Source organism: Emys orbicularis, chromosome 2 (assembly GCF_028017835.1).
Source record: "Emys orbicularis isolate rEmyOrb1 chromosome 2, rEmyOrb1.hap1, whole genome shotgun sequence".
Classification (NCBI taxonomy): domain Eukaryota; kingdom Metazoa; phylum Chordata; order Testudines; family Emydidae; genus Emys; species Emys orbicularis.
This window is the reverse complement of record NC_088684.1, coordinates 242,424,926-242,497,014: the sequence shown is the minus strand read 5'-3', so window position 1 is coordinate 242,497,014 and position 72,089 is coordinate 242,424,926. Positions and strand designations below refer to the sequence as shown.

Genomic DNA, 72,089 nt, shown 5'->3' with positions numbered 1-72,089 from the left:
AATATTTACTGGTTTATATTATATCATGGACTTTAGGAATAACTATATCACCAATGTTACTGGCCTCTCTGAAAATATCTATCTTTTCTGGATTGTAACTAACCAACCATGAGAGAGAAGAAATAGCCACAGGGATTAGGAGACTGGTAATGAGATATGGAGTGTTATTAATTTGTTGTAGGGTATCTCTTTCCTAGTGAACATTGCTCACAGCATAATTGACGTGAACTGACATTTTTGGAGTATCTGAGTTAGTTTCTACGTATGCATAACATCCAACATCACTGCCAATTACATCCTGCACTGTATCTTTTTAACCAGGGAATATTAGAATTCCGGTTTCCCAAAACTGGTTTAATAACCTGAGGTTAAAAAGCAACACGTTAACTTGGTGGTCTGCCTTATCTAGCACATTTTCTCAAAAGAAGAGAGAATCCTCCTCTAAAACTTGCATTGCTGCTTATAGCAGTTGGCTTTTATTAAAGCAGAGGCCTTTACTGCATAAAAGAAAATTGAATGTCTTGCCTGTTAATAATAACTCTTTCCTGTATGTGTGTTTAGTTGATGAAATAAACATGTAAAAGCATAGGCAACACACTTATGTCAAGTAAGAAACCTATATATATACAGAATAAATGATACTTTAACAAAATGCCTCTCTCTCTCTCTCTCCATGACAGATAGGAGCTGCGCTGAGAAGTCAGGAAGGCAGATTCCCTTAGAGGAGTATCATTTGCCACTAGAGTTCTTGCTGTATGGTTAGTGCTTAAAAAATCCACATAATGACAAGTAGGGAACTCTCCTGGCAGTTGGAGGCATTGTTTTCTGTAAGAATCTACACTTGATTTTTTTTTTTTAAATTTAGCCCTTTATCATTCTGAAGACAACCTATAGGATTTCCACTACTACAATGCTGTATTTCTGAGTCAATGGAAAAGCCCCACTGCCTTTGCTGGTGCTTAGAACTTTAAGTATCAGAAAAATGAAACTGTGAAGTCTCTCGGATAAGTTTTACTGGTGCTATTAATTGCAGCAGTGACACTGGAAAAAATGTCATTCACTCTGCTACTTCTGGAGAAAGCTAGCATAAGTAGAGGCAAGCACTAAAAGCTATTTGTTGGGGGAGGATGACCTAACAAAGCAGAAGAGATGGGTAGTGTAGAAGAGGACCCCACTCTCTCATACCAGCCAGCAGTATGGTGTTGCTGACAATAGCAGAACCCACTTCTGACCAATAGTCAGGAGACTCAAGAATTGGGAAAAGAGGACAGAGGGAGAAAATGGATCCTTCTAACTTCCAGCATGGGGATGGGGAGTTTCAAACTCATCAGGTACCTACTAGCCAGAGACGACATCTAGCCATCTAGAAGATGAAGCACTTCAGCAGGGTCCCAGGACAGCACCCTGGTGGGAATCTATGCCCTTCCCTTCACCAATTGGGGGTGTGTGGGGGGGGGGAGGGTTGGGGTTGGCGGGGTTGCTGGTGCTCCCTTTCATCACCCAGGTCTTTCATACTGTCTCGTATCTAGCTGGCGTAGTACTTTTGTTAGCAGGTGTCTGATAACCTTTTAAATTCCTGAATAAATTACTTCTACAATAGAAAAGACATAGGGTAATTCTAATAAATAGGTTTCTCCTAATTGCATTATAGATTAGCTCTGCTACAACCTCTTCTGCTGAAGTTTGTTTAAATTGGATTGGGCCAAGATGTGGCATTACAACATACTGGTACCTCTTTCATGTTGCTGCCTTATTCACCAGAATCTCATCTTACTTTCTCTCTTTCTCAATCTCTAGCCATTATGGTTTCCTAGATAAAGTCTGTTTACATTTTTTAAGGCTAAACAATACAGCAGTGCATTTGAAAAATCATAGTTTGAACATCTGCAAAATGTCTTAAGTGGCTTCTGGTGTAAGTGGAATGAATTTTGTGTGTGAAGCTTGGAAGAGTACTATACTTTCAATTTTTTCCCCCTAATTTGACCCCTAATTATACCAACCCCTCTCATCCACTTCTCCCATGGGATATTTGTTTTGGAAGGACATGCCAGCTGTGAGTTTGTACCTGATTGGCGTTCAGTTAAGGTATCTTATTTAGAAATACTGTAGTATCCCAAAATGTACATTGTTTTGACATCCTCTAGCAGCACAAAACTCTTGCGAGAAGAATGCTAAATGAAAAGTTTTTAGGAGTACATCATCCTCACAAAATGATCTTATATCTGTGCCTACTCAGTTCCTGAAAAAAAGTCCATTACTGTTATTCAATTTTTCAAGTGTCAGCTGCTAATACATGATGATATACACTTTTCTCCTCTCCTTCATTTTATTTCCACCAGGCATTGATAATAAAGAAAAATTTCCACCTAGTTATATTTAGTACCTACTATATTTTGTAATCTGCTACTACACTATCTTAATGTATTCTTGAACATGATATCCAGTAGCAACTGAGGCACTCTTCCAAATATGAAAGTAGAGTTCGGTATCTAGTTGTCTTACGTGCTACACTGGGGTGGCCAACCGGAGCCTGAGCAGGAGTCAGAATTTACCAATGTACATTGCCAAAGAGCCACAGTAATACGTCAGCAGCCCCCCATTAGCTCAGTCCCCCGGTCCCAGCGCCTCCTGCTCACCAGCAGCCCCGCCGATCAGCGGCTCCCCCACACTTCCCAATCAGCTGTTTCATGGCGTGCAGGAGGCTTGGAGGAAGAGGGGGAGGAGCGAGGGCAAGGCAGGCTCAGGGGAGGGGGCGGGAAGTGGTGGAGTGGGGGCAGGGCCTGTGGCAGAGCCAGGGGTTGAGCAGTGAGCACCCCCTGGCATATTGGAAAGTTGGTGCCTGTAGCTCCAGCCCCGGAGTCAGTGCCTATACAAGGAGCCACATATTAACTTCTGAAGAGCCACATGTGGCTCCGGAGCACAGGTTGGCCACCCCTGTGCTATAGAGTAATAAGCAAAATCCGTTCATAACATGGGAGGTAACTTTCCAGCAGAGAAACACAGGATTAATAATGGTCACTTTTATATTTAAATATAATCTAAATTAATTTAGATTTTGGTACTCTCAGGTTAAATATAATCTTATTCCATAAGTAGTCCATTTAAATTACTTGTGGAGTAAGGTGCTACTGAGTGTGAGTGAGGGTATCAGAATCTGACCTTCATTTAGTACGTGCTGCATCCCTAGTGCTGGCCGTTACAGGCACAATGCCAAGGTAAAAGTGGAGGCTTCCAGTGCTGTTCCCTTGCTGCATTTGTGCTGTGGCTAAATAAAACTCTCCAGTCTCTAGTGTTCTTGAGCTGGCATTTTTTGTAAGACCTATATTTTCTTTTGGTGGGTCAGGGAATGACTCTGGAAATACTGTACATGTTACTGTAAAACCTGAAATTAACAGGATACTGGTCAGTTTCTGCTCCCCAAAGGGCTGTGAAAGTGATAGGGTCTTGGCAGTTTCCCTTTGCTGCTCCAGAAGAGTGATGCTATTCAGGGAGGAGAGGATGGTGGTGGCTATAAAATAGGAGAGAGGGAGTCCCTCCCAATCCCTGCTTCTCCCCACCCCCTGGCTCAGAAGCAGCAGAGGATTAGATCTTTAGCTGCTCTTTTTTCCTAACCAGCATCAGTGAAACGTCTTGGCTGTAGGGAGCGACATTGCTACTCTTTACAACAATACTGGCCAGCGGTGAAACTAGCTCAGACTTAGCAATAACTTTCACCTTTAGACAGAGACCAAATCTGGAAAAGCTTAACCCTCTCTTCCCTCCCCCCGCGGGTGAATTTCTCAGAAAGTTATGGGTGTAAGAAAATATTTATAACAGAAAATGTTTTTGAGCTGTAATTGCAGCAGTTGCTGCTTGGCGACAACTGTGATGAGCATACAAGTTACGTAAAAGGTGTTCCTTGGTTTTGCTCTTCACACACTATACTAATTCACTCTGATATGCCTGTGGAGATAGATGAAAAAATAATCTGAACACCAGCTAAATATCACAGTGGGAAGCTTGACAAAAATTTGGCAAGAAACTATAGTTACATCACATCCAGCTACATCCGCTCTAACCTGGCATCTCCTTATGATAATGTGTTCATCACTACTGAAAGGGATTTATGAATTCTCCACCTACAGGTTTTGTTAGTTCATAATCTAAATCACTGCTACTTTTCCAGACAGCACAAACACCTGTGTGCTGTTTACTGGCATGTTTTGTTTTCTCTAGTAGGATTGCTCAGGGCAGCTCTTCTAACATAGTGAACGCCAGTGAAAATGAGGTGGGATCAGAGGCTAAAATAGGGAAAGAACAAGTTAAAAATTAGTTAGACAAGTTAGATGTCTTCAAGTCACCAGGGCCTGATAAAATACACCCTATAATACTCAAGGAGCTCATTGAGGCGATATCGGCATAATTAGTGATTATCATCAAAAAATCATGAAAGACGGGAGAGATTTCAGAGGCCTGGAAAATGGCATTATATTTGTCCATCTATAAAAGGGAATAAGGACAACCTGGAGAATCACAGACCAGTCAGCTTAACTTCAGTACCTAGAAAGATAATGGAACAAATAAGTAAGCAATCAGTTTGCAAACACCTAGAAGATAATAAGGTGATCAGTAACAGCATGGATTTGTCAAGAACAAATCATGTCAAACCAGCCTGATAGCTTTCTTTGACAGGGTAACAAGCCTTGTGGATAGTGGGGAAGTGGTAGATGTGGTATATCTTGATTTTAGTAAAACTTTTGATACTGTCTTGCATGACCTTCTCAGAAACAAAACTAAGGAAATACAACCTAGATGGAGCTACTATAAGGTGAGTGCATTATTGGTTGGAAAACCGTTCCCAGAGAGTTATCAATGGTTCACAGTCTAGATGGAAGGGTAGATCAAGTGGGATCAGTTCTGGGTCCGGTTCTGTTCAATATCTTAAGTGATTTAGATAATGGCATAGAGAGTACACTTATAAAGTTTGCGGATGATACCAAGCTGGGAGTGGTTGCAAGATAGGATTAAAATTCAAAATGATCTGGACAAATGGGAGAAATGGTCTGAAGAAAATAGGATGAAATTCTATAAGGATAAATGCAAAGTACTCCATTTAGGAAGGAACAATCAGTTGCACACATACAAAATGGGAAATGACTGCCTAGGAAGGAGTACTGCAGAAAAGGATCTGGGGGTCATAGTGAATCACAAGCTAAATATGAGTCAACAGTATAACACTTGCAAAAAAAGCAAACATCATTGTGGGATGTATTAGCAGGAGTGCTGTAAGCAAGACACAAGAAATAATTCTTCCGTTCTACTGCACGCTGATTAGGCCTCAACTAGAGTATTGTGTCCAGTTCTGGGTGCCACATTTCAGGAAAGATGTAGACAAATTGGAGAAAGTCTAGAGAAGAGCAACAAAAATGATTAAAGGTCTAGAAAACATGACCTATGAGAAAAGATTGAAAAAACTGGGGTTATTTAGTCTGGTGAAGACTGAGGAGTGACATAATAGTTTTCAAGTACATAAAAGGTTGTTACAAGGAGGAGGGAGAAAAATTGTTCTCGTTAACCTCTGAGGATAGGACAAGAAGCAATGGGCTTAAATTGCGGCAAGGGCAATTTAGGTTGGACATTAGGAAAATCATCTTGTCAGGGTAGTTAAGCACTAGAATAAATTGCCTAGGCAGGTTGTGAATTGTCTAACCTGCTCTTAAAAATCTCCAATGACAGAGAAACACCTGTCAGGGATGGTCTAGATTGATGTTCCCCAAACTGTGGGGTGCACCCCCCTCGGGGGGCCTGGAGGAACTTGGGGGGGCACAGCAGAGCCAGGGCCAACTCCCATGGAGGGTGGGGCAGGAGCACCATTCAGCCCCACTCCGCCCCCAGCTCTGCTCTGCTCTGGCCCCAGCTCCCAGCCCTACATCTGGCCCCATCCCTAGCCTCTGCCCCCAACTGTGGTCCAGCCGCAGCTCTGTTCCCAGCCCCACCCTCAGCCTTGGCCCCGATGGACGAAACTCTGGCCCCAGCCCCACTCCCGGCCCCTGCCCTGCCCCCAACTGTGGCCCCAGTCTTGACCCTCCCCATACCCGTCCATGCCCCGCTACTGGCTCTGAGGCGCAGATGGGGTAAGTGGGGGAGTGACCCTGAAAACTTTGGGAACCACTGATCTAGATAATACTTGAGTGCAGGGGACTGGACTAAAAGACCTCTCGAGGTCCCTTCCGGTCCTATGATTCTGTGATTCTTTGTGCCACTGGAGTCCTGCAACTCATTACTTGGTAGTTTGGCTCTTAAAATCTGAGCCTGGAACCAAAAAAAGATGCTGCTTTGACTTTTTGTGGTGGTGGTGAGAGATTACAGACATTTAGTACATTTCCCAGAAGTATAGAGACTCAGAAATCTCCTAGTCATGGTATCTGATCTTCCGCATGTAGATTAAAGATGGCCAATTAAAAATATAGGTGGGAGGTTCTGTTTCTCTGTAACTCATGCCTTCTAGGTCCTGTCTATACTGGGGAAAGAATTCCAATTCTTGCTAATGTCTGTGCCAGTGAGAACCCTAGTACTAATGGTGCTCCAGCAGCTCTTTTAGCATTATAGCAATCAAACATGCTCAGCACAAGTCTACGCAACGTGGTATTGAGCGCCACAGCTGGAACCAGAAGGCTGTCTATACCTAGTGTCGTAACCTACCAAAGGGGATAACTTTTTTTGTTAAAATTCCCAGTGTAGATAGACAAAAATCTCAGCAGAGTTTAAGTAGTATCTCACATTTGACAACGCCTGGCATTGATTTACCACTTTCTGTAGTCATTACAGTGAATTTTTACTGCGATGGACCAACTGTTACATATAACTTGATCTTGGGCATATTAATGGTGTTTGGAGAATCTTTGATGCTTCAGAGCTTCTGTTAAGATAACTAGACTAAAATAATGCCTTTTAATAATACGTGGTATGGAAATAGGTTTCCAATATTTCCTGTTTTCATTCCAAGCTTGATATCTTACAAGAACTGAGGCTTGTAGATATTTCAGCTTCTAGTCTTGGCAGAATATGAAGAGGGCTATGAAGGTTTTAGATAAACTAAAAGTTAATTCTTGATTTTGGTTTCCCCTCTCCCTCTCTTTCCCCCTTCCCCACCCCAAACCTCAGATTGTGTTTTTGGTTCAAGCTTGTTGCTTTTCTTTTATCTGAACCATTTAGCCTGTCACTGTTTGTTAATTTAGGGCTCCCATAAGCAGGCTCAAGGCAATGAGGGCATTTGAGTACAGCTGTCAGTATCTAATTAAAAAGACTACTAAACAGCTACAACTATTTGTTTTTGCCCCTTTCACCATGTGATGTTAGATCAAAATAGGTTAAAGAGACAGCAAAGTGTAAATTTCACAAGTTCAATCCATACAGTTTTCAGAAGAATGTAAGCAACTAGTGCTATTTCATTTTGCAACAAAAGACCTATATCTAGATATATCTAGAGCAGGGGTGGGCAAACTACGGCCCGGGGGCCGCATCCGGCCCTCCAGACCTTTTAAGCTGTGGAGCGGGGTCCAGGGCTTGCCCCACTTCACACAGCTCCCAGAAGCAGCGGAATGTTCTCCCTCCGGCTCCTACGCATAGAAACAGCCAGAGGGCTCTGCACACTGCCCCAGCACCAAGCACCGTCCCCGCAGCTCCCATTGGCTGGGAACTGTGGCCAATGGGAGCTGCAGGGGTGGCGCCTGCGGACAGGGCAGCGTGCAAAGACGCCTGGCCGTGCCTCTGCTTAGGAGTCATAGGGGGGACATGCCGCTGCTTCTGGTAGCTGCTTGAGGTACGCGTCGCCCGGAGCCAGCACCCCTGACCCCCTCCCATGCCCCAACCCCCTGCCCCAGCCCTGATCCCCCTCCCGCCCTCTGAACCCCTCGGTCCCAGCCCAGAGCACTCGCCTGCACCCCCAACCCCTCATCATCCCCAGCCCCACCCCAGAGCCCGCACCCCCAGCCGGAGCCTTCACCCCACCCCCCGCACCCCAACCCACAATTTCATGAGCATTCATGGCCCGCCCCACAATTTCCACACCCAGATGTGGCCCTCGGGCCAAAAAGTTTGCCATCCCCTGATCTAGAGAGAGTTGCAAAAGATTTGAGTTCTTATTGCTATATCAGAGCCATCCATACTAACATGGATGAGAGGAGGACAGAGAACCCAAGGAACTAGGTGAGGTTCATCTTATAGAGTTTTTTACTGTTTAGTGGATTTTGGAAATGAGTTTGAAGAGGTTCCAGTCCTTGCTTATCCCCAGGATCCATAGGGAACCCTTCTGGGATGTGATATGGGCTGCCCTGTGATACTGTCCAGCCTGCTCTGCCCCAGGCAGCCTAGCTCTGCCTTTGATATAATCTCCTGTCTTGGAAGTATTTTTGGATATGGAGCAGAAATGAAGACTGCCCTTAGCAGCATTAACTTCTACAAAGAGATCTTTTGGGTCATGAGGAGAGAATCAAGAGCAGGTGTGCCCCAATCTCCAGTTGGGTGAGAGGCATGCTGAAGAGTCACTACTTCCTGTGTTCCTCCTTTCCCCCTATACTTCTCTACTCCCAGAGACAATCAGAGTTCTTCTACCTGGAATTACAGAACACTCCTTTCCTTTGGCTCATTTCAGTGTGGAGATCTTATGTAAAAGTTCAAGGTCCTGAGTGTTTTGTTGCCTCATTATACGTTATAGGTCCATTTTGTTGTGAGCAACACATTGTATACAACTTAAAATTCAAGATGTGTATGTTCTTTATCTGCAGTCCCTATAGTGTTGACACAGGAGTTGCTTTAAAAAAACACTTGGCAAAGTTTTCCCTTATGGTTAGAATTTAATTTCAAAAGTCTCTTTTCTTTTTTAACTGGAAACTTTTCATCCATATACATTTTATTTATTTGATAACAGAATTGTGAAATGTGACTTTCAGTGTCTTACATTGTCTGCACTGTGGATGGGTGTTAGATTTAGCTCTTTAGAAAGAAACTATTTTGCTCAGGCTAGTGTTTCTGCAATTTCCTAATGAAAGTGTTTTTGCTCCTGGGCCAGTGCTTTAGTGAGTACCTTATAAAGGCTGGCCCTCACTAGAGCAGATTAGAGCGCAATGCATTTAAAGCTAAATATAGAATATAGAACAAGGCAAATCCTATGCTCCTCCTAATAACTACTCAAGAGTCACTGCTGTTGTAATTGATTAAATTTACCGCAAGTGGTAAGTCTTGTTTTGTTCGTTTGTTCCCAGGTTCTATTAAAGGGCATCTCTTTGATGTCCAAAAAACAATTTTAAAATCTAATTGTCAAGCTTCAGGTATGTGAAAAATGTTTTTTAGTATTGAAAAAAAGAGACCTCCCCATCCCCCACCCCAAGGAAAATGTGCAGTAGTAAAAATTAATGTAAAAACAGAAGACTGCACAGCTGCTGGGAAGTCTTATCTACTTCAGGGTGGGGAAGGCAGGCTGGCTTTCCATTCTGCTACCCCAAAGGAAAGCTGGTGTTTTTTCACCGAAGGAGTTAAGGTGTATTAATTCAAGTCTGCTGGCTTGTTTATGCTCTGAAGGGTTGTGACAATAGGATTAATTAATGCATATTGTATAGTTTGCTTTGTTTTCTTTTCCAGACTGCTGTAAGGTTTCTGTATCCTCTTGAAACTAACATCATTATGTTAGCTGCAATGAGAGAACATTCTTCCCAACCAAATGAGATACTATGATGACTAGCAGAACACAAACATAAAATCCACTATTAGTAGCAGACTTACGGAAATGCAGATATTTTTTTTTTTTTTTAGTACATATCAAACTCTTTCACAAATGATTGGTTGTTACACAGGCAAAATAGATATGTCAGATCTAGCTGGTCACTAGCTAGAAGACTTAAAACCTGCAGGTACTGGTGGCGGTATTATCTGTCGACTTCATGTAGAAAGCATTTACTGGTGTCGGATGGTAAAGGGATATATCTGTCTTTCTCCATCCTCCTCCTCTGAAGTTCCTGAGCACTCCACAAGAGAGACTGCTGGACTCTGCTCATTGGAGAGCCTCAGCTCCTACAACACTTTCTAAGCTTCACTGTGCCATCTCATTCACCATCCTTGATTTTAACTCACAGAATGCAAGTAAGAACATAAGAACGGCCATACTGGGTCAGACCAAAGGTCCATCTAGCTCAGTATCCTGTCTTCAGACAGTGGCCAATGCTAGGTGCCCCAGAGGGAATGAACATAATAGGTAATCATCAAGTGATCCATTCCTTGTCGCCCATTCCCAGCTTCTGGCAAACAAAGGCTAGGGATACCATCCCTGCCCATCCTGGCTAATAGCTATTGATGGACCTATCCTCATGAATTTATCTAGTTCTTTTTTGAGCCCTGTTATAGTCTCGGTCTTCACAACATCCTCAGGCAAGGAGTTCCACAGGTTGACTGTGCGTTGTGTGAAAAAATACTTTATTTTGTTTGTTTTAAACCTGCTGTCTATTAATTTCATTTGACCCCTAGTTCATGTGTTATGAGGAGGAAATAACACTTCCTGATTCACTTTCTCTACACCAGTCATGATTTTATAGACCTCTATTATATCCTCCCTTAGTCATCTTTTTTCCAAGTGCAGAAGTCCCAGTCTTATTGATCTCTCCCCATATGGCAGCCGTTCCATACCCCTAATCATTTTTGTTGCCCTTTTCTGAACCTTTGCCAATTCCAATATATCTTTTTTGAGATGGGGCGACCACATCTACACACAGTATTCAAGATGTGGCCGTACCCTGGATTTATATAGAGGCAATATGATATTTTCTATCTTATTATCTATCCCTTTCTTAATGATGCCCAACATTCTGTTTGCTTTTTTGACTGCTGCATATTGAGTGGATGTTTTCAGAGAACTATTCACAATGACTCCAAGATGTCTTTCTTGAGTGGTAACAGCTAATTTAGACCCCATTATTTTATATGTATAGTTGGGATTATGTATTCCAATGTGCATTACTTTGCATTTATCCACATTGACTTTCCTCTGCCATTTTGTTGCCCAGTCACCCAATTTTGAGAGATCCTTTTGTAGCTCTTCGCAGTCTGCCTGGGACTTAAGTAGGCAAGTACATTGCCAGAAGGTTGGCTATGCAGTTTAACTGTACCTTCTTTAAAATGTTCTTAATTTCTGGTAAAACTGTAGCTTGTTTGTTGGTTTGTTTTTGAGAGAGAGGATATTCTCAGTATGCAAAACTGTAACTGCTGGTTGGGTCTTTTCTTATGTTACAACTTGAAGGCAGCAAAGCCAATCATAGGGTTACCATCCGTCCGTATTTCCCTGGACATGTCCGGCTTTTGCGTCTCTAAATAGCCGTCTGGGAGGAATTGGTAACAAGGTTAAAATGTCCGGGGTTTTTTTCTCCCTCGCCTCCCTCCCTCCCTTCCATGCAGAGTGCGGCTGCTGATTGGGCGACTGGGCCGATTGACCAGCTCCCATTGGCCTCCAGCAGCCAGAGCCCTCCCCTGCTCCTCCCTCCCTCTGTCTGCAGCCCTGTATAACACACAAACCGACCCACCGGGCAGCGTGTTTTGCAAACACGTGGAGCCAGAATGGTAAAGGGAGTCCGGGGGGGCAGTCAGGGAGTGGGGGAGTGTTGGATGGGTCCCCGGCCTCCACCTGCAACCCCCCCCCGCGCAGCCCCCCCCTCCCTGCCTGCCTGCCTCTCCCTTGTCTGCTTGTAATGCCAGAGCCAGCAGCAACTGCTGTCTGCTGCCCCCAGGTCCTAGTGCCCCCATCCACTAATGGGAAGACAGGCTGCCCTTACCCTGCCCTTCCACCCTAGCCCTGAGCCTCTCCAACACCCCAAACCTCTCAGCCCCAGCCCTCATCCCCCCGCACCCTAATCATCTGCTCCATCCCTGAGCCCCCTCCTGCATCATGAACCCCTCATCCTCAGACCCACAGCCCCCACCCCTGCATCCCCTCCTATCCCCAAACTCCCTCCCAAACCCCCTCCCCTTCCCACACACCCCCTCCTGCCCTCAAACTCCCTCCCAAAGCCTGCACCCCTCCCTTTGCACTGCCTCCCACGCCCAAACTCCATCCCAAAGCCTGCACCCCTCATCCCCTCCTGCACACCCACCCCCTGCCCCAGCCCGGAGCCTGCACCCAGCACCCAAACTCTATCCCAGAACCTGCACCCCTCCTGCACCCTAATCCCCAGCCCAGGACCTGCACCCCAGACCTCCTCCCCCCACCCAACCCCCCTCCCAGAGCCTTAGGCAGGTGGGGGGGGGGGGTTCTGGGCACCACCAAAATTTCTACAACCCTGCCACCCATGCGAGTGGATAAGGGTCGGGGCAGTCAGGGGACAGGTAGGGTCCTAGGGGGGGCAGTTAGGGTGGAGGGTTCTCAGCAGGGGGCAGTCAGGGGACAAGAAGCAGGGGGGGTTGGGGTTCTGAGGGGGGCAGTCAGGGGGTGGGAAGTGGGAGGGAGTGGATGGGGGCAGGGCTAGGGCGGGGCTTCCCCCCCCAGTGTCCTCTTTTTTGATTGTGGAAATATGGTAACCCTAGCCAATCATGACTCTAAACTTTTCTGGCCCTTTATGCTTTCTCTCTCAGGTGTGCTGGCATTTCCTAACCCCAGATAAGTCATAGTTCTGGACTAGAAAACACTGATTTGCTGAGTTACAAAAGTGAAACACTGTTGGAACGACCAACAGAGGGGCCACCTAGTGACATAAGCGTTGTCAAACAATTAAAAAAAAATCACAATTAATTCACAACTATTTTTTTAATCACACTGTTAAACAATTATAGAATACCAATTTAAAAATATTATAAATATTTTTGTATGTTTTCAAATATGTTGATTTGAATTACAAAACAGAATACAAAGTATACAGTGCTCACTTTATATTGTTTTTATTACAAATATTTTCACTCTAAAAAAGATAAACAAAATAAATAGCTTTTTTCAATTCACCTCATATAAGTACTGTAGTGCAATCTCTGTATCGTGAAAATGCAACTTACAAATGTAGAATTTATTTTTTTACACAACTGCACTCAAAAACAAAACAATGTGAAATTTTAGAGCCTACAAGTTGAAGTATGAAGGGGCATACGAATGTTTAGCATATCTGGCATGGAAATACCTTTCAACACCGGCTACAGCCGTGCCATGCGAATGCCTATTCTCATTTTCAGGTGACATTGTAAATGAGAATCGGGCAGCATTATTTCCTGTAAATGTAAACAAACTTGTTTGTCATAGCGATTGGCTGAACAAGAAGTAGGAATGAGTGGATTTGTAGGAGATGAATTGAAAAATACTATTTCTTTTGTTTATCTTTTTTACAATGAAAATATTTGTAATAAAAATAATATAAAGTGAGCACTGTACACTTTGTATTCTGTGTTGTAATTGAAATCAGTATATTTGAAAACGTAGAAAAAATCCAAAAATATTTAGAATATATTTAAATTGGTATTCTATAATTGTTTAACAGTGCGATTAAAACCATGATTATTCACAACTTTTTAAAAAAAAATTGAGTTAATTTGTTTTACATTAATCACATGCCCTAGCTGTGATTAATTGACAACCCTAATTATAACTGGAAAAAATAGACATCTCAGAAATTGGAGTAGATTATATCACTAGAGCATTGTTGGGAGGGTTGTTCAAAAACTAATTTACTGGGATACAGAAAACCAATTAACTGGCAGATTCTATTTCTGCACACTGTACAGTAATTTGTAATTGATAGAATCTGTCCAGCTGTGAAACCAAGAATTCACTTTGTTCAGCCTAGGAGGAGGTGATGGCATGTGTAGTGTGTGCTTTGAAACCAGTAGCATGAGTGAGACTTGCTGTAGAATAAACCTTCTCTATAGCAACTGTAAACAAATGGGCCTAAAATGAGGTAGGGTGTCTGTGTGTAAATGTGGGTGTGTGTTAAACTTATTGGGTGGCTGTGTTTTGTTCGGTTATTTTTTTTTTTGACCGTAACTAAAACTTGATTTGCGATGGGTAAAACTTTAGGGTGCTCTCAGATGAGTCAAGAATCTTGGTAGAGTTTTATGTCCTGAATTATGTGAAATGGCTTACCCAGTCCAAACAATAACCTCCTGTGTGGGGAGGATGGGGGGAGATATAAGAGAACTGGTAGGTACAATGAAACTTCATTATATTCACTCTATATTACTTATTTGCATTCATTTGACAATATAGGGTGTGAAGCTTATGCAAAATATAGCTATGTAATTAAATCAATTACACTAATATACTCAATAAAACTGAAGAATAGCAGTTCTCATCAGATAATATGCTATTTAATAATTATGATTGAGTAAAGGTTTAATCAAAATTGCCATATTAATCTCACATTAATTGAGGCCTGTATGTAAGGAATACTCTCCAATAGTTTAGGCCCAAAATTCATCCTAGCTTGATATTATTTAATAGAATGCCATCTAGATTTTCAAGTATCTATTTAAATACAAAATTGCTGACGGAGGAAAACTAGCTACCATTTTGTGCGGGACACCGAAGGCAATGACTTCTCTTCCCAGTTCTTTAGTAGCTAATAAGCAAGTCATGGTTATAAACACTTGAATAGGGCAGGAAAATATATTTGGTGTTTGGGAGAAGTATTTGCCAAAGACTTGATCCTGTAAACAACTTTGTTGTAGAACCCATATTGATTTCCATGGGTCTCTGTAAGGCATAAGTTGTCATTTGTTTTTCATCACTAAGGGCTAGATTATTGCAGCCCTTTGCTGGCTGTGCAGGGGAGTCAGGTTCCCCCGACTTTCTTGCTCAGATTTTTAGTCTGCTAATGAGGACAGCAGGGGCTATTCTCCCTGCAAGCGAATAGGTAGTGAAGTGGCAGAGAGTGGGAGGATCAATGCCTCCGTGCTCCCCTTCCTGCCAGCCTGAGTATTTGACTGGGTGCACAAGACAAGAGTAAGTTGCTCTCTGAAAAGGTGTGAAGTAATTTACTCCCTCCTCAGAGTGAGGGGCAGTCAGGGGAGAAATTTGTGACTTTTGTAAATCACAGTTTGGTCTGCTCCTGAGCCAGTGAAGCACCCTGTTGTCCATTACCCAGGTCAGATAATAAGGTTTCAATCTAGTCTTAAGTGTTTCTGGGTTTTAGTTTTGTTTTTTATCTTAGAAATCAGGAAATTCTATTATGATGATGCCAATATATATGAATTTACAAATCATGATCCTATAGAAGATCCTATGGCTGGTTAAAGCTGGCCCTTATTAGAGCTAGGATTATTCCTGGTCCTGAGACTCATTATCTAATACTGTAATTAATTTCTCTACTTTACATCTCTTGAAATAGAGGCAAGACAAATGATATTGTGACAATATAACTTTTGAGATTATTTTCTGGTAAATTTCTGTGTAGAATGAAAGCTTCCATTTGTATAGTACTGTCATGAACCAAGCTTTGTCAGGGAAACAAATTTCAATCAAATTATACTAAAATTATAGCGCTGTTTGTCTTTAAAATAACGAAAACTAATTTTTACATGAATTTTTCATCAGTGTTGCTGGATTCTATGAATTTCTTTTTTGCTTTACTGTCACGTTACCGTGTTGTCTGTAAGTACTCTGATTAAATTGATATATGTAGTTAAACTATTTTTCTTTCTCTTGCAGAAATTGTATGAATAAGCATCAGAAGCCGGTGCTAACAGGCCAGCGGTTCAAAACTAGGAAGAGGGGTAGGATAAATGCTTTATTTTTTTCCCCCTTCGTGAAGGTGACTAGAATTATCACAGTCATATAAAGCATTGCTTGCAGTCCTCTCATTTGAAAGTTTGGTAGGATTAAGGTGTCCCTTCCTACCCACCACCATTCTCCCATCAGTGTTAAGGATACTGTTAGTGCTTTTAATGTAACTAAAGTTTATGCTTTTTGTATACATTTAGGACTACATATAAGACACTTGGAGCTTGGCTTTGTTTGTATTTAACCAGGATTACAGAAGATTTGGATATTAGGAAGCATAGTTGATGATGATTAGACACTTCTTCCACCTGCCACTGTAAAGGCACATTTTTTATTAAAAAAGCACAACTACCAAGAGTTTCTTAAAAGACAAGCAGCGTTCAGAAATGAACTTCAACTGATGAGGTTTTTAGAGTCAGATCTATGCAATCCCCCAAAATGGGCGCCTAATTTCTAAAATGAAGCTAACTTCCTACCTCTCAAATATCCCATGGGCATGTAGTGCTTTCTTTTATGATGACAGTCTGAAAACTTTAATACTCTTTAAACAGTTTGATACATTTTTTCCAATATTTATTTTTTACTGTGACTATGGATTTTGTGTTCGATTTTTTTTTAATTCACATTAAAAGAATTAACATACCACAAAATAAATTCCTTTTCATATGGGGTTTTAATAATTTAATATTAAATGTGTCTAAATATAACCAAGTATCTTCCCTTGTTACTTTCAAAATTCCATAAATTTTGAAAGTATTATATTTGTGATGGAAAGGGGGTCACCCAGTGTGCCCCCTTTCTGTCAGGCATGGTGTCACAGGTGATCCCTGTATCACTTCCCTTCACTTGGGTTACAAAGAAGTCCAGACAGATCTTTGTAATCAAAGAGCGCCTCCCTTCTGAGGGTTTCATTTATTAATGACAGCCATAAGCACAAGTAGAAGCTCACTCAAATATACCCAGGGGTATTTGTTGCCTTATGCTTAGTCCAACTAGGGATCTATGACTCCTTCCTTCAGGAGAGTCTGCTTTCCTGCACCTGAAACAGTCTCCGATCTGGAAACCCTTCTGGATCCCTTCTCAGGATTACCCCTTTTCAGTCCTTCCTTAAGCAGGAGTCCCCAGCTCTCGTCTTGGGAACTGGGTTTTATTAATTACTGCAACAGTTTCTCCTTACACAGGAGTCTCCCCAGCTCTCTTCTCTGGAGCTCGGTTGTGGATTAGCCAGTTGTGCAGCCTTTACTAGTTTTGCCAGTTGGCCCCTTTTCCTTAAACCTTCAGGCTTCTCAGCAGGCCACCCTTCCTTGCTGGTATCTCCTGGTGTCTGCAATTCTATGAGAGAGGAGGCAGCCTTTATGCTGGTCCCCTTCTCTCAGCTCATCCCTAATTAGTGAGGTGAGAGGGGGAGCCTTACCCCACCCTCTTTGCAAGGCGCCTGGCCCCAGGAAACATTTTTTTACTCCTGGGACCACTTCCTTTCACCCAACATCGTGTGTGTGTGTGTGTGTGTGTGTGTGTGTGTGTGTGTGTGTGTGTGTGTGTGTGTGTGTGTGTGTAAAATATGCATCAGACCTGCCAACCTCTTAAAGGACCAGGCCACATGACAGGGCAGGCTGTCATAGTCTAAATAATGCTGATGCCACTTATCAAGGTTGTCACACTGTCTGGAGTGGCTCACGGCCATGGATGCCATCATCAGGGCAGACTGTCAAGAAACAGGGCACAAACCCCAAACTGGAGGTTTGTTGCATCTGAAGAAGTGAGGTTTTTTACCCACGAAAGCTTATGCCCAAATAAATCTGTTAGTCTTTAAGGTGCCACCAGACTCCTTGTTGTTTTTGTGGATACAGGTTAACACGGCTACCCCCTGAAACTGGAGGTGTGTTCTATACTTAGATTTCATCAACCAAGTAACAAGTATGAAGTTCTCAGAAACTATAACAGCCTTAATAGGGAGCCACAGACAGTCCCTGTGAGTAGTCCAATCTATCTTGCCACCCAGACAAACCTGCCTCTGTGATAGATGGTCCCTTACACCAAAAATCACAACAATATTCAGGTTACTCCCAGTCCCAAAGGACCAGTCACTTACCCCAGGTCAAGTGCACCCTAGATCTCTCACCAAAGACAATGCTTATAGCCAGTCTGACAATAAACTAACTAAAGGTATTCACTAAGAAAAGAAATAAGAGAGGTATAAGGCTAAAGCAGGTACACACATTCACAAAAATGAGATACAGTCTTAGGTTCCAAAAGATGATAGTAGCTGATATAATATACAAGCTATATATGCCCTTTAGGGCTAACTCAAACTAAACGGCTGGAGATACCTTGCTTATACTTAGAAATCTTCACATCTTCAAGTTCAAGCAGCATAGGGATAACCATTTCTCAACAGGTATTTTTATTCTCAAAGTGTTCAAGCTGTGATGGGATGGGGCTTATGCGTTACTCTCTTCAGAGGTGTGGGGGAAGCAATCTATAGAGTCTTTTGTCCACAATGGCTTCTCTGATGTCTGTAGACCTTCTTTTTTTGGGAGAGGAGATAACAGCTCTTGTTGTAAACTAGCACTTCACACTTGGTAAAATGCTTCTCCCCTGACTGTGGGATTTACAGTCTTAGCAAACATTTTAAAGTTGCAGAGCCAACATTTAAACATTACTTTATAGTATGGGATACAGATATTATAAGTAGGATTAATACATGCAGCATCCTACAAGATTCCATAAAGTTAAACACATTCTTAAAAGTGTAATATATATTTTAACAGTACTACCACACCGGTAAGCCAGACTGGTTTCCAGCTATGCATTTGTCAGTGTTCAGTGAGGCCTGGGGACTGGGTATGAGCTGGCACTGGGTTTGCCAAAATCACCAAGGTATTCTAGTGAAATATAACCTATTAGGTGCACAGATGCATCTCATAATGTATTTTACAGATCATTGGCTGCTGTAGGTTATGTGTTTAGTCTGGGAATTGGGCCAATAAAGGGCTCCTTACCAGGAATGGTGGTAGTTCACTTTGACTGTGAAGAGAAACATTTGGTAATAATGGATGTGATACTACAGAAACCACTGTGAGCAAAATGTGTGTGTGTGTGTGTGAGAGAGAGAATATGAATTACAGATATATCCTGGCTGCTATAGTAATTTATTCTATTATCTGTAATTTTACCTGCTCTGGTTTACAATGGATTTATCAGAACAGTTACATGATATTGTTTGTTTGCAGCTAATTAAAATGAGTTTCAGTGTGCATCCTTTTAAATTATTGGTTTCTCTCTTCTGGAGAGGCTTTTGGAGCTGTATGTCTCTAGACCTCTCCTCCAATAAATTATGATAGTCTGCTAATAGCTATAATATATGGCTTACTATGCCACTCTTATGCACGTTTCATTGGTGGCACTGTTGTTTTTTGTGCTTTTTGGGGGGAGGGAGGGAAAGGATTCTCATGTGTCCTCAGCAAAACTAACCTTCCTTAATTAAGTGGCCCCAAGAATCAAGTTCAAGGTCCTCAATGGCCAGGGCCATTAGTGGTGGTCTGCCCATGTGGTGCTCTAGCATGTCAGCTTCTGAAAAGGGATTTAGCCTGATGGGAACCATTGCTTCTACTCTCTTCCCAGCTCTGTTTTGTCTGTTTGGGCTCCCCTTGCCCTCTGCCTACCTCCCAACCCTGCCAGAGGAGCTGTGGGGAACATGACAATTCCTTGGAGGCTAGCCTGCTGTGGGACATAGAAAGAAACAATTTAAGGTGGTTGTGGGCATTCATGGAGGGGCATGTACCTGCGTACCGGCCATCAGGCAATGGAGTTCAAAACCGTGATCAGAGCAGTCACGGTGGGACACCTCCTGGAGGCTACTAAAGTCGATGTAACTAACGCAGCATCTAACTACATCAACCTAAGTGCAGTATCTCTCATGGAGGTGAAGTTATTAAGTCGGCGTAGCAGGCGAGTTACATCGGCAGGAGTGACATTTTAGTGTAGACGCTTACAGAGTTAGGTTGACATAAGCTGCCTTGCATTGACCTAACTCTGTAGTGTAGACCAGGCCAAAGTGACTGGATTCTGGGTGGCTCGCTTTTAGGATGCCAAACTTGGAAAAACCTTGAAGAAGCCTGTTTTTTTCAGGAGGCAGTTCTCCACTTGCTTCCTGCTTAGCTGTTATGTTGTATTACAGCAGTGCTCCAAATGTATTGGGGGCTGTGGAGACATTTAGGAAAACGCAGTTCCTTCCCTGAAGAGCTTAGTTGTCTGCTGGCAACTAAAGAAATTGCTAACATACATCTGTTAACAGTGCTTTAGTTGCCAGGAGTTAAAATTACTAAAGTGGGAGAAGGGAGAGTGGGGTGGAGGATGGGGGGACTGGAGTGGTGTTGCAATGTGTGATAGTCTAAGATGCAGTCCCCCTTTGGGCTTCCCCTGGGTGGGGTGGCTAAATGTTGCACTCCGGCCTCTACTATTTGGTTACTTGCACAAATAGGAGAATTCTAGTGAACTCTTAGTCAGTGTGGTCTTTCATACACTCCTACTGAATGCTGTTTTTTCAGTGGTCCTATCTGCAGTAGTTGGGATCAGGCCAGGATTTGTGGACATGGCACAGATATACATGAGCCTACTATATTGGGGCATAGATGTGACTGCACAGTGCATTCCTTTCCTCTTCTGTTTCAAGCTCCTGTGAAGTGAGAGAGGAGGTAGGATCTGGAGCAAAATCACCAGTGCCTGACCAGGCTAGAAAAACACATGCCCACATAAAACACTGTAGGTGGCATATTGGCAGTGCTTCATGCAGGCACATGAGACCCAGATCTAGTCCTGTGATATCAGAGATGGGAGTATATCCTTCAGAAACACACAGTCTGGCAAACTAGAGAACCATGCAGATGCTATTAGCCAGAAAGTTGGTGAGTATGGGTAAACTGCAGTATAGGAGGAAGTGAAGCAAAAGGAAATCCAGGTACCATTCAGGAAGAAAATTGTTCAGTAGAAAGTCAAAATAAACACTAATACAGTAAAATGAGGTCAGAAAGGGGACAGGATGGATTGTGTGGAGGAATAAATTCAGTTTCCCTGGCTTGTGAGCCTTTTGTTGAAGGGTTAAGATTCGTTTGTTAAAGAGGAAGATTCAAATGTATTTTATCATGTGGTGCATCTGTACAGAAGGGAAGAGGGTGACTTCTAGAAACGAAATGAGTGGAACTGCTAGCTGGCCCGAATTATGCACTTGACAACTTCACATACTGTTCTTATTCCATGATGACAGCTTCTTATTCAGCTTGTTGTGCTGGTTCAGCACATCACTTCTAGGGACATAAGTTGTTAAGAAAACAACATTTCACTAATGATGTGTATCACTCTTCAGGCAATTTAAAAAAAAAATCCTCTTCCTATACATGTTAGATTGCAACAGAGAAGAAAATATTAGGACGTTCCAGATGGGAAGAGGCTTGTAGGCAGGAAAAGTATCTGGGTTTAAAATTATTGTAGAAAATATTAGTGGTGGTGGTGTTTGTGTTGCAGTGTGATCCACAGCTCCCATAGTGCTAGACACAGTGAAGCCCTCCAAATTTAACACATTGGATATTTTTAAACCTGCCTGTCTGAAAAATATAAAAATATCCATACGTTTAAAACTCTTAGGGGTACGGACTTTGTCTTCATAACTGTCTGTAAAGCACCTAGCATGCTGTTGATATCATGTGAATAATACATACTCTTGTGGTTCCCCAAGGAGGAATAGTTTGTACTTCCTTTGGTTGTTTGGTAGCATTCGTGATTCTTCTCCTGGTATTGTGCTTCTTGTGCACAAATAAAAAGGTTTTGGGCATTAGTACAAGTTAAGGTGAAATGATTGCTTTTTATAGTCCATGCTGGGAAGTACTCTAGGAGGCTCAAGGTATCTCTGAATAAGCAGCATAATCGCTCAGAATAACTCTGCTACAGTTTTTCTCCATGAATTTTCCTGGAGCACTAACTTCCACACTAAGCCCTCTCTTTTCTTTCCATTCCCTTTAATGCCCTGCCAAAATCCCCATTGAGTTACTCTCATTATCAAAACCTGCACTGAAACTCCTCACAGACCGTTGCAGAGCATTTTCATTACATGTCCCACAGCTCCTGGGACCTGCTCCAAGAGGAGGTGTAGTTTGAGTAGGGCTAGTTTAAGGGTGCAGTGGCAGAACCATTTGCTTGATCTAGGTTTTTATTAGATCTTCATTTTTACTAGTAAATGAGAGGTTTATTCCTTCATGTGCAGAGTCTATTATATTCTTAAGTAATTATTGCTGTTATGGGACCATATGACTTGGCACCAATATCTAAAACAGATGACAAAATCCTATGTAAAATTCATGATTGTTTCTTTTTAAACACCCTCATGCCTGGTCTATGCTGCACAGTTAGGTTGGCATCTACACACTACAGCCTTGTCCCACTGATGTAATTGCCCTACACCTCTCGTGGAGGTGGAGTTATGTCGGTGTAGTTAGGGCGATGCAGTGTCTGTGTAGACACTGCGTTCCCTACATTGACTGTTGGCTGTTTTGTCAATTTCAGGGCTCCGCTGGATCTCTGCTCCAAGCCATGCTGCCACCCAGGCTCCCAGCTCCATGCTCCTGGCTGGGCGCCTGGCTGCCCCCTGGCTCCTCGCTTCCTGCCAGGAGCACGGCAGCCGACCAGACTCTTGGTTCCCCGGCAGGAGCATGGCAGCTGACTGGACTCTGGGTGCAAATCTCCCGGACGGAGGCGAGAAGCCAAGGGTGGCTGCCCCCCCAGCTCTGGGCAGGGAGTGGGGAGGCGAGAAGCCCAGGGGCTCCCAGCGGGAAGATGCATGGAACTGAGAGCCCTGGCTCTCAGCCCCCCACACTCCCTCTCTTCGGTCGGAGGAAGCGCTCTTGTGAGGACACACACCACTGACAGATGGAGAATAGTGTGGACATCAGTCACTGTAGTAATTACTGCAGTGGCTGTAAATCAACCTAATCTAAGTCGATTTAAGATTGTAGTGTAGACGTGCTCTCAGACATAAGCCATTCAAAGCGCACAAGTGTAAATCAGGACTTGCTTTGCTGGGAGGTTTCAGGTGTACATGGCTCCCTATTAGCAGCTTGTTAGTTTATCAAAGAAAGAAGAAGCAACAGGAGGTATATGTGTATGTGTCTAAGCTTAATCTAGATTTGCAAGTGCATTCATTATGACTAAGGACCTTGACTTAGAGATGCTGTCTGAAGGTCAAAGTGAGCATTTTAATCAAGGTTTTCTACTGGGGACTGAACTAGGTGATGCATCATTGACTGTCACTCTTCTCTGTTTCAAGAGCTGCTGCTCTCTGTGAATCTGGGGAACAACTGGTGATGACACCATGTAACCCCCCCACCCACACTCCTCCGTGCTCATAGAACATAGGAATTTGTTGGCTGTTGTGATCTTTTCTCTTCGCCAAGATTTGAATATGTCAGTGCATGAATTAAGTTGCAGTTAAAATTCAAAGAAGAACATCAGAAAATGAAAAAATGAAAGTTCCTGCAGCACTTTTAACTAGGCAGCTTTGCACAGCCTGTATTTTATCATCTAATTTAACAACATATATAGTAACGTATTGAGGAATACATTTAATAAGAGAAATAGCCATAGAAAATTATACATATATACAGTTTAATTTTGCATTAATGGATTTCTTCTATTTAATTTTCCCAAGGTAGGTTGTGCATGTTCCTTTTCAGTTTTTGAAAAAGAAGAGGGAGAGAAAAAGTACAATTACCAGAACTAACAAAAGCCAATTGATACTTGTGAAATAGGATAATCAGAATGGGAAATATGTTATGCTCCCATATCACAGACATGTCAGTTGTTGTCTAATATGTAAATCTAAGCATATAGATGGCTGGTTGACTTTTTTGTTTGTTTTTCCTTTCCTAGATGAAAAGGAGAAATTTGAACCCACAGTTTTCAGAGATACAATCATCCAAGGCCTCAATGAAGCTGGGAATGATCTGGAGGCTGTAGCCAAGTTTCTGGACTCAACAGGCTCAAGGCTAGATTATCGTCGCTATGCTGACACGCTCTTTGATATCCTGATAGCTGGTAGCATGTTAGGTAAACTGCACATCTTGTTGATGCTAGAAAATTTCTGTACATAACATTTTAGTGGAGGAATGTGGTTAAATAGTGTACACTTTGCTCCACAAAAGCTATTAACTCTGCCCTCAGTTCTATCTATCTAGGTACTTATTTAGTCTGCAATCAGATAGGCGGTGGTATTATTTTTTATTGTGTTATTAATAGATTCATAGACTCTAGGACTGGAAGGGACCTCGAGAGGTCATCGAGTCCAGTCCCCTGCCCTCATGGCAGGACCAAATACTGTCTAGACCATCCCTGATAGACATTTATCTAACCTACTTTTAAATATCTCCAGAGATGGAGATTCCACAACCTCCCTAGGCAATTTATTCCAGTGTTTAACCACCTTGACAGTTAGGAACTTTTTCCTAATGTCCAACCTATGGTGTTATGGTAGTGCCTAGGGACCAAAGTCCTAGATGAGGATCCTACTGTGCAAACAAAAAAATGGTCACTGCCCTGAGGCGCTTACAATCCACATATAAGAGAGGCAACTGATGAATACAACAGACAGGCCAAATGTGTTGGCATGAACAGCACTGGTACAGGAGGAGAGGAAGATGCTAAGGCAGCTTTTTGTATGAAGTGAAGAGGAGAAAGCTGCTGTAATCAAAGGGAAGGATGATCATGATTCGGGCGAGGGCTTTTTGCAGTCAGGATCAAAGAGAGAAGAACTGTTGTTTTGTTAAGAGCTGTTTATGTAGAGGAGGAAGCAACAGGATTTGGCGACAGCCTGAATGTGGGAGGAGAATGCAACACAAAGGTAGTGAACCTGGGTGATGTGGCAGACAGTGGAATTGTCAGTGGGAACGAAGGGGGTTTGGAAGGAAAGTAAGCTGAGTGTTTTGTGGTGCTGAGTTTGAGATGGTAGCAAGTTGTAAAGATGTGATTGGGAGAGAGGTATTTGGAGATGCAAGACTGGACATATGAGGCAAGGTTACTGTTAGGTACATTTAAGAGTCTGAATTTAAAGATGATAACAATGGATAAGTGAAAGGGACAAAAGGAAATCACCCAGGGAGCGAGGGGAATGCTCAGAGGATTACTGGCATACAGATTAGTTACTAGTATCTCAACAAGTGTATTTATAGTAGTGATTTTGAGTGTGCAGCAGTATTTTCCCTTTATTCTTCAGTTACTTTGACTGCAGATTCTAAAACAGTGGTGGGCAACCGGCGGTCCCTGTGGCCTGCCGTTTCCCACAGCTCCCATTGGCTGGGAACGGCGAACCGCCGCCACTAGGAGCTGCAGGGGGCTGTGCCTGCGGACGCTCAACATCAGCAAAATGTCTTGTGGCCCGCAATCAGCTTACCCTGATGGGCCACATGCGGCCTGTGTGCTGCAGGTTGCCCACCACTGTTCTAAAAGGAATAAGCTCTGATCCCAGTTACATAGTTACTGGATGAGCTATATAGAACCAGCCCACATCTGCTTCAAAATATTTCAGCATAATGGTATTGGATGAAAACTCTATTGTGTCACTAACTCCAACAGCCACTGGAGAATTGAAAGCAAATAATCTGCATTATTGACTGCAGAAGCACAGATTTTAGCCCTTGATGTACCAGGAAAACTTCCACTTTAATTCCCACCCATGCAATAGCTACAAAAGCAGCTTGAAATACAGCTGAATGACTCCTGGGATAAGGGTAGAAAATCAAACTTGAGACATTCGGAAATGCTGTCCCAACTTGTGAGTATCCTGAAGACCTGACAGCACTGAGGATTTATAGATTACAAATGGGAAAGGAGTACAAACAAATGAAGACAGTCTGTTGAAAGGGCGATCAATAGTAATGATGCAGAAGAGAGATGATGTTTAAGAAAAACAGACACAAATTGAACAAATGTGTTGGGGGAAGATTGGTAGGCAGAAATAGTTTTCAATAAATAATCAGCTGCCTAGCACCTGTGTCTGAATTGCAACTCTGTGCTTTTCCATTTTATATTTAGTAGATTTTCCTGAAGCATAATGGTCTATATTTTCAATATTAATTTTACCTGAGACACTTTTTTTTAGCATCTTTTATGTTCAAATTCTGTTTGGGGTGCTTGATTACAAGCCTGTATCAATAACCTTTTTCACACCGTAACTTTATCTAGTTATTTCCACTGTATGCTTTTTCCTCTAGAAAAAAGTTAGTTCTCCCCTCTGTCCTCTGAAACTCTGTATTAATATATTGGCATAAAAATGATAGAGGAGACAAAATGTTTATGACCTTAATTCACTTGACTTCAATGGGGCTGTTCACATGCTGAATTGAGGCCTATTCCTGGATTAAATTACTATTATGTTGTATCTCACTATGATATAGTAAATATAATTATAAATGGTCTGTTTAAAATACATCAATTATTGGTATTAAACATATATGGGGGGTTAAAGTAATTTCATACTTAAAAACTAGACTTTCAAAAGTATGTGCAAACACTGAATGTTTACATGCACCTCTTGATTTGCTTGCAAATACTAGGTTTCAGAGTAGCAGCCGTGTTAGTCTGTATCCGCAAAAAGAACAGGAGTACTTGTGGCACCTTAGAGACTAACAAATTTATTAGAGCATAAGCTTTTGTGGGCTACAACCCACTTCTTCGGATGCATATAGAGTGAAACATATATTGAGGAGATATATATACACACATACAGAGAGCATGAACAGGTGGGAGTTGTCTTACCAACTCTGAGAGGCCAATTAAGTAAATGAAAAAAAGAATTAATGGACACAAATCTGACATCAGGAAGCATAATACTCAAAAACCAGTGGGAGAACACTTTAACCTGTCTGGCCATTCTATGACAGACCTGCGGGTGGCTATCTTAAAACAGAAAAACTTCAAAAACAGACTCCAACGAGAGACTGCTGAGCTGGAATTGATATGCAAACTAGACACAATCAACTCAGGATTAAATAAGGACTGGGAATGGCTGAGCCATTACAAACATTGAATCTATCTCCCCTTGTAAGTATTTTCACACTTGCTTCTTATCAAACTGTCTGTACTGAGCTATCTTGATTATCACTTCAAAAGTTTTTTTTCTCTTACTTAATTGGCCTCTCAGAGTTGGTAAGACAACTCCCACCTGTTCATGCTCTCTGTATGTGTGTATATATATCTCCTCAATATATGTTTCACTCTATATGCATCCGAAGAAGTGGGTTGTAGCCCACGAAAGCTTATGCTCTAATAAATTTGTTAGTCTCTAAGGTGCCACAAGTACTCCTGTTCTTTTTGCAAATACTAGTACATGCAGGTTGGAGTTTGGTCACACAAGCGTGTATAGCTATGCTATTTGCTTGTTACTTTATTACGTCACATTCATCACTGAACAGATCTGATGCCAATAAAGCTAGTTTTAATACAGTTAAATGTACTTGCTAGGGTTGGTAAGCAGTAAAGAGATTAGCAGCATTTTCTGAGTCCTAAAACAAGTGATGATATGCTAATAGTTTTCTTCAGAAAAGATTACATTAATATGTTTGCAAACAGGGATGAAAATTAACACAAGGGTGCCAGTATGTTTATCACGTAGTTGGCACCAACCAGTAATCCCCACAGGACCACATCCTGCACTCACCACCAAGATTTCTTGTCATGGCTCTCAATCCTCTGTAGGCTCAGTGGTCTGTAGGATGTGACATAGCGTGGAAATCCTGATTGTTCCTTTCTCTATACATGCCAAATACCACCACAGTCGACGAGTGCTCTGGCTTTTTTTTCTTTTTGCTGTTGCATCTGATGCCCATTTTCATTCCACCTTGCACTCAGTGATACTTAAGAGGTTATAAGCTTTAGTAAGTTTAGGGGCCCTTATCTGAACAGTGCATCTTTATTGTGCTTTTTCTCTTTCTTTTTAGCCCCTGGAGGGACACGCATAGATGACAATGACAAGACCAAGATGACCAGCCACTGTGTATTTTCTGCAGATGAAGATCATGACACTATCCGAAACTATGCTCAGGTCAGGGTAGGAAGGGAAACCCATTATTGACAGGCCACTGTAGTCTGTTTATAAGTCCTTAGAAAAGATAATAACGATAAATCTGCAGATTGACCTTGCAGTAGACTAATTACAAAGCAGTTAAGTAGTATAGTTAGGTACTAATCTGCCTTTGTCCCCTCTAACCTATAAGCATTAGATAAGAAAAAGGATTTCTAGAATTATCTGGTCACAATTCCTTTAAAAGACAATTATAGGGCTGTCATACATTTATCTTTGATCCTATTTCTTGTGAGGTTTATCAATCATTTCCTATTCTTCTCTTTAGTTTGGGCTGTCCTTTTCTACATACAGAGTTATTTTATAAAAGGTTTTCGCAAGTTTATATTTAATTAACATATGGTACATAAGAGTAATGACTGAAAAATTTAAAGCCTAATCCTACAACTCTTCTTCATGCAAGTAATCGGGATTTGCACAAATAGTCCAGTTGATGTCAGTGGTCCTCTACAAGTGATGAAAAAGGTTATTCACAAGAGTAAGAGTTTGAAGGACTGGAAAAATAGGCCTATGTGAAATAAATATAAATAAGCAATGAAACTTAAGACATTATGCAAGAATATCTCAAATCACATAACTCCTTAGTGAAGTATAACAAATAATAACAATGAGTAATAGCAGTGCATAATAATCTGTAATATTCTAATAAGGATGAGTATTGTCATTACAGAAAAATATGAGCCACCCTATAATTCTGCATATGAGTAAAACTAAATTTAAATAAACGAAATCTCATTAGTGTGTGTCCAGGTATAATAAATAACAATACGTCTGTTATTTTGTAAATAGTATCTATGTATCTAATTATTATTGTAACACTGGATACAGTACATGAAAGAATAAGAACCATTATCCCTGCCGATATGTTCAGGTGATCTACAAACCCTCGCAAGACTCATACAAAGGGCACTAGCATCAAGAATTGTTTCAATAGAATATGTTGGCTGAGAAGTGCGAGGCTACTTTAAAAATCCACCTGGAGGAGTGAAATTATTTTGTGTAGCAAGCAAAATGTTTAGCCACTCCACCCCCTGTTAAGAATATGCTTCTCTTTTTAAGAACATCTTTATTCATAATATTTATTACACAAAATTGTTGCTTTTGGTTCTTCAGCTTGGATAGGTTTTAAAGTTGTCTGGTAATGACAACTGGAAATATAAATCTGAGGGAGAGAAATTTAGCTTTGCAATTGAATCTGCATTTAAGTGTAGAGGCAAGAAGTTTGAGAGACTAGAAATGCAGCACAGTGAAAGTAGTTATACCAAAAGTCAGCAAAACAAATCAGTATTTTGTAGTTAATAACTGAATTGATGCTTCCATTACTGACTCTACCAACTCTTTTTGGACTAACAGGAAACAGAGATTTGACTCTAGAATGAAGAAGTGTAATTAAGGCTAAAATAACTATTAAAGTAACACTCAGGGTCTGCTTTAATCCTGCAGGCCAGTCTTATGTCAGTGCATACTTGAAGACTCTTAGATGTGCCAGTGATGCCACTACTTTCATGGCACTTTGCTGCTCTGTGTAGACAAGCCCTGTGTGCACAGGAGGGGTATGATTTCTAAAGCACACTAACATGTTGCACATTAGCAGGTCCTTGTGGATGCTATCATTGCACATTAAGCTTATGTCTACACTAGAATAAAAGTCCTGCAAAACGACCGCAGCTGGCCCAGGTCAGCTGATTGACTCGGGCTCACGAGGTGGAAGGGAAGGGTCCCAGAGCTCTGGCTGGAGCCTGAGCCCGAACATCTACATTGCAATTAAACAGCACCTTAGCCCAATTCCAGTGTAAACATGCCCTAAGTACCCCAAAGCACTTCTCCACATTACAAATTGTGTCATAATATGTAACATTTTCTTATTTTTTTTAAAAGGCAAAAGGCTTAAAAACCCTAGCTCATGTTTTTCATTCTCTTTCTACATCTTAATTAACTGTAAATTTCCATATCAGTCTGCCTCTTCACATGGCCAGAATTCAGCCTTTATGTCATTTTCTGCTGCTCTGCAACAAGAGTGCCAGTCATAGGCTCTTGACAGCCTCTTAAAAATACATCGGAATAAACAGATTCTGTCATTTACCCTCAGGTCACAATAAGCTTGCAACAACAACAACAAAATTAAATGATATTTATTGTAAGCCAGCTCCGCATCCCAGTTGAATCCCATGTCAGTCACAAGCCTGGTGCTGGCTCTGCACAGTGCTGAGAGCACTGATTTTCAACCTCTCTCCTCTCAACACCCAACACACCCAGGCCACTACAGCCACAGTAGCAGTATGTTACCCTCCACCTTTTACCAGTGCTGCAGTCAGATGGAGAGGACAGGGAACAAAGGGTGAAGAGACAGAACGGGGACAGATGATAGGGAGGCAGTTATGGGAGGGGAAGAGAGGGAAACAGACAAGTGGAGGACAGACATGAATAGAAGGCAGAAGTGGATTTGAGGGGAAAAGATCAGAGTATCTTGAGGGGAGGGGAGAGAATTGGGGAGCCCCTAGTGGGAGGAGACTTATGTCCCCTTAGGAGAGAACAAGGAAAGGCCCACTGCTGTCTCGTCCCAGCCATCCACTACCCCATAAGAAGAAAAAACAAACTCTGAGAAGAGAAGGGAGATGTTCCTGAAGATGCCAATGTGGGGAGAAGGGGAAACCTCTAATGCTTATTCTCTGAATGTACCAGAAAAGGATATGAATGCATACACATATAGACATGGGAAGAACCTGCTGAGGAGAGGAGGGGATTTTCGGTGGGGAGGGAGAAATCAAGGCTCTTTATGAAAAGTCCAAAACTTTTGAGGACCTAAATTAAGATACTCCTATTAAAATAATCTGAAAGTTACCAGAATGTGCCTGTTACACTCCAGTAGAACTGACTGTTGGTTTCTTGCAGAGTTGTCCCTGAAAACATTTTTTAAATAACTTTGCTAGCACTGTAAAGTATTCTCCCTCTGATCATAAAGCATTTTATGATACCTTGGTAAAGGTCTTTGTTAATAAGCCTCATCTACTAAAGGTATTTAGCCCTAACATCATGGCTTTACAGGCCCCCCTCTGTTTGTTCAATCCCTGAGCCTTCCAAGGCAGCTATGTTGTTAGAGGATGTATGCAAAGTGGGGATATCCCCATTGTTTCACTCCTGCAAATGGAGCTATGAATGGAGTAAAAAAGGGAAGTAGGGGCACTGGCGAGAGAGAGAGAGAGAGAAGAGCGGGGAGCAGGGATGAGAGGTTGGGAATCAGAACATTTGTCATGGTAGCTTGTGAGACAAGGGATTGCTACACAAATGCGCACAGCACCTGTCGTACTGGGTAGCTGCTAGTTTCCTGGAAACACTGTGCATTTGGTCATATCTAAAAGAAAATCATATAATAGGACATAAAAGCATAAGAAGCCACTAATCCCTACTTCTTTCTCCTCAGAGTTGGAATAGGTCTTTTTTAAAAAAATTCTGTATTCCAAGTTTTATCACAGATACGTTATGGGTGTTCTTTACTGACTTACAGGAGGCAGTGCTAGTTCCTGGCCCCCTACCTGTAAAATATGCTGACTTAATCTGTTTTGTATTTAGGTCTTCAATAAACTAATCAGGAGATATAAATATTTGGAAAAGGCATTTGAAGAGGAAATCAAAAAGGTAATATTGATGCCAGTATCTCTTTGGGCTTAATATCACCTACCCTCTGTCCAAAGTAACTGCATATTCTTACATGCTGCTGTTGTTGTTGTCTTGATTTAACCTGGCTGGGTCAGAGAGTGCAAACTGCAACTCTCAGAAGTGGTAGCTTTAGTTTGTAATTGAGGCTCTATAAGAGCACTGCCTGTGGAGACTGTCCAGGATACATGCTGAGTCAGTGCATCCTTGGCTCCCCTGACTACCCCTGCCCCCCACTTTCTCATCTCAGCCTGTGGTGCTGTGATGGCTATGGAACCACCTGGAGAGCACTCATTGGGATGAATTTCACCACCAGGGCCCTATATCAACAGAACCTAGAGTTGTCTCAAACTCCTAGCATATATTTTCTATATAGTGAATGCAAATCTACCATGCATTGAAGTGAGACTGCTTGTATGAGTCGTGACTAGTCTGGTGTGTATAGGTTGCAGAATGAGCCCTAAAGCAAGTTTTAGGTGTTTAGGAGGCTTTGAGTGCATGTCTGTGACATGGTAAGAGTTGTTATTGTATTTGCTTATTTTAGACTTCAGTGAATGTGGTGGCCGTGTTTTGAATTGTGGCATTTACTGCATTACAGCAATCCAAAACCTGAAGAAATCTGTCAAGAAATGTTTGGACTTATTAATTCTAGTCAGAATTAATATATAAAATATATTGTAGGTTAATGGTTGGAATAATAAAACTGTGGCCAGTGCTGATGTGTGTATAACCTCTCCTGAGGTTAAAATACCTCCATTTAATAAAAATGAGCAAGAATATGGAATACTGTTCCAAGTATTAAATATCATGCAAAGAAAAAGTGAGGAAGTGTCTTTCTGATGTCAAACTGACTGCCTTTTACAAATACTGTGGCTTAGGGATATTGGCTCTTATTTGCACATTCTTGCTAGTTCATGAGGCTATTTTTATAGTTGTGGTCCATATACCTTTTAACTGATGCTGATTGCTTAGTGCATCACTCATTGTTGAACTAAATTTACCTCTGTTCCCCACACAAATCTGACGTTCTTGCTGTTAATTATTATAATCATTGACATAAGAAATGTTGACTCATTGCATTCAAATTACAGAAAGCGTTCTGCATATTTAACAAAGGAATACCATGTCAATTCAAACTGCCTCTTCTTTTTAACTTGCTTTGTAATTTGCTTCACTTTGAGTTTTGTGCATTTTTAAGAGAGCATATTCCACAATCGTGCCACTTACAGATTGTGGTCAATACAAAGTAATTTGAGGCTTTATCAATCCATTAGCCCATTTGTTGACAAAGTAGCTACCTAAAGTGGATTGCTGGTGTTCTAGCACATGTGAACTGGTACCAATCCCATCTCCAGTGGCAAGTAACTCAGCTGAAATAAGAATTATAGTTGGCACTAATAGTCACCCTTGTCAGCAATGTCAGCAGAGATTCCAACACTTAACTGGGTGTGGAAATATTATTCTTACCATTCATGGTGGCTGTTTGATATTAGGGTTGAAGCATGTTGTCAGAGCCCTGGTGGAAATCTTGCACTGCTGCTCCCTAAAATTGTGTATTACTGGAGGATATTAGGACTGCAAATCTGGCTATTTTTGCTTACCCCAGATTAACAAATAAGACTTACTTTTCAGCCATACTTCCGCAGGCTATGGTCTTCTCAGATCTCACAATTTAATTAGATATCAGGCTGGGGTAGATTAGTACTTGGATGAAAGATCTCAAGAGCCTACTCTGGTGCTGCATAGTTAATAGGCTATAAGCCTGGGGTGGGCAAACTTTTTAGCCTGAGGGCCACATCGGGGTTCCGAAACTGTATGGAGGTCTGGGTAGGGAAGGCTGTGCCTCCCCAAACAGCCTGGCCCCTGCCTCCTATCCTCCCCCTCCCACTTCTCACCCCCTGACTGCCTCACTCAGAACCCCTGACCCATCCAATCCCCCCTGCTCCTTGTCCCCTGAGCATAGACGCCGACTTCCGCTGTTCCCGGTGGGTGCTCAACCCCTTCCCCCCGCCCCCATTCCACCCCAAGTCCCCGCCCCTGCCCCGCCTCTTCTCTGCCTCCTCCCCTGAGCGCGCTGCGTCCCTGCTCCTCCCCCTCCCTCCTGGAAAGTCTTAAGCTGTTTGGCGGCGGGAAGCGCTGGGAGGTAGGCGGAGGAGCGGGGACATGGCGCACTCTGGGGAGAGGGAGCGGGGGGTAAGGGGAGCTTGGCTGCCAATGGGTGCAGAGCACCCACTAATTTTTCCCTGTGGGTGCTCCAGCCCCAGAGCACCCATGGAGTCGGTACCTGACCGCCCCCCTCCCAGGACCCCACTCCCTATCCAACACCCCCTGCTCCCTGTCCCCCACTTTGTTCTTTTTTGTGCACCTATGCTGCAAGTAGGCACCATCCAACACATAGAGTAATTCAGTTTAAGGGCCATTGTGGTAGTATTAGGAAGACACGAGAAGTGATGCCTTGAAGATACCATAAGAAATGGTTTGTGACTGTCCCAGCAATGAAGTTGATACTCTGGCAGTTACATCATCCAATTTAGAGTGTTCAGGTAGTGCTGGTGGAAAGTTCCACTAAGGTAAGAGACAGTCATGCTGAAAATCGGGGCCAGACCAGCAGTCTCACTTTACTCAAGCAGGTGGTATTTGGGGAATTTTTTAATTTTTTTTTTTTTAAGGTGATATTGTCTCAGATGGCAATTTGCACTCTAGTGCTTGCTTTCACTGGGTCATATTTTATTTCTTCCTGTTCATAATTATTACAAAAGATCATTGATAGTCCTGTGAACCTTGAGAAGCATTTCCCTTTCATGTCTGCTTTTGGCTTTCAAATCTTATTGTAAAAGAAGGGAGACTTAAAAAACAGGATTTTTTTTATAAGGACTTTCTCCTAATTGCGTAAGTATGCCACAGATTTCAGTAGCAATTTCTCTCTGATGAGCAATTTTTAATCTAGACTTTTATTTCATGCAAGGAATTTCAAAAATTGTTGGAAAGCATGTCCTCGCACAGTGACTAAATTTGCTAACCCTCTACTATTAATATTGTCAGTTAAAGTTCATGCCAGTAGTTCACAGATCCTATATGTAAATGGACAACATGGTGAATTGTCACAACCCAAATAAGAGAGACAAGGTGGATGAGGTAATAGCTTTTATTGGACCAGCTTCTGTTGGTGAGAGAGACAAGCTCTCAAGCTTCCACAGAGCTCTTCCTCCGGTCTGGGAAAGGTACTCTGAGTGTCACAGCTAAATACAAGGTAGAACAGATTGTTTAGCATAAATAGTTAACACATATTTCAAAGGACCATTCAAGGTGAGGTGGCCTGTTAACATCCCTCCAGTCATGGAAGCAGGGGAGGGAGGGAAGAAGGCAGGGGAGGAAGAGTGGGATTGTTTGTGGGTTACAGATTGTTGTAATAAGCCATAAATCCAGTATCTCTTTTCAGTCCATGATTTTTAGTGTCTAGCAAAGTTATGAATTTAAGCTCTCAGGCACGTATTTTGAAAGTGTTGTGCAGGTTTCCTTTGAGGATGAGGACTGATAGGTCCACTATAGAATGATTGCTTTGTGAAAAGTGTTCACCCACAGTTTGTGGTGTTTTTTTGTCTTTTATCATTTTATTATTATTTTATCATAGTTGTTGTTCAGGCATTTAGTGCACTGTATGAGGTACACCACATGTTGTGATAGGCATGTGTAGGACCCATAGATCTTGAAAGGTGAGAGGTGTTGATCATTGTAGTGTTGAAGATATGTTTGCAAGTTTTGCATCTGTTGTTCTGGCAGGTCTGGCACTGCTTCGAGTTAGTGTGTCCTAGTCTGTGGGGAGCTTGCTTCTGATGAGCTTGGAGAGGTGGGAAGTTGTTTAAAGGCCAGAAGAGGGGTTCAGGAAATATTTCTTTCAGGATGGGGTCCCCATCAAGTATGGGTTGTAGTTGTTTGATGATACCCTGTATGGGTTCCAGTGTGGGATGGTAGATAACTAAGGGTGTGCAATCAGAGGGGTTTTATTTCCGTATTGAAGTAGGTTCTCTCGGGGTATTTGGATGGCCTATTCCATGATGTGATCTACTTCTCTGGCGGAGTGTCCTTGTTTGGTGAAGGTGGTTCTAAGTGTTTTAAAGTGTATATCCCAGACTTCCTCTTCGGAGCATATTATGTGGTATCTGAGGGCCCGGCTGTAGATAACAGATTTCTTTGTGTGTTGGGGTAGTTACTAGATCTATGAAGGTAGGTGTGGTGATCCATGGTTTTCTTGTGTATAGTTGTCTGTAGGGTTCCATTACTGAAGCTGATCATGGCGTCCAGGAAGTTGATGCTAGTGTGGGACTGTTCCATAGAGAGTTTAATGGACAGGTGATGGTTGTTGAAGTTGTGGTATAAGCCTAAGTTAACTTACTACAGTTAAGGTAATGCCTAGGAATCTGAGGAATCCTAGGAAAGCACTCGGGGCCAAATCCTGCTCATTTTACTCATGTAGGGATTCCTACTGAAGTCAGCGGGACAACTCCTGTATAAAACAAACAGGATTAGCCCCATATGCATGTACATGCATTAGCCTGATGTTCTTGTATCTATCAGTAAAGCATAATCAAAGATATATAGTAGATATATAATATATATATCTTTATATAAATATACAGTAGATATAAATGGTTCAGCCTTGCAGCATTCTACTTGCTGGCTATCTTACATAACTTTTTTCAAGGCTAAGGAAATATATTTTTCTCCATTATAAACATCATGCTTAAGGGCAGATGTGTAGATTTTTGTACTTGCACCTGTAAATGTTAATGAGGCGTACAGGAGTATGTGCAAGTAGTGAGATATGGTACAAGGAACTTTGGTCATTTTTCCTTTTTCCCTAATGAAAGTAATTGCTTGAAACTATGTAGAAGGATACCAGAAAGGTGGCTTGCTGAGAGATCAAATATGGATTAGGCATAAGATGCTGTGCAGAACAGAACTGACACAATCATGGGATATTGTAGGAAGCTTGCTGTGCTTCTCTGTGGATATGTAAAGTGCTTTATTTTGCAATGCTGACAAGTATTTTTAAAACAATTCTGTGAATTTTAAAGCAATAACACACTTTATTAGTTTATCAGGAAGTGGGGTTATTCAGGAATAACTGCACTTTGTAGGTGGATGGAGGCATTTAGTCTTCTCAACCTTTGTGCTTTTCCAGATTACAAGAGAAGTCCATATACCTTTTTGTTTACATAGGATATGTGTGGATATCTTGTACTGCACAGAACTTCACTTTAGGTTTAAAAGAAACAAAGAAAAATTTAAAATGTCTTGTAACACAGCACAATAGACCTGATCCTGGGTCCATTATGCACTTAAAACTCCCACTGAAATAAGTAGGAGTTTTAGATGTGCTACGAATATAGTACTGGAGTCAGTCATACTTCTTATTTTCATATTGGGAACCAATTTGCATTCAGAACCAAATGCAGTAATAGACAAGCGATGCTATCAGTAGGTTATAAACCACTTAGAACCCAGTGGGAGGTTCAGAACTATTCTGAAATAACTTGGGCGTTTTGTGACTCCCCAACAGAGATTAGTAACAGTGTTAGTAAAGGAAGAGCTCTTAAAGTAATCAGCAATGAAAATCTGTAATAACAGCTTAGATCTGAATATCTTGGTTTTTTAATTGTTCCTAAGTGGGTTAATTAAAGATTTTGAAGTTTTTCCTTAATACTTAATTAAGGCTGCATTTTGCAACTAAATGAGGATTGTATAATAATACCCTGGAACTAAGAAAATGATCCTGTACATAAGCTTCTCAGAGCTATCTTTTTAAAACTTTATTAGTTCAAATATTCTTATAGCATCAACAGTATATTAGACATTTGCAGGCAGGAAGGCAAGGTCCCTGCCCCAAAGATATTATATTGAAATGTAATAAACTTAAAGAACTTTTTAATTAGAACCTGTCCCAAAAGACCTTTTGTAAGAAGAAATTTTGGTTGGGGGTGGAGTCTGAGAAGAAACAGGAAACACCTTAAACACTATTATGTGACTTCAAATCTTGCAATAACCTTTAAAGAAATGCTAAAGTTCAATTTGTAGATTTCTGAAATTCAGAAGGATTGATAAATGTTAATGGTGTAGGTTTTTAATACCATTATATGTGATTTTTTTTTCCTATGGAAAGAGATGTAATAAAGTTTTTTCCCTGTGTCATTTTTCATATGTTTGTGAAAAAGTGTTTCTGAATAATACCAATGTGTTCCTATTATTATTAGTGCTTTGGTAGTTGAAGATGTTTCTGCTCCCTTTATAATCTCCCTCTCTGTGTAGCCTATAGGAGTGTAGAACTCTGCTGCCAGTAGTAGTGGCTTTAAAAATAGCAGCTTTTTGCCCAGAATTCAGACCTGATGTGAATGGGTGCAACATCATTGAATTTGTCCCAGGGATTTTTATGGGTCACATACACAACAATGCAAGCGGCACATCAAGAGTAGGATGGTCAAAAATTAATACTGGTTTGAAGTGCTAAAATAGTGAATGCACTCAATTTGGCTACCAATAGGTGTACGTAATCCTTCTTATTTATTTGCCAAAATGGGGACCAAAGAGATGGGTGATGTAGCAGGAAAAGCAAATAACTGTAGGGGGAAACTAAAGATGCCGCCCTCTTACTAACAACTTTGCTGGCAGTCTCAAACTGGAAGGTCTGAATTACTTTCACTGTCTCCAGGTCACATTTCAGGTAGCACATTTATAGGCTTGGATAAAGAAGACTTAGGTCCCCACGGCCATCAGTCAAATAATTTGTACTGGCATTACATTGGAATATTTTAAAAATAGATTTCAGCTTTCACACTAAATGTTCTGGCTCCTGAGAGTTTTGACCCTGGCCATTATTTTACCATTGGCATTTCCCTGCGTGCTTACAGTCTGAACAGTTTGAGCTCTATATAAAGAATATTAATAGGTCTCCTGGATGTCAGTGTTCCTGTGGCTATTAATCATAATTCACGGTTACAGTAGATTAAACAAAGGCAATTAAAATGCACATTTTAGATCGGTACTATAAAATATAAATCCCATTTTTCCCTGACCTGGATCTATTGGTTTTGATAACGTTCTTTAAATAACTTTTCCTGCTAACCAATTAGCTGCCGTGTTAAGCTGGAATCAGTCTGCACCTTCTTTGGAAAAAACAGCATAGCCAAGTATTTTCTTACCCATATATTTATAAATCTTCTAGACCTCTTCATCCCAGATTTTCTTATGTTTTCTGTTTGAGTCACAATTTGGCAGAAAGAATAAAATTACACTTGAGATTTTGTTTTCAATTCATATTTCTTTTAAGCTAAAATAGCATGGTGCAAGCAATTGGCAGATGCCCGCTAAAAAGCCAGATGATGGATTTCCTTTGGTTGAAGCATTTAGGGCCTGTGCAAACTATAATTTAAAGCTATATTACATAATCACTACGGTGTGAATGAGGAGAGCTTCATTTTTGAGCTTAGTTATTTGCAAGACATGATGGCTTTTTAAAAACCATATTTTACGAGTGATCTTGAATTTTAAAATGTCACTATATTGAGACAGCTTATATTTAACAGGAAACTTCTTGGCGAGGGTGACAATGAATTTATTGTCAGCAGGAAGGTACAGGAGCAAACTTGGTATTCTGCTTTAGTCACATGGATATCAGATACATTTAAGAGGTAATGCCCCTGATTTGGAGATAGGATAAGAAAATGTGCATGCTAGTGTGGGCTGCTCTTTATCACTTCAGTGGCTATCTCCACAGGCTGTATGTACTGTATCAGTGGGGGAGAAAGGGCCATGACAGCGGTAAGGAGTAGGGTCAAGGGTTGGTAGCTGGATATGAAGATCAGTTAGAGAAATGCCAGTATTTTTATAAATCGATAATGATATCCTAAATTCTTGTTTTTTCTCCTGCTGAATGAACTTGCTTCTGATGGAATCTATATTTTGCAGGAAGTGAGTTTTCCATTGGTAGGAACTGTTTTTAGCCACTCCTGTCCCCCCAAACCGTCTGGTTTAACAAACATGACATGTTTTGCCCTGGGAAGAAGTTATTTTGCACAGCTTGGATGGGAGATGATAAACTGCATAGTAAAATTAAACAAAATGAAAAATATTCATATATAAAATGGGGAAGTACGTTAAAGGAAATTAAAAGTAAATGTAACACCCAGATAGGTTTATACAGTACTTGGACTCCAGGTCACACAAAGGGTTTGTAATTGCATATCTGAAACCACCTGATAATAAACAGTAATTTTTAGAGACCCAAGAGATGTAAACTTGACTGTATTTTCTCTGAACAGGTCAAATCTTCTTTTGCTTCACACAGCAGGGAAGCTTGTATTTTCTTCTCAAACCAATTTGCTGCCTTACTGTAATTAGTACTGGGAATGATGAGGTCTCAGCAGCAGCAGCTTACATTCCTGCATTTCCTTTGTCAGCTTTATCAAGAATATCAGTATTGCTTAAGTTAAGAAATTATTTTGAATTTCAGCTAAGAGAGAATCTGTTGTAATTGCATTCCCTGCCCCCAGTCTCCATAGGGAGAACTAGAAGCTCTCATATTTCTGTGTTCTCTTAGCATGCTTGATACTTTTGATGAGTCGGTAAAGGAATTGCAACTGTAGGGCCTGATCCAAATCCCACTGAAGTCATCAGTGGAAAGACTCTGATTAGCCAAATGAAGTCAATAGAAAGACTCTGCTAAAAGCATCCCATTGACTTCAATGGTCTATGGATCAGGTCCTTAATGAGAAACCATCCTTGACTTTAAACGCTGAAAGACAGATCTGTCACTCTTACTCAAGTGAGGTAGTGCCTTACCCTGTGAGTGATTTTTATATTCTTCAGTGAGATGATCTATGGCAGCGTTTCTCAAACTAGGGTCTGCGGACCCCTGGGGGCAGGGGCAGTGTGCAGAGACACCCTGGCCGCCCCGCCTAGGAGCTGCTGCCAGACAGATGTGCCGGTCGCTTTCGGGAGCCACCCAAGGGAAGTGTTGCCCATCCGGAGCCCACACCCCTCACCCCCTCCCGCACCCCAACCACCTGCCCCAGTCCAGAGCCTGCACACCACACCCAAACTCCCTCCCAGAGTTTGCACCCCTTCCCGCACCCAAACTCCCTCCCAGAGCCCACACCCCTTTGTCAGCTTTATCAAGAATATCAGTATTGCTTAAGTTAAGAAATTATTTTGAATTTCAGCTAAGAGAGAATCTGTTGTAATTGCATTTCCTGTAAGTGTGGCAATGTCTGGTGCTAAACTCTTCAGGTCAGATTCTGTTATGGTTCTGGTGAGTAGCACTTCACTCCACTAGCATTCCCATTGACTTCAATGGGACTCTTTGAGAAGTAAGGGGTTCATAATCTGACCCTTAATGTTCTTTATGACACATTGTCATTCTCTGTTGTAACTGTATAATGGCTCAGATATACCTGTTTGTCTGATCTGATCCACAGCTCCTGTTGTTCCTTAAAGCCTTTTCTGAAACAGAGCAGACAAAGTTGGCAATGCTCACTGGGATCCTGTTAGCCAATGGAACACTTCCTGCCATCATATTGACAAGTCTTTTCACTGACAACATTGTCAAAGAAGGTAAGTGTTTTGTGTGGCGTGCTTTTTATTTTTAATGTTTTTTTTTCTGATTTTAGCTTTAATAGCTTTGGGGAGAAATGTATTTTGTAGCACATACGTTAATATTCGAGACAAGGTGGGTGAAGTAATATGTTTTTTAATGTGCTAACTTCTGTTGGTGAAAGAGACAAACTTTTGAACTCCACAGAGCTTTTCTTCAGATGAACAATTGGGGTCTCTGATATCCTGGGACCGTCACAGCAACAACTACACTGCAAATAACATACATTAATAATGCCTCCCCCTCCCAAAAAAAAAAGAAAAGCTAGCCCTGCACAGCAGGGTGAGACACCTCACGCCAACCATCATGGCAGACTCTAAACAAGTGGTTCCCAATCTGTGGGGTGTGCCCCTCTTAAGGAGGCATGGAGGAACATTTGAGGGGGCACAGTGGGGCCTGGGCCAGTCCTCGGGAGGTGGGGGGAGGAGGAGGAAGCACCACCCAGCTCCGCTCTGCCCCCAGCACTCCCCAGCCGCAGCTCCAGCCTCAACCCCTGACCACAGCTCCAGACCCAGATGACTCCAGCTGCAGTTCTGGCTGCAGCTCCGCTCCCGGCCCCAGCCCCGGCTCCAGCCCTGGCTGGGGCTCTGGCCCCACTCCTGGCCAGAGCTCCCGGGGGGACGTGGACAAAGTCCATTATGGGTAAGGGTGGGCTCATGACATAAAAAGTCTGGGGACCACTGCTCTAAACCCTCAGGGTTTAAACCCTGCCTGACCTGTGACTGACTCATCCCCCTGATTGATGAGCATAATTGTTGCCTGTTCTGTCTGGGGGAGAGAGACATCCCTGGTAGATAGGTGCTTGGTATGCAAATCCTTCTCCTCAAGGACTCACAAGTCTATGGAGGTGCAGCTCACCTGGCAGTCGGCATCAGCCAGCAGACTTCCTGAGCAGGTAACCCATGACAAATCATGAATGGTCCCTGCAGATATTCCGTCATTAGGGAACCTCCATAATACTTGTTTGTTACCAGAGACAATGCCAAGTGTGAGAACTTTTGCTCCAGATGGGGTCTAACTGTAGGATTATTGCCAGATGAAGTGTAAGGGAGGCCTGCTCTATGCCTGTCTCTGATTCCCTTGATACCCAGAGTGATTTCCAAGATCAAAAGGTTATTCTTTTAGCTTATATTGGCTGAGGCAGTTTTGGCTGATGTACCTATTACAGATGACCATCAGTCCCGGATCCAGCTCCCAGACTGTCCAGACCTGATCTCTCAGCCCCATGGCCAGATGCTCAACCCAGACCCATAGTCACCGCATTTGGTAGCATGGCTGTTGGCTGGCTGAGTACCATGGACAGGGACTGCTTCCTATAGGTCAAGGAAATCCTGATACAGAGAGAAAAACATCCACCTGAAAAACTTTCTAAATAGAAAAGGTTCTCAATAAGGGCAGTCCAACATGGTCTGGACCCTGTCCAGGCCCCAATACCAAGATCCTTGGCTACTTATTGCATTTAAAGCAGGCCAACCTTTTGTTCATCTCTATTAAGGGCACTCTCTGTAACCCAATACATCTCGCTGTGTTACCATCTGGTTGGTGTACCTTTACCATAAAACATAAAGGCTGCAACATGGAGCAGCCCACTGACCTTTCTCAAATGCTATGCCTTGGACTTAGCTGTAAGGCCAACTTCAGGAGAGCAATACTTCAATCACTGTTAGATACAGCTGAAATTCCTCATTTCCCACCATCCTGAGTGGATCAACACAGACCCATACTCGAAGAAGAAAGAACAGTTACCCTGTAGTAATGGCGTTCTTCAAAGTGGTGTTAGTGTGGATTCCCAGACCTGCCCGCCATCCCCACTTTGATTCCTCAGCAAACAAAGTCTTTGATATATGAAGGAAGGTCACGGCCACTCTGCCCTTTATGTCCTTGCATGGGAGCACAAAGAGGTACAGTGCACATATGTGACCCCGGTGGACACTCCTATTAAAAAAATCTGAACTCTCATGCACCTACAATGGGATCCATAGTGTTACATCACCTTGGAGTACCACAGCCAATGTAGGGTAAGTAACTGTTCTTTCAATCTTATGGTGCATTGTGATCTTTCTTCTGCTTTGGAGACTTAATATTTTTCCAGATGCTTTTTTTTTCTTCACATTTGTTTCTCTGTGAATGTGGGTTTCCCATCATAACTCATAACTCATGTATTAGCAATGTTGTACTTTTTTTTTTTTTACAAAAGTATTTTTTTGAATGAATCAGTGTTCACTGCAATGTATTGCAACTGTTCAAAGCAGCTCTGAGTGGAACATGTTCTCCTTTACAGCATGCTAACCCTCATCACATTTGTTTTCTAAATGCCACAGAAAGAAAGGCCACAGCTGCAGCCCTGCTCTGCCATCACCCACAACTTTCACAATGGGAATAAATCTAGGAGAAAATTCAAACAAAAGCACTAATCTATGTTTTAGAGTAATGGCCTGTAGTGCTTTTAAATGACAGCCTGTGTTAGTTACAGGAACACAAGAGGCATCTGGAAACATAAAAGCTTAGGATTTATTTTTACCTTGAACTACAAATGCTGAATTTCAAATTAATGTTGAAGGATACAATTTTTATGCCCTGCATAAATCCAGAGCAAAAAACCTTACATTATGAACCCATATTCTTAGGCATTTTAAACTTTTGACAGCTCCTTACTTATTCCTAGTGCTTTTGGTTCTTGGCATATATTTGCCCAAAAACTTCCATGTTTTTTCTGTTGCTTTTTGCAGCCAGTCAGCCTTTTGCTGTTGCACACTATTGATCTGTTCCATACAGTGAAGTATCATGTGGCCCAAGTAGCTGCTGTGAGGTATCAGACTTTCAGTAGAAAAGATGTGTTTAAAGCAATAGCTATGCCAAAAGGCATTGCTGTATGAAAAGTCCTTATGGTAACAAAGTGGAATGTTTCCCTCACCTGAGTTTACTAGAATGTTGTATTGTATAGCGAGTGGTATGTATATAGACCAGGGGCAGGCAAACTTTTTGGCCTGAGGGCTGCATCGGGTTTCATAAATTGTATGGAGGGCGGTTGGGAAGGGGGTCGTGGCCCGGCCCCCACCTCCTATCTGCCGCCCCCCCCGGACCCCAGCCCCATCCACACACCCCCGCTCCCTGTCCCCTGACCGCCCCCAGATCCCCGCCGCCCCATCCAACCTCTCCTCTCATTCCAGATGGCTCTCCAGGGACCCCTGCCCCATCCAACCACCCCTTCTCCCTTTCCTCTGACTTCCCCCAGAACCCCTGCCCCTGACTGCCCCCAGCCGCCCCATCCAACCCCCACTCCTTCCTGACTAGCCCCCCCGGGACCCCTGCCCCCAATCAACCCCCTGTTCCCCCCCAACCACCCCGACCCCTATCCACACCACCACCCCGAACTCCCCTGCCCTCTATCCAACCCCCCTGCTCCCTGCCCCCTTACCGTGCTGCCTGGAGCACTGGTGGCTGGCGGCGCTACAGCCACCACCGCTACCACGCAGCACAGAGACCGGGTCAGGCTGGGCTCTGCAGCTGCACTGCCCCAGGATCTCACAGCCCCGCCGCCCAGAGCATTGTGCCGGCGGCGGAGCGAGCGAGCTGAGGCTGCGGGGGATGGGGGGGCAGCGGGGGAAGGGCCGGGGGCTAGCCTCCTGGGCCAGGGCAGGATGGTCCCGCGGGCCGTAGTTTGCCCACCTCTGATATAGACTGTGTATAATGAATTCTAACTATAAATGACTTGCGTTGTCTTTTATACAAATTCAGTTATAGATTTGGAATGCATAATTTTTTTAAACTTTGGTAGAGTGAGCTGTGGTTAAAAATGAACTATTTTGCAGATACATAATCATAGGCATGCATTGTTCTTTAAATCTTGTGTTAGTCAAACACACTCTTTCTCACTGCTGAATAGTCAGAGGCTATGTAACTGTATTTTTGCTTCATGTCAGTTTCAACTTGACACACAAATATAAAAGTAAAATGCAAAGTAAAAAGTTTTAGGCCTGATGCTGAGAGGTGTTGAGCATTTGCAGTTCCATTTAGCACTTGTCTCATGCTCATGCCCCACAGCCAACATTCCACTAAGCAAGATTGGAAAAACTGCCATAGCAATGTCATTGAAAATCATGCATGCTATTTTTCTCTTTGGGGATGCTCAGGGAATAATCTTTTCAGAAGATAGTTTGATTCGCTACAAATGAAAAGAGAGAAAATGAGCATCTGTAAATTAGCAAAGAACAACTAAGTCATGCTCGCTTCCTACCTAGCTATGTCCTATTTTCATTTTAAAACCAGCTGATTTTGAGGTGAGGGAGAAGATGATGAATACCTGGGAACAGGGTGGGGCAGCTGTTGTTTGTTTTTATGATGTTAGCACCCAGGAGCTGTAGTCACGGACCAGAACCCCATTGTGCTAGGCATTGTGCAAACACAGAACAAAAAAAGGTCATTAAAGTTACCTGTAAAAAACCTATGCAATTTCAAAGAGAATGCACTCCTACTTTAAGCTATTACATAAGTGTTTTGAATAGCTACAATCCCATGATGATTCTAGATACAGGAACACAGAAGAAAAAATAATATATACTCTATATTTTTTCCTTACACTAAGCTAAACGATGTACAAAGGAAGTAGTGTTGTTTGGTTTATGATAATAAAGCACTACTGTATAACTCTGGAGGGTTTTCATCAGGTTTCCTCCAGTGCATATTTTAATTTCTTTCAAATTATTTAGACAGTGAAGTATCCTTCTACTTAAACTGATTCTCTATCTAAATCTGTCAAAATTAATTTGTTTTTTTTTAATCATTGATATATTCTATAAATGAAAACAAGACCAATTCCAAGAAAAACAATGGGGGAAATCTGAATGGCCCAATGCAGATAGAAAAACAGCATGTTTGAAAGTACTTGTGAACTTTGCAGAGTAATTCAGAAAAATAAGATTGCATTTAAAATAAAAATAATCTAAACACAAACTGTAAATGCTTATTATCTTTGACAAAGAATCCACAGAACACATAATCTTGCTTTCTACCTAGTTTGTTAAATCTCTTAAGCATTGCTAATTCATTCAAAAAGTTGCTGAAGTGTGTGTTCTTGTTTACTTTATTTTCTTAAATAGGAATTGCAGCATCTTTTGCTGTAAAGCTTTTCAAATCATGGATGGCAGAAAAAGATGCCAATTCAGTTACCTCCTCTTTAAGAAAAGCCAGTTTAGACAAGCGATTGCTAGTAAGTACCATGTATTTTCTGGGAGTTTTTGTTGTTTGTTTTAGGAAGAGGAGGATATATAAGGCAGATGCTACTTTGTCATAAATGTTAATTCCTACTAATGCTCCCCAAAAAAACCTGACATATTTTGAATCACATCAATAATGTTAGAGCTACTGTCCCTGCATCATTGTTAAAGAATCAGGTCCTGTAATTTTTTTCCAATCCACTTTTGTTTTTCCATGTCAGAAAGCCTTCTGGAAGACTGAAGAATATAGTTTAAGAAGCCAGAGAATTAATTAACTTTTATTTGTTACTGTCCACTGAAACTCTGGTAACAGAGTATAAATAACAAGTATGTGTATATTTGGGGCTTTTATTTTATTGACGTAGTTTGGTAGTTGCACAAAACCATGAGTGAAGCAACAGTGGTTTATGAAATTATTATACTCTTGAAAATGAATTATTGCTCTATAATTTAAAATAAAATTTGTGAAATAGTGTTAGGATATCATCATAAAGTGAATACAAGACTAAGCATTTTGGTAGAGTCAGTGGTTCTAAAATGATAGCTGCAGAACCACTAGGAGCAGTGTGTGGTCAGGCCAATGGCCTTGTGGTTCATGCATATAATTCTTGGATCATAGCAACAGCCTGAAGTGTTGAGAATTGTGGGTTCCTGGGAAGAAATAGTAGATTCTTGCTGTCTAATGTGCAGGTCTCTTCTTGCATTTGCCTGAAGACTCCTAGATTCATAGATTATAAAGATGGATTATCTAGGGTTACCATATGTCCGGTTTTTCCCGGACATGTCCGGCTTTTCGGCAATCAAACCCCCGTCCGGGGGGAATTGCCAAAAAGCCGAACATGTCCGGGAAAAATACCGGCCGGGCACTTCCTCTCCCGCGGCTGCTCTGCTCCTTCCCTGACTCAGACTTCGGCTCTGTTTAAGAGCCAAGCTGCCCAAGCCAGCGCTACCGGCTTCGGGCAGCCCCCGTGCCTCCGGACCCCGAGCCGCCGGCCGGGCACTTCCCTTCCCGGGCTCCAGCTGCTCTGCTCCGGTGGCGCAGGGTCCGGAGGCAAGGGGGCTGCCCGAAGCCGGTAGCGCTGGCTCGGGCAGCTTGGCTCTTAAACAGAGCCGAAGTCTGAGTCAGGGGAGGAGCAGAGCAGCTGGAGCCGGGGAGGAGAAGTGCCTGGCCGGCGGCTGGGGTCCGGAGGCATGGGGGCTGCCCGAAGCTGGTAGCGCTGGCTCGGGCAGCTTGGCTCTTAAACAGAGCCGAAGTCTGAGTCAGGGGAGGAGCAGAGCAGCTGGAGCCGGGGAGGAGAAGTGCCCGGCCGGGGGCACAGGGTCCGGAGGCATAGGGGCTGCCCGAAGCCCGAGCGCTACCGGCTTCATGGTTTGCCGGGCAGCCTCCAGACCCTGCGCCCCCGGCTGGGCGCTTCCCCTCCCGGGCTCCAGCTGCACTGGGGAAGCGCCGGCCGGGGGCGCAGGGTCTGGAGGCTGCCCGGCAAACCGTAAAGCCGGTAGCGGTCGGGCAGCCCTTTTCGCGTGGCTGGGAGGGAGGAGGGGGAGTTAGGGAGGGGACTTTGGGGAAGGGGCGGGGAAAGGGCGGAGTTGGGGCGGGGCCGGGGTTGGGAAAGGGGCGGAGCCAGGGCCTGTGGAGTGTCCTCTTTTTTTATTTTTTAAATATGGTAACCCTAGATTATAAATCTGACTTTCTGCATAACACAGACCAGAGAGTTTCACCCAGTAATCCCTGCTTCTAGCCCAATATACAACTAAACTAGAGCATATCTTTCTGTACAGACCTCAAATCTTGATTTTAAAAAGTCCAAATGATTGAAAAAATGTACCATATTCTTGGAAATCTGTTCCAATAAATAATTACCGACATAGTTAAAAAATAAAATAATTTTTTTCTGTATTATTTCCAGTTTGAACATTGCTATCTTCAGCTTTTAGCCACTGGAATGTATAATGCTTTTGTCTGCTAGATTAAAAGGCTTCAGTATCAAATGATATCTCCTGTGTAGGTACTTGTAGATCAAGATAGATAAGTAAATAGATTGTGCTCCTTCAGTGTCTGTTGTAAGGCCTGTTTTCCAGATCATGGATCATTCTTTCAGACACTGGGAACTGGTGTGTAAATAACTGCCATCGTGGCCCTGACAAGATGAGGTGCTAGTTGTAGTAGCAGACTTGGAAGTTGCCATCTGGTTTTTTTCATAGTTCGAGTCTCATAATTCACAGGTCTGCTATTGCTGTGAATTATATGGGCTGAATGATGCCACCCCTGTGAATGAGTTATTTTAATGGTGTGCTGTCTATTAAATGCAGTAATTTTCCCTATTTGTTGGATGGCTCTCAGAAATATTCCTATTTGCCTTTGTGCAGTATATGGTAAATAATACACTGATATATTCTCTCAAAATGTAAATATGTAGAAATGCTTTGTGGTCATGGTCACTGATCTTAGCATGATGGCTTTATGGTCTACATTTGTGCTCACTAGTACACAAGGCTTCTGGAACTGGGTGGGGTGGGGGAGGAAGAGAGCTTCTTTCTCATTCTGTATAATGTCTCTGATCATTTTGTTTTGAAATGTTATCTTAAACTCAAGGTTTTTTTATGAATATGCAGACTTAATATTAATTTGTAAATTACTTGTCTTTTCTTTGTATATAACCTTAAGAGTTGTAGTGTTCTCTCTCTAACCATCTCTAAAATAAGCCAATATAAAAATTAATGTGGTTTCTCCACTGAAAATGCAAACATTAATTTTCTTTTAAGTCCATTGCCAGTTATGTTTTTTCATCTTCAATTTGAGGTCCCTATGTTAATTTTTAACCAGTTCTCCTTCCTCACCATAAGCATTCTTGGTAGTTTATTTAACAGAGAAGCATTCTCTGCCTTCTAGGAACTATTTCCAGCCAATCGGCAGAACGTGGAGCATTTTGCTAAGTACTTCACGGATGCAGGGCTAAAAGAGCTCTCAGATTTCCTCCGAGTCCAGCAGTCACTGGGGACTCGTAAAGAACTTCAAAAAGAACTACAGGAACGTCTGTCTCAGGAATGTCCAATTAAAGAGGTGGGGAGAGGTTTTATTTTTTATATTCATACTGTTACCCAATTAGGCAAAGACTTAAATGAACAGTGACTATAGGGAAATATGTGTATACCCCCACAGGCTTCCTCTAGCCATCTTAGAATTATTTAATTCTGCACAAAAACATAATCACAGGGCTTCTGTGTCGTCAAGACTGGTGCTAGAATTATTTTAATTTTACATTGTACATAAAGACTTGAAAAATGAACAAGTTTTACTCTGTAGGACATTTTAAGGAAAAACCATTCCATACATGATTGCAGTTAATTCCACTTTTGTTGTCTGTTATAATCCATACCTTGGATAAAATTCTGAACTATAAATACACTAACTGTACAAACTATTGTGGGAAGTTTCTTTCTTCCACCAGGTAGTGCTTTACATAAAAGAGGAAATGAAGAGAAACGATCTGCCAGAGCCTGCAGTGATTGGACTCCTGTGGACCTGTATAATGAATGCTGTTGAATGGAACAAGAAGGAAGAGCTGGTTGCAGAACAAGCACTTAAACATCTAAAGGTGTGTATGCGTGTGCATGTGCCAGGGTTGTAAACAACAAGAAAATACTCCACAGGTGTCAGTAAACTTTTTTTTGACGTTTAAATCTGGAAGGCATAGAACCTGGTGTGACATTGATATTAAGTATTAGAACAACATCTTGCATATATGGGGAATAATGCCCTGTGCCTGCTGTATGGTGACAGTCAGCGCTTTTGGCCAAAGTACTGAAGAAGAGAAGGTGACCTCATAAGGATACAAACACTTTACAATGTGGCTGAAAAGTATTCAGAGGCATTTTAAAAAAAAACCACCAACAATATTATGGCTAGTACTCCCCAACTGAATTGGGAAGAACTGTAAAATAAATATCAGGCACTTGAATTGGGGAGGAGAGCATAATTCCACTGAAGAGTTCTGATGAACTTGTAAACTCTGAGTGTAAGGCTATGATCACCAGTCTTTTAAGACCAGCATATTTTGAGTGATGGTTGGGAAATTGCTGAACTTCCAGTTTCGTGTATGATGACATGGATCTGTGCTTTGCACACAATGCCTCTTACCTTTCCAAATCTCTAATGTTGGTTGCTCACTACTGCTGTCCCTTCTTCCTCAGTTCCTTCTCCTAAGGTTTGTATTCAGCATACACAAAGCATGTGGCTGCTTGGGGTCCTGCATCCCACATAGGTTCTGCACCTTGCATGCTGGTCATGGAGCCTTTTCCAGCTGTGGGACCAGATGGGAAGAAAAACTCAACACAATTCTCTTCCAGCAGGAAGATGCATTTTGGAGTTCCAGCAGTGACTTTATTTATCACTTTGTGGTGGTGACTGGTTTAATCACTTAGTTCATAGTTGTAGCATTGCATCTATGAGGTCAGTTTTTTTTTTTTGGTTTTTTTTTTTTAACATGGGGTGTAGTATTCATAATGCAGCTCGTGTGTTAAGGGACAACTTTCGGAATATTAACATTGGAAATAAATAGACAAGTTGTTTTTCAGTACATTGTGATGTACAAATATTGTTGTCTTGTAATCCAGTCCTGCAAAATTTACTCTCAGAAGAAGTCCTTACTTATGGGAGTAGTTCCATTGAGACCAGTGGGACCTCATGCCTGTGTAAAGGTTGCAGGCTTGGCCTGTTGATATGTACATTGACCTAAACTCACTGTCTCAACCCAGAACAGCACATTGTCTGTCCATGCTGGAAGAAGGACAGGAGGCCATGGCCGTGGTTTAATTAGGCTACAGCTTTATTCACTTAAAATATCTGGGAGTACCTGGCAACAAATAGTACAGTACAGGAAAGAGTGGGTCGGCTCCCTGCTGATCCAGACAACATGCTTGGCTGCCTTCTCACCTCCCTCTCTAGGTTTCCAGAATGTCAGATTCTTTCCTTCCTTTTTTTTCTTTTTTTTAACTGAAGTGAACAATATTTGCACTCGGTGTCCACTCCCAGACTGCCTAAGAGTGTACAAGGAGTGTCAGCCAGTCCCATAGCCTGCCTCTCCTTCCATGCCAGCTCAGGACTGCCTCACTCTGTAGGCCCAGCTGTGAACTGCCCAATACCTTGGAGGCTCCACCTGTGTGCCCAGTATACAAAGTCCACCCCACCGCTCAGTTGGCCAGTCTGCATGATTCTGAAAGTGGAAATACAAGAAAATTAGCCCTGATTCTCTACCTGTGGTCTCACATACATCCTGTATGCATTTGAATGCTATCGGCCAATTGCCTGAATCACTTTGGCCCCTGACCTTAGCAGGGCTGTAGCTGTTGCAGCCCCTATCCGGAAAAAGTGGGAACCAAATTCTTGCACTGGTAGCCCAAGGTTTGTAAGCCCCTTTTTGAAAACTGTAACCCATTGGTATGTTGTGAGGAGGGGGCCTTCCATCATCATGAATAAAGAGGGGCCATTCTTCAGTGGGTCTCTGTGCTGTATAAGTCCTTCAAGCCCTTACTGGGCAAATCCTTGCCTTGGCCCACTCCTGTACCATTATGGACTCATTATTACCTCCCTTCACCCCCACAGATTGGTTTTTGAGAACCTCAGGGTTAAGAAGACTGATTGCTCTTCCCACTGTAAATCCCTCCACTTTAAAGCTCTTCCTGAAGTATCCCTCGCTGACCCAGGCACTAGTTCACTGACTTTAAAAGCTGCAAAAAAACCACTATCAGGAATTCAACCTTGAACAAGGCTGCCTCTTGTCTACATCTGTGTATTTGACAGAAAACTTGCACCAAATTTTTAAGTTTTTGAAGTGGGATGGGATGACATGGATCCTCTATAGGGCACGTGTCCTGAGACCATTCTACTAAAAACCTCAGAACTAAGAATCTTCGACAAGGATCTGGATAACCATTCATACTACTGGCAAACTTAAGGCCTAATAGATGCAGCCAGCCTTCGGGGTGCCAGAGACCCCACGTATTGAAATATCTGGTCTTCTGGAATAAGTGATATCATTGACAGACCCTCCCTTCTCTGGAATTGCACAAAATCATTAAAACTTCTGTCATAGGCCCTAAACTTTCATGGTGCTACTGAGCTCTGAACTACCCTGAGAGCTATCATAAGGCCAGGTTCCAGAGTGCTACTGCCATCTGTTCTGCTTCCTTGTTGGCCTGTGCCAGGTCCCAAAATTTGTTCATCTGAAATTGAGGCAATGCATCAGCTATGCCATTATCAATCCCAGGCACATGTTTGGCAGAAAAACATATGTTAAGATTTAAACAATAAAATACAAATGCCCTTACCGGCCTCATAACCCTGGATGATCTAGAGGACTGGCAATTGATAATGTACCACTGCCAAGTTGTCACTCCAAAAATGTACTCTTTCTTTGGCAAACTCCATTCCCCAAATATTACTGCTACCAAAATGGGAAAGAATTCCAGGAATGTTATATCCTTTACTATACATTTTTGTATCCAATCTGAGGACAATTTCTGGGCATACCACTTGACATTGCAAAATACTCCAAAACCCATTCCTCCCAATGCTTTTCTTCAAAACCAAAACCAACCAACCAAAAAAACCAACCACTCTATTAAATTGATTCAGAAACTGTTTCCAAACCCCCCAAATCCTCCTTCATCTCTTTATTAACCTTTATAAAATGGCCAGACTTTGCTATTCCCACAGTGGCAGCTGACAGTCTGATGCAAATGCCTGCACAGAACCCATCACTCGGTATACAAAGTTAAGTTGCCCAATAGCAGATTGTAGCTTCCACAGCGTAATATTCTTTGCCAATCTACTTTTAACAATCTATCCCAGAAGTTCTCTGATTATCCTGTGGGAGTCTAGCTATACCAGCCCAGTGCTGTAGTCCTAAACTGCAGTATTTCCGAGTCCCTGCACTGCTTTCTAATCCTGCCCCCACACTGCAGGGGGTGGGACACGGTGTTGTGAATCTGGAATGCTGTTCCGGCCCACATATCTAATTCAGTCCTATTACAAATGGAATGTGCCAGGTAATTGATTCTTGTATGACTGAATTTATTAGGTAACTTGAAGTTACAAAACATGAAGCAAAATTTTCAAAAGCATGTAAATCCCATTTTCAGAATTCACTTATGAGCCTGAGTGATTGAAAGGCAATGGGATTTAGGCTCCTAATAAGTGACTTTTTTGAAGATGTGACTAGAGAGCCTAAGTAATTTAGATGTTTGAAAATTTCACTACAAACCTGTAACCTGTTGAATCTATTGACCCTATCAGTCATTGGGTAAAAGAGAAATGTGAATGGAGTGGATAGAACAGTGAAAGGATTGAGGTCTCCCTCTATAAACAGAGAATTTGGGCTATATTTTTAAAATAAACTCCTTAGTAGTTATGTAGCAGCAGGAGACCATTAATCTCTGGACAATATTGGAGTCCCATTGACATTACTGAATAGAGACATGTAGCGTGTATTGTTACGTCTCTCAACATCTGTTTCCAATTAAACAAGTGGTGGACAATTGAAGGGCCAAAGAGGGAAGGATCTCAATACCCCAAGCTTGCACCTCAGGGTTGGCACTGTTGTTACCAAAGTGATGATAACCACACGGTTGATAAATATTTGAGTATACTGAGGGAGAGTGACTATTTTACTTGCTAATATTAACTAAGTTCTAGCACTTTTTGTACTTGTAGTTGCTTGGTGGGAGAGGTTCTATCAACACTTAAATAAAAGTTGGAAACAAGAACCTTATAATACTGTACCTCAAATTACCAAGCTCGTATTACAGACTGTGAAGCTTGTGTCTCTGCCTAGGAGAATAGCTGATGAATCAATTTTCAAAAGAAACACTGAATACAGTAACTCCTCGCTTACCGTTGTAGTTATGTTCCTGAAAAATGCGAATTTAAGCGAAACGATGTTAAGTGAATCCGATTTCCCCATAAGAATTAATGTAAATGGGGGGGGGGTTAGGTTCCAGGGGAATTTTTTTCACCAGACCAAAAACTATATATTATATAGATATACGCACAGTATACGTTTTAAACAAACAACTTAATACTGTTCACAGCTATGATGATTGTGAAGCTTGGTTGAGGTGGTGAAGTTAGAGGGTGGAAGAGGGAGGGATATTTCCCAGGGAATGCCTTGCTGCTAAATGATGAACTAGCACTCGGCTGAGCCCTCAAGGGTTAACAGATTGTTGTTAATGTAGCCTCTCACACAAGGCAGCACGGACACGAGGGAGGGGAGACAGCATAGCAGACAGAGACAGACACACAACTTGCGTGTGGGGGAGAGAGAGAGAGATGCACACTGCCCCTTTAAGTACACTGACCCACTCTTAAGTGCATTGTCTTTTTAAGTGGATCAGGAAGTTGAGACAGCAACTGCTGCCGCAAGCTCTCTCTCTGTCTCTCTCCGTCTGTGTCCCCTCTCTGCTCTATATGGAGAAGGGGTAAGTGGGGTGCAGGAGCAGGGGGGAGGGGGATACCCTGACATTACCCCCCTTACCCCCCTGCACAGCAAGCAGGAGTCTCTGGGAGCAGCTCCAAGGCAGAGGGCAGGAGCAGCACATGGCAGTGGGGGGAGGGACAGCTGAATTGCCAATTGATAGCCTGCTGGGTGGCTGCTGCACAGGGAACTTAGGGGAGCGGGGAGCTGATAGGGGGGCTGCCGGTCCACCCTAGTTACAAGCCCCCACTAGCTAGCTGCAACAGGCTGCTCTTCCTGCAAGCTGTGGACAAAGCTGGCGGCTGCCAAACGACATTTGAAGGGAGCATTGCACAACTTAAACGAGCATGTTCCCTAATTGATCAGCAACGTAACAACGAAACAACGTTAACCGGAATGACTTTAAGTGAGGAGTTACTGTACTTGGCCCATGTCCTTATGCAGTTTTTACTCAGTCCTATTCCCGTTGACCTTATTAAGTAAGAACTTCAGGATCTGACCCACTGTGAAGCTATTTAATTCAGTATATGAACACATTTATATTGAAGGTGACCCCTTCGGTGTGAAAAGGACATGTTGAGGAATGAAATGTGCACCAATTTAGGCAATAATGTAGGCAATAGCTTTGAAAATGTACATTTGGGCAGCGGGGAAGACCAGAGGAAGTTTGTCTCCCCTCGGACTCAAAACTGTAAGGTGCCGAGTACCCTGGCCCCAGTACTGAAGAAAAACCACTTAAGCATGTGCTTAAGTTTAAGTTTGCAAGTAGTCCCACTGATTTCAATACAATACAACCCCCTAATGAGAGGGAAAGAAATGAGAAAGCAAGAAGGGTAAATTATGACTACTTAGAAGGAAAGATCAGATGAAAATAAGGCCATAACTGGCATAACTTCCTTCTTCAAAGGGAAGAGAAGTATTTCCATAACAAAATGGAGTTCTGACCTTTTATGAGAAGCTACCTTTTTTCTTTGGATCTTTAATTGTTATGTTAAAGGTCATAAAAAGGACCATTACTACCTTGTCAGTGTACTATATTAAATAGTTAAATTTTGTGTACTGGAAAAGCTATTGTGTTCTTTGCATAAGGAAAGGTCACTTCTAATTCATGCCCCAGCATGGTGAGTCACATGCTGCTAGTTTGTTCAAGTTAATGGTTTTCATATACTGGATTTTATTATGATCTCTGAAGCCACCGTGAAAATGGGGATTTCAGATTATCAGGAGCATCAGGTCTCGGTGTGTGAAATTGTTGGTGCTCTCTTTGCAACATGTAGCATCCAGAATATTGTTGAAACATCATACATCATAGTTGCTTATCTTTGGCTGTACCAAACAGCGTACAAATGACAATACTCTGACATAATGGGTCTTATAACTTCATTTTACACAATTCAATAGCAAAGTGAAAAATTAAAATAATCCATAGCAAGTGCGCCAACACTGCTTTACAAAAGCTTTTGTATATTTGTGTTAATGGCACTAATGGAAGTGAATATTATTGGCAATAAAATCTGTGTAAATGTAGCAACCAGGGCCCACGAGAGGGAGGGGGGAAGCTGGTACAAATTACCGGGGCCCAGCGGTCCGGAAGGGGGCCCAGGGCCCAGCTTCCCCTCCCCTCCCCTCGTCGGCCCTGTTTAGCTGGTCCGCCCTTGCTGGGGGGCCCGAAAAAATTCCGGAAGGGGGCCCGGATCCCCCCTGCCCTGTTTAGCCGGTCTGCCCTTGCTGGGAGGCCTGAAAAAAAAAATTTCACCAGGGCCCAAACCCGCTCTCGGTGGCCCTGGTAGCAACCACGTCTTTCTCTAGGTGATTGTTTTTCAAAGATGAAATTTACAAGGAGTTAAATTGTAGTAATGGTGTCTGATTTTTCACTTTCAGTACTTCTATATAAAATAATTTGCCTTTTCCCCCACTCTTTCAGCAATATGCACCCCTGCTGGCTGTGTTCAGCACCCAAGGCCAGTCAGAGCTAATTCTTCTCCAGAAGGTTCAGGAATACTGTTACGACAACATCCACTTTATGAAAGCCTTTCAGAAGATAGTGGTACTCTTTTACAAAGGTATATGTCCATATCCACCGTAGTATGGTGTACAGTGAACATTGTGTCCTGTGCCTACTGGAACATACTGTACTAAGATATTGAGTAAGTTTGGCATGTACACCTCTACCTCGATACAACGCTGTTCTCAGGATCCAAAAAATCTTACCGCGTTATAGGTGAAACTGCGTTATATTGAACTTGCTTTGATCCACCGGAGTGCGCAGCCCCGCCCCCCTGGAGCACTGCTTTACTGCGTTATATCCGAATTCGTGTTATATCGGGTCACGTTATATCGAGGTAGAGGTGTATTTAGATTCTGACGCTGTTCTCTCAGGTCTGTGCAGAAACCACTTAAACCAGCCAGAGATAGAATTGCCCCTGATAAGGAGATTCTCCACTGCCGTAGAGATGGAGGAGGTGGCATAGTTACTTCTTACACCAGCCCACCCCTTCACCGATGATGTAAGTGTGTGGGGACGGGGAGGGGGAAGTTACAGGCATTTAGCGTGTTGGAGTGGATATGGTAGACCTGAGTTCTGCTAGACCTGCTGGCGTCAAGGACCTTATACCAGCAGTAAGCTAAAGCAGATTCCTCCTGCTCTAACGTATGCTGGTGCTGGGTGGCCCTAAATCATGGAGTCATGAAATCATGGGGGAGGGGAGGGGTAATCAATGTCATCTTGAAAAGAACAGTATCAAGGTTTGTTTTTTGGCTTCTAAATGGGCATTATTCTGTTCCCATTGATGTCCCTGGAAAATCTTGCCTTGACTTTAATGGAAGCAGGATCAGGCCATAGCTAGGCACTGTCAGATCCTTGGAGAAGCCATTATTTCCAGGATATTTTTTTTTATAGTATAGATGGTTTCTTACTAGGTTTATTCAGTTCAGGTTGTCATAGAGACTAATAGTCTTGCACTGCATGTGAGAGGTGGGTGATAAGCAGGTTGTTCTGACATTCTTGCTATAAATAGTTGAAGGGGAAAATCAGTGTGACTAGAAATGCTCAGTATAGATTTTTTCTGTTCATATTGTGTGTTCACGTATACTTTCAAAAACACACACAACTGATGACTAAAGTATTCATATAGGTTTTCAGAAAGCAGAAATAAAGTGAGTCAACAATATTTATTCCCATCCTTATTATGTCTACATAAACTGACGCCAGTAGTTTTAAAAAATAGAAAATGTGACCATTTGAGAAAAATTAAGACTTAACAAGATACAAACATTCTAATTTGATTTTCTTTCATGCATCCTCAGTAGATGGTGTTCTATCCTTAGTTCACTCTGTATATGCTGGATGAGCATTGTAGCTTTTCTGCATGTTATTTAAGTTAAGTGCCACAAATGATAACATAAATAGTTTAAGGTGTAAGGGACCTAAAATGAATTTAAATAAGTAACAATGTAAATGTGAGAGGAACAAAGCTATTGAGAATTATTTGTACAGTTGTTATGGATAATATCTTTAATATACATTTCCTCATAAAAGCAACATAAACATATCTGGTGAAAAATTATAACAAGTAATAAGTTTGATCCCAATTCAGAATATAGCAGTGATTACAGTCAGGACTGGGACAGCCAGGCTGTCCCCATCTTCTGATGCCCCCAAAACTGCTCAGACTTGATTTTTTCTTGTGTGCGAGCTGTATTTTATTCTAAGCCTGTCCACCAACCCCAGTACAGTGCAACATCACAGTTTTAACTTTACTTCTTTCAGCCTTTCTTTGCCAGGGTCCTAGGAGGAAAGGAGGTCTCCCTCTCTCTAGGGAGCTCCTTCATTCCAGGCTCAGCCAGCCCTGTCTTCCTCTCTCTTGTAACCCTTCCTTCCTGGGTTTTTATCAGGTTGGTCAGCTGAGGGCTAATTAGTCCCTTACCTCCCCAGCTTCTCCTTCTGATTAGCTAATTATTTAATCAGACACTTATTACGGGGGGGGGGGGGGGCGCGGGAAGACACTAATTGAGGCTACAGTGATCAGAGTGCTGTCCTGCCTGTCAGATCTCAGCACTCTGTCGCAAGGTCCACCAATAATGATGATAAAAAAGGGTTTTTATATCCACACTTGCTTGGAAATAGACTCCAGGCTGAATTTAACAGACTGTACGGTGTTGACGGCCTCATGGATTATCATCTATGTTCTTACTCTAAAATCTGTCCCTTTTGTAATGTACAGATATAGGGCCAGATTTCTTCATGCAGTGTGGCAGCTTTGTGCTACATTGCTTGGCATAATCTGACCTTTAAAGCCAATTTAACAAGCCCAGAGAGGATCATCCTAGTGTAAAGGCGATCCTCTAGTGATTTAGAGATGATCTAGGGGCCCCTGCATTATTATGTCTCCCTGCTGCTGGCATAGAATGGAAAAGGGATGTGACCAGGATATCCCTGAGCTATGCCAATTCTAGACTGTAGATTGCCCCTGCTCCCACTGCACCCCAGTGTAAGTTAGATCAACACAGTCCAGACAGATGAACAGAGCAGGATCAGAGGAGTCTGAAGGTGAGCCTTAAGCAAGTTTTGAACAACCCCCCAGATCCATACGGTGTTCATTTCAGCCTCAGCTGGAGGGTCTGGGTGCTAATCTTTCATTACTGTTCAAGAGAGTTTGCATATATAATCTCTTTTAGTTGATATAATTGTAAACTCATATTCAAATGTGGTAATTATTTATAAGGACCTCCACATTGCTGATCCACTGTCAGTTTAGCAGTAAAAACATCAACCACGTTCTTCCAACTTTTGAAAGTCTTAAATCCAGGAATGAATAATAAAACTTGACCTTTAAGAAGTTATGTATTGGAGCTCTAATTATAAGAAATTCTAGGCCACGTAGGGCCTTTGAGACCTGATTCAAATCCCATTGAATATGTTGGGAGTTTGCTATTGATTTCAACATGAGAAGGATCAAGTCCCTTATCAGTGCAAAAGACCAAAAATGTTCTGTGTATATAGTTATAAGAAATATGTAAAAGAGAACCCTTTACACTCTTAAAGGTACAATTAATGATAAACAGAGGCTGGCAATTGCTCACTGATAATACAACCCCAACAGCAACACAGATCTAAGAAAAAATTAATAAGCCTCACTCTTCCCCCAGATCTCTACTGGCCAGCCATCATACATAGGATGACATAAGCTTTCAGTCAATTCTAAATCGCCTAGAACATCTTCATTTCTGGCTGAATTATAGTAGGAAAATACTGAACATAATTAACATTGGATTGTGTATTACACTACGTTCATTAACCACAGAATCCCCTGTAGCTCTACTAAATTTATCTCTAACTTAGAGATCCGGGATGAAATCTTGGCCACGCTGTAGTCTATGTCCAAACTTCTGTTGACTTGAGTGGGATCAGGATTTCATCCTTGAAGAACAAATGTTCCTAACATGGAATAAAACCTTTTTTCTGTTTTTTAAAGGCCACTAAAGCTACATTTTATTAAGTTTCTGGCTGCAGAACCTCCTGAAGAGATGGAAAGAATTGGGAGTTCCCATGGGAGAATACGCCCACTTGCTGCACCTGACTGATGCCTTAAAGATGCTAATGATTTTATTTTGCTCTTGTCTCCATTTTGGAGTCTTTATAACAAACAAACATTCAAACCACCTCTCTGAACATACAATCTATTAATCCTCCACTTAAGGAGATCTTCAAGCTATAATTTACACACAATAATTTTCCATGGGGTAAATTTCATTATCTCTACTCAATTATTCCAATTACCTTCCCTAGGAAGTGGAACATGGCTTATGAACCTTTCACAGCAGAAAATACACACGAAAGAAATGCAAGCATTTTGCCACAATTAAACTGTGGGTAACATTACTTGAATAATAATAATGATAATCAAAAAGCACCATCTAAGGTTCTGTCTTTGCTGCAGTTAACTCAAGTTAACTCCTTTCAAGTTAGGCTGCCTCGAGTGAGAGCAGCCACACTGTGAAACACATGAACTACAGTGCGATTGTGTTAGCAGCTGACAAGTTGTGCTAAGTGAACCTGTAGTCTGTACCATTTTATGGGCCCCTTAACTTGAGTTAAAAGCACCACCACACTCAAGTTAAGGGTTTTTGTGTATGGACAGGACTTGAGCTAGGGGCAATACTTAAGTTATAGTTCAAGTTAACTCTGCAGTGAAGACATCCTTATGAAGTGCTTTGGGACCTCTCCCTTTCATAATTGATTTAACCTGGGGCTCTGGTGGTGGGTGGTTGGAGTAGTAGTTAGCTGCACTGGCAGGGAAACCAGCTCTGGATCTCCAGGGGGGCTGACATCACCCGGGGCAGTGGATGTAACAACACAGAACTGTGCCAACAACAAAATGCAGCTGAAACTATTGCAGCATGTAAAAAGTAATTGTCATAATCTTTAATCAGAAATAACTAAAATAATCACCCCCAGTATTCCCATTGCTTCAGAGCAACCTAGGGCTATCATTAACTACACCCTGCCCTGGCTGATTGCTTAATTGAGCATCTCTGCACTGACAGGAGAATATTATCCCTTACAAACACTGGAGGCATGAATGAATTACCAATGATGTTTCTGAGAAACGAAAGGAAAGACATGATTGTCATTTCTGTAACTGAAGGTATTTTTATTCCTTCTCTGGGTGCATTTTCTGTCAGTGCAAGAACATTCACTTCATTTTAGTACCAGAGAATCATATGCAGGCAAATCTCTTCCCCATCACCTGGGGGCCATTCTCCTCTTTCAGGCAGGTAATGAGACTTTGTTGTCCTGGATTTAGGCCTATCTAATTTTAGTAATGCTTGACCACTAGAATGGGCTCTACTATTGTTGCAAATCCACCATCCTCAGAGCCCCAGTTCAGGAAAGCACTTAAACATGTGCATAACTGTAGGCACTTACATGGTGTACTGAATAAGGGCCAACAATTCCATTTGCAACATTTTCCATACCTATGACCCCATGTTATAAAAGATTCAATCCCTTCCCCACCCCTACTTAGCCAGAAAGAAATGGAGGCTAGTCACAACATCCTTCTCTCCCAGGGGTTATGATGCACAGGTTGAGAATCTATATCATAGGTTGCTGTATTTCTTAGAATTTCATGCATGCGCTATACAGTATATTGGAGTACAGTGTTTTTTCATGAAGAAATTATATTTGTAATCTCTATTAAAAGTTCCATGTAAATACTTTGAAGCTTGTAGCTTGTACGCTCTAAATCAAAGTCCAAATGTGTGTTATAGACATAATGCCAGCAAAATGCTGGAGCCATAGTAAAGAATATTAGGTTGACAATTGTTTCATGCCAAATGTCACATTTTCCCTATAAATTTTATTTAGTTCCTGTATCTATTTATTTCTCATGACTCTACCATTTTTATTACTTGTGAGTACATGTTCCAAGTGCAAAATAGTGGATTTTTTTGTTATTCAGCTACATTTCTAGCTAAATATTGGAACCGAATTTTTACAAGGGGAGAGAATGATAGTTGTAGGTACAAGTAGTCATAGTCTTAAACAGGAATTTTGTAGTCTTGCGCGCACGCACACACACACACACACACAACTGTGCCACCACACTGTTTTCAAAAGGTGCGACACTCCTGCTCTTCATCTACCTTCAGCTTGTTTGTTTGCTGATAATGCCAAATTGGATGATGGCTTTTGATAGTAAAAGATATTTGTGAGACAAGAGAGAGACTTCTAAACACATTTCACTTGTTTTCACCAGATTTGAAATCTCCAGGAAGACCAAAGTGTATTTAGCTTCCACCTATGAGTGACTGGTTGGCTTAGAGCATTTGTAATTAGTCCTACATTATCAGCTCAAATAGTTCCAGGTCACTACTGTCTATTTGCTGTTCCATAGCTTATGTGAAGTGAGTCTGTGGTCTCAGTCCTGTTTCCATTTGCACAGATGTTTTAAAGATGTTTGTTCATTTATTTCATTATAATTGATCCAGTTAATTTTCTTCTGTCCTTCACTGCTGGCATCTGCCTATAGTCTTTGTGCTACAGTAGAATATGGCTGCGTCCTGGTCTTCAGCAGGGTAGCAAGGGCTATCCCATATTCCTGGTATACTAGGCAACACTGAAGAACCTGATGTAAATCACTTCCAAAAATGTGCAGATTATGAGGGGCAGGGGAGGAGTATGTTAGTTTGACCAGTACATGAAAATGAAAATGGTGGCGACAACCAAAGGTGCTGTTTTTATTCTGGCCTCCATGTCATCTAATGGCCCTGAAGGCTAAAGTTCATCACAGATATTGGCTTCATGACAGTCACTTATTCAGCTGCAAGACTTCATTGGATGGCAGAAGCTCTGTCACTTGGGCTAGAGGCTTATTGTTTCACATCAGCTAGGATCAGTGGGCATCCTGGAACGGTTTATTCAGCCTGATGTTCCTCGTGTCCTCAATTATTTTGTTCTTGACACTTAGAAGAAGAGTTTTGGGAGCATGGTCCTTTTAAATGATTCCCCTGATGACTGCTGTTTAATCAGCTGGGAAAGATAAGACACTTCACATTAGGATGGGATTTTTGTTAAATTTTTTTCTTTCACAATTCTAGCAGTTTTACTCTTGCATAGCTCTATGAGTCAGCAGCAAAAGAAACTACAGTATTTCTTACTGAGGTGAGTCCTAAGATATACAGGTAGATTTTATTGACTTCCTTTGCAATTGGTGTGTCTTATATCTCTTATTTAAAGCCAATTGAATAGAGGAGTAATTACTATTTACAGAAGCATGACACTGAATGGTTTATTTTAACACTGGCCTATTTAGTTAATGACTGACTTTACAGTATGTGACACAGCTGGGATTCCTCTAATGTGACATTCTGCAGTTATAGCCTAGTGTCAGGTACAATGCTGATTGAAAGCTCACCTCACTCTGATCAAAGTGATTCACTTATTACTGCCTCAAAACCTAGAAGTTTTTCAATTGTCTTCTGTCTTATAAAAATATACTGATCTTTGCAACAACTGCTCTGAATTGCAGCTGATGTCCTGAGTGAAGAAGCCATCCTGAAGTGGTACAAAGAAGCACATCTTGCTAAAGGCAAAAGTGTATTTCTTGACCAGATGAAGAAATTTGTTGAGTGGCTGCAAAATGCTGAAGAAGGTACAATTCCATTTAAGTTAACAGTATTTAGTAGCCTCTTGGCAATTCCATTTTGAAGATGTTAGTTGTATTATAGTAGTGCCTACAGGTTCCAGTCATGAACATGACCCCACTGTGCTAGGTACTGTACAGATGTATGGTAAAAGACCGTACCTGCTCTAAATTGTTTATGATCTTAGTCTTTAGAAGGCAGGCACCACTGACTATTTTTCAGGTCATTAATGGAGTCCATATGAAGTCTGGAGTTCTTAAAATTCCATGTGTCCTGCAGTGTGAATTTCACTGAACTCCTGAATGAGAAGAGCAATCATAAAGGCACAAGGACTGTAGTTACTGTTAAAAAGGAATAATAGGAAGGGAAATAAATGGGTGTTTGGGCCCACATTTCCTTATTTCTGGTGCCCTACAATGGTAAACACTTTCCTTCTGGTATAAGAACAGGTGAACTGTCCCTTTAAAGCAGGGATTGGCAACCTCTGGCACGCGGCTCGCCAGGATAAGCCCTCTGGCGGGCCAGGGCCGGTTTGTTTACCTGCCCGTCCGCAGGTTTGGCCGATCGCGGCTACCACTGGCAGCGGTTCGCCGCTCCAGGCCAATGGGGGCGGCGAGAAGCAGCGGCCAGCACATCTCTCGGCCCGCGCTACTTCCCGCAGCTCCCAATGGCGAACCACGGCCAGTAGGAGCTGCAATCGGCCGAACCTGCGGATGCGGCAGGTAAATAAACCGGCCCGGCCCGCCAGGAGGCTTACCCTGGCGGGCCGCGGGCCAAAGGTTGCCGATCCCTGCTTTAAGACTGCCCCATGTTAGTTATGTTGAGTGGCAGGTATATATTTATCACTCTTCACTTGCCCCCTCTCTTCTGCTCAGTTCAAACTGATAATTTGACACACTGTTTCCTTCAATTTCTTGGGGCTGCTGATTATCTGTGGTTGCTAAACACAGTAGTATCAGGTTATCAAACGTTATTATTAATCAGAATTTTATGGAGGGATTATGAACAGCAATTCCACTATATAGATGTCAGCATAACTGAAAGATTGTCCTTTTAACACACACCTTGGTATATTAAACTTTGACCAATTAAAATGTTTGCATTTCAGGCAGGAGTCTTACACTGTCTTTATTCTCCTCCGCTACTCCTTTACTTGAGTGCAGGGGCATGCGCAAGGGTGGGCAAGCAGGGGCTCAGTCCCCCCCCGCCCCCCCAGTCAGTGGGGGGCACAGAAGTCCTCTGGGGCTAGGGCAGGGAGAGCGAACTGCTCTGTCCCCAGGGCTAGGGAGGAAGGGCGAGCCAGCTCCACTGGCGCCGGGGCCGCTGGGGGAAGGGGGAGAACTAGCTCAACTTGCTGTAGCTGGGAGAGCCAGCTCCTCGGCCCCAAGCAGGGGCAGGAAATGACAGCTCCTCAGCACGGGGGCCATAGGGGGAGGGAGGGAGGGAGAGGCAGCTCCACCTGCACCAGGGCTGCGGTGGGCTCCTCCCACCCACTACTGTAATAGATTCCTAACCTCTGGCTGAGTTACTGAGGTCCTCAAATCGTGATTTAAAGCTTTCAAGTTACAGAATCCACCATTTACACTAGTTTAAACCTGGAAGTGACCCAAACCCCCTGTTGCAGAGGAAGGCAAAAACCCTCCAGGGTCTCTGCCAATCTGACCCACAGGAAAATTTCTTCCCAACCCCAAATATGGTGATCAGTTAGACCCAGAGCATCATACCATCCCCTCCATAAATATATCAAGCTCAGTCTTGAAGCCAGTTAGGTTTTTTGCCCACACTGCTCCCCTTGGAAGGCTATTCCAGAACTTCACTCCTCTGCTGGTTAGAAAGTTTTGTCTAATTTCACTGCTCTACAGCCAAAATGCTTCTGAAATAAATGTAGTCAAACTTTACTAATTCTGGGTCACTGAGAACGAAAATGATGCTTAAAATTGTTGATTGGCTCTAGTTTTCAAGATATGCTATTGGGTCAGTATATACGACCCTTGACTTGGGAATGGCGGAGGATAAGTGAGTTATAAAGGGAAGGGATCTCAATTTAAACCAGAAATGACTAAAATACATCTTTGACTGGATCTATGAATAAATCTATGACTGGGTTTGGACAGTACTTGCTTTTTAGGCAAAACAATGAATGATGCAATCTGAAGCTGGTATTGCGTCATACATGATATGAATTGCATCATGTTATTCCTAGAAGTCATGGATGATGCAATCATAACGAAGCTTACATCACTCTGCTGAACAAATTGCCCTGTATCAGCACTAGAAATCATACAGTGTCATGCTCTCTTATTTGTCAGTGTTTGATTTTGCAAAGGGACACATTTCTGTTTAGCCAAAGTGAGCAGAGATGCCTCGTACTTGTGTGAAGTGACTTTTGCATCACAAAAGCGCAGTATAACCACTATGGTTAAGAAAGCCTATCCCCTTTATTTTGGCTGCAAAATTGGAGATCAGGACAAGAGGTGGGCCCCACACATATGCTGCAACACTTGTGCAACAAATCTTCGCCAGTGGTTGATCAGGAAAAGGAAATCTATGCCTTTTGCAGTGCCAATGATTTGGAGAGAGCCAACAGATCATACCAGCAATTGTTACTTCTGCATGGTGCCTCCAGTTGGGAAAGGTGTGTCAAAGAAGAAAAAGTGGACTGTGCATTATCCAAACATTCCATCAGCTATACGCCAGTACCCCACGGAGAAGGACTGCCGGTTCCTGATGCACCAGAATCATTCTCACTTGAGTCAGACGAGGAAGAGGATGAAACTTCTGGTCCTGAACCATCAATGTCACAGGACCCACATTTTCTCCCATCCTCCTCCTCTGAACCACACCTCATAACACAAGGTGAACTGAATGACCTTGTCAGGGATTTGGAACTACCCAAGAGTAAGGCAGAGCTGTTGGGCTCCAGACTACAGCAGTGGAATCTCCTGGCAGGTGATGTTAGGGTTTCCATGTTCCGTGACCGTCAAAAGGATCTTGTCCCATTCTTCTTCATGGAAGGTGATCTTGTAGCCTGCAACAACATCGATGGTGTGATGGCAGCCCTCAACATCATTCACGATCCAGATGAGTGGAGACTGTTCATTGATTCATCGAAGACGAGTCTTAAAGCTGTTTTACTGCATAATGGCAATGTTTTGCCATCAATTCCAGTTGGTCATGCAGTCCATATGAAGGAAACCTATGACAACATGAAACAACTTTTGAGGTGCATAAAATATGACCAACATCAGTGGCAGCTTTGTGGCGATTTGAAGGTTGTTGCTCTCTTGCTTGGTTTGCAGACTGGATACACAAAGTACTGCTGTTTTCTCTGCGAATGGGATAGTCGTGCAAGAGATTCCCACTACATCAAGAAAGATTGGCCACTCCGACAGTCATTGGAGCCTGGGAGGAAAAGTGTTCAGCATCCACCACTTGTTGAATCAAGGAAGATTTTGTTACCACACTTACACATCAAGCTGGGTCTGATGAAGAACTTTGTCAAGGCCATTGACAAAACACAAGCAGCTTTCAAGTACCTCCGTGGAAAATTTCCAAGGTCAAGTGAAGCTAAGATAAAGGAAGGTGTCTTTGTTGGTCCTCAGATTCGTGAACTTCTTCGAGATGATGCATTTGACCATGCACTGCGTGGCAAGGAAAAGACGTCATGGAAAGCCTTCCAGTTAGTGGCAATAAATTTTCTCGGAAACAACAAGGCAGACAACTACAGGTTGTTGGTGGAAAACCTCCTCAAGGCATACAAAAGCCTTGGTTGCAACATGTCACTAAAGATACATTTTTTGCACTCTCATCTAGATTTTTTTCCACAGAACTGCGGAGCAGTGAGCGACGAGCACGGCGAGCGATTTCACCAGGACATTGCAACAATGGAGAAACGCTATGAGGGCAAATGGAGCCCATCAATGATTGCAGACTATTGCTGGACAGTGACAAGAGATGCTCCATTTAATGAATACAAGAGACAAGCCAAGAAGCGCCGAGTAGACACTGAATAGGACTAAACTATGTACATAATAGTTTTTTGCCTTTTGTTTCATAATAAATTTTATTTATATAACCCTTTTGCTGATTTTTAAAGTGTTACATAAACAGGACAGGTGAAATATTATCATGTAAAGCAACCATAAACACATGAAAAGACCTAGGTTTACAATTTATGATTAAAACTCTACTATCTACACAATATACATAGACATAAAATGTAAAAACTTAAATATCTTAGAAACAGTAGCCAATCAGTTGTTTTAATTATCATATTTGAATTCAGCACATCGAAATACATAATAAATAGCACATTTTATCTCTGAAGCAGACGACTTCTCAAAAATTGTAGACCAGTGTTTCAAGCCTAAACTTGTGGATGGCCTGTTTATACCCATTTGTTCTTGAGTCCACATTGGTGCTTAACTTAAATAACTGCTCTCCCTGCCTGGTATATATCCCTCTGGTGTATTTATAGAGAGCAATCACATCTCCCCTCAGCCTTCTTTTGGTTAGGCTAAACAAACCAAGCTCTTTGAATCTCCTCTCATAAGGTAGGTTTTCCATTCCTCGCATCATCCTAGTAGCCCTTCTCTGCACCTGTTCTAGTTTGAATTCATCTTAAACATAAGAGACCAGAATTGCACACACTACTGCAGATGAGGTCTCACCAGTGCCTTGTACAATGGGACTAACACTTCCCTGTCTCTATTGGAAATACCTCGCCTGATGCATCCTAATACTGCATTAGCCTTTTTCACAGCCGCATCACAGCGGTGGCTCATAGTCATCCTGTGATCAACCAATACACCCAGGTCTTTCTCCTCCTCTCACTTCCAACGGATACATCCCCAGCTTATAGCGAAAATTCTTGTTGTTAGTTCCTAAATGCGTAACTTTACACTTTGCACTATTAAATTTGGCCTGAGAAGTTTGGTTTGAAATTGAATTGCATTTGCAACATACTTTCCTCAGAGGTGAACAATAAGTCAGAGATTCAGCATAATGTAAACTTTTTCACTTGATTTTAGTTGGCAGTTTGGGGATGTGTGGTGTTTTATTTAGATTTTGGATAGCAAATATATGACATGCGTCTCAGTCTAATTGTACTGCCACCTACAGTTTTGTGAACAGATTGTATCATAATACATAGTCTTCAGAAACTGATTTATCTGATAGAGCACATCAACTGCAGTACGTAACTTGTATTCTGGACAGCAGCAATCCCACCTGGACATATAGATTAGAGTTATAGATGGATAATTATTGTTTTTTATTAAATTTAACCAGTGTATACTTGATCTCAGTTTATTTTGTGGGAAAGTTAGGTCTAGATTATCCATAGTGAACCAATTCTGTTCTAAATCTAGACCTGTACAACTGAGAGTAGAATTAGGCGTTCTGTCTGCAGTATTCAGAGTGGTAGCCGTGTTACTCTGTATCAGCAAAAACAAAGAGGAGTCCTTGTGGCACCTTAGAGACTAACAAATTTATTTGGGCATAAGCTTGGGTTTTAGCCAACAAAAGCTTATGCCCAAATACATTTGTTAGTCTCTAAGGTGCCACAAGAACTCCTCTTTGTTTTTGTCTGCAGTATGTTTCTTGCTGTGCTGCTTTCAATGATCTGACTGCCCTCCCTAGGAAATGTGATATATGAGGCTAATTTTTATTCAAATCTTTTACTGTTGCTATTTACAGAAATAATGATATAACTGTCACTGTAAATCCAGTTCAAAAAGAGCAGAAAAGTTTTACCTTTTTTTTTTCTTTTTCTTTTTTTCTTTTTACCTCATAGAATCAGAATCTGAAGGCGAGGAGAATGAAGATGGTTCAACAAAGCACAATCTCTAGGCTACTGCCAAATGCTCTTTGGGAATGCCGTATTGTTCAAGCAAAACAGGTTTTACTTCAGTGTCCTACAAAAAACTCAAGGCTAGGCTTTCCTTTTGTTTAGAAGAATAAAGTTCTTTAATGAAGCCCTGAGGCATTAGATGCTCTCCTTGGGACTCTGCCTAAGTTAGTGTACAGTGAGTCAGAGTTAAAGACATTCAGCAAGGAGCCATATAGGAAAAGTGAAATGAAATACTTATGGACTCCTTTTTATCAGCAGTCTTTTTAGGTACTGTGATATGTGAACACTCCTATGTCTGTTTATAGAATTGGTTGATCTGTATTTGTAGCTTAATATTAGCTTGTGTATGTGACTTGACACCACTTTTTTTTGAATAAATGACTTTTTGTATCTTAGTTCATTTGTTCTCAGTGCATTTGTTTCATAGACTTATTGTCTGCCACTAAACACATTAAGATTTATCTTTCCTTAGGTGAAAACTGAGTAACAGGCTATTCTGAGACTTCCTCTACTCATTTTTTTTTGTATTTTTAAAGTTCACTATTCACAAAGCCACAGTTAGTTAAGGATAGGCAGCAAGCCCATTTTCCCCCTCAATTTTGGCTGATCCAGTGTGGTTCTGGTCAGACTATCCTGATACCTGGACAAATCTTGGTATTCTCAATCTGCTAATAACACAAAGAAAATGCAAAACTGCAAGCTGTGTTGATCTGGACCTTTACATGTACAATATTTGCACATGCAACAAATCAATATTGTGGGCTCAATCTAATGGCATGCAATAATTGGTAATCACCAGATTTTCATGAACAAAATAATTATACATATAAATCTGGTGGTTGCCAATTTAAATATATAACTGAAATTTTGCACATGCAAATTTGAGGTTTCCTATACAACTATGTAGGTTAATGTCCCCCACCCACTAGTCACTTGTGCAAAGAAACGTCCCTATTCACCCCATGAAACCAGCATTCTTTAACTATTCCATTGGCCTAGATTTTCATTGTTCACTATTCCAATACCTCCACAATAACTGTAATACAGAGAGGCCCCTTCTTGATAGCTTGTATGCAAATAACTTTTAAAATGTATGTTATATACTTAAATCTCTTAATTGATCTGAAGTCTTTGCTATGGTAATAGACATATGAAGACTAAAACAATGGTGTAGTGAAAAGCTTCTGCAAGTGTGCACTTCACAATTTTCAAATATATAAACTTCCATTTGTTATTTTAATATAAAGGGGTTAAGTCCACATTGTGGTGAACGATCCCAGTAGGGGTTAGAAAGTCTTTTTAATCATAGAAGGGCAAAAAAGCATCATTAATCAGAAAAGTAGCAATGCAGTTAGTAACTCTAAAACTACCCAACAGATTGGGGTTTGTTTGAAAATTATTACATGCAAATAGTTCCTGGAGTGCATCCAACAGGTAAATTCTTGTCTCAATATATACCCAGCCTTAACTGCAGGCAGCATGCATCAAGCAGAGAATAAATTCTCTTGTATGCCACCTTTCAGCCAAGAACAACAGTTTTGCAGCAGAAATCGATCTAACAGAATATATAAAATAGACCTTTTCAGTAACCATAGTAGAACTAGCAGGCACCAGGATAATTACATTATTTATAATGGAAAACTTATGCAATGACAGAACACAGCTGGACCTAAAGGGGTTCTTAATGTCTACAGAAACAAACTTACCACAGTCATGATTGCCCTTGGGTGGTATTTGCATCAGCTCTGCTGCTGAACTGTTATATTAATACACCTCTACCTCGATATAACGCTGTCCTTGGGAGCCAAAAAATCTTACCGTGTTATAGGTGAAACCGCATTATATTGAACTTGCTTTGATCCACCGGAGTGCGCAGCCCCACCCCCCGGAGCATTGCTTTACCGCGTTGTATCCAAATTCGTGTTATATTGGGTCACATTATATCGAGGTAGCAGTGTATAATGCTCCTTCTGAATAAGTTTATCAAAGCATAAAATGAACATAGAGTTAGGGTATGCAAAAGAATTATACATTTGTGTTAACCTGAAAATCAGGATACCTTCAAAGGTGCCAATCCAGCATAATGTGCAAAAAGGTATAATAATCCTGCCTTCAGTGTGTCTCTCTCTATCTCTATCTATAGAGGATGACATTGTCGAAGGTGGGCATGACAACCATGCTCACAAAATGTATATGCACCTTTTATCCTCCCTAAAAATCTTTGTCTACTGGAAAAAGGGACATGCCCACATGCATGTGCAG

The 72,089-nt window shown here is 42.0% G+C and overlaps 1 protein-coding gene across 1 annotated transcript; it reads left to right on the top strand.

Moving 5' to 3' along the window:
* The first annotated feature begins 15,653 nt into the window (after window positions 1–15,653).
* Window positions 15,654–69,826, top strand: BZW2 (basic leucine zipper and W2 domains 2). The gene is made up of 11 exons (XM_065399169.1): window positions 15,654–15,711; window positions 23,639–23,815; window positions 27,700–27,803; window positions 31,413–31,478; window positions 40,967–41,102; window positions 46,242–46,351; window positions 49,249–49,419; window positions 49,808–49,954; window positions 56,754–56,892; window positions 63,862–63,984; window positions 69,771–69,826. The coding sequence occupies exons 1-11, from the start codon at window positions 15,654–15,656 to the stop codon at window positions 69,824–69,826; spliced, it is 1,287 nt and encodes a 428-aa protein (XP_065255241.1).
* Window positions 69,827–72,089: the final 2,263 nt, after the last annotated feature.

Bases quoted from the DNA above. Each gene is read 5' to 3' on its own strand.
- BZW2 (XM_065399169.1), top strand. From the start codon at position 15,654: ATGAATAAGCATCAGAAGCCGGTGCTAACAGGCCAGCGGTTCAAAACT. The intron at 23,816-27,699 runs GTAAACTGCACA...CTTTCTTTTTAG, and splicing joins GATAGCTGGTAGCATGTTAG to CCCCTGGAGGGACACGCATA. The intron at 46,352-49,248 runs GTAAGTACCATG...TCTGCCTTCTAG, and splicing joins GTTTAGACAAGCGATTGCTA to GAACTATTTCCAGCCAATCG.